At 49.8% G+C, this 70,121-nt stretch overlaps 2 protein-coding genes across 9 annotated transcripts; one reads left to right on the top strand and one right to left on the bottom strand.

The window, feature by feature from the left end:
- The first annotated feature begins 22,445 nt into the window (after positions 1–22,445).
- On the top strand, positions 22,446–48,195 carry CYS1 (cystin 1). 7 transcript variants are annotated; one of them, XR_009703826.1, is made up of 6 exons: positions 22,446–22,488; positions 22,669–23,536; positions 33,238–33,336; positions 40,931–41,127; positions 42,106–42,158; positions 46,736–46,762. XR_009703826.1 is itself a non-coding variant. In XM_061211271.1 (5 exons), exons 2-5 carry the CDS (start codon positions 23,198–23,200, stop codon positions 46,839–46,841), a joined length of 597 nt encoding a protein of 198 aa, XP_061067254.1. In that variant the 5' UTR covers positions 22,446–22,488; positions 22,669–23,197; the 3' UTR covers positions 46,842–48,195. The 7 variants fall into 7 exon arrangements, 4 of the variants coding, with proteins under 4 accessions (XP_061067254.1, XP_061067255.1, XP_061067256.1 ...); XR_009703827.1 differs by lacking the exon at positions 33,238–33,336; XR_009703825.1 differs by lacking the exons at positions 40,931–41,127; positions 42,106–42,158; positions 46,736–46,762 and adding exons at positions 35,663–36,026; positions 36,264–37,022.
- Positions 48,196–55,577: 7,382 nt separating this feature from the next.
- On the bottom strand, positions 55,578–63,778 carry KLF11 (KLF transcription factor 11). Of its 2 annotated transcripts, none has more exons than XM_061211118.1 (4): positions 63,584–63,778; positions 61,726–61,995; positions 59,479–60,442; positions 55,578–56,436 (listed from the first exon to the last, which is right to left on the bottom strand). In XM_061211118.1, exons 1-4 carry the CDS (start codon positions 63,623–63,625, stop codon positions 56,156–56,158), a joined length of 1,557 nt encoding a protein of 518 aa, XP_061067101.1. In that variant the 5' UTR covers positions 63,626–63,778; the 3' UTR covers positions 55,578–56,155. The 2 variants fall into 2 exon arrangements, with proteins under 2 accessions (XP_061067101.1, XP_061067102.1); XM_061211119.1 differs by lacking the exon at positions 63,584–63,778 and adding an exon at positions 61,055–61,238 and having other exon boundaries at positions 61,726–61,808.
- Positions 63,779–70,121: the final 6,343 nt, after the last annotated feature.

Here is a 70,121-nt window from a genome sequence, read left to right as displayed (position 1 = left end):
GAAAGTTCCTGGAACATCGAAAGCAACAGGTAAATATTAGTTGCCATTATCATAATTTGTCTAACCAGCCCTCTGTAACACGTATGCAGGCCATCTCCAGTTTTTCACTATTATAAACAATGCTGCGGGAATTCCCTGGCGGTCCAGTGGTTAGGACTCCATGCTCTTACTGCCAATGGCTGGGGTTCAATCCCCAGTCGGGGAACTAAGATCCCACAAGCCGCGCGGTGCAGCCAAACAGACAAACCAAAAACAGTGCTGCAATGTACATCTTTGTGTTTCCTAGAAGTAGAATTACTCGGTCCAATGGTGTAAACATTTAAAATTTGGATAGGTGCCATCAAGTTGCGTGTTAGAATGCTGGCCAATCTCCACTCTCACTGGCATTGTCTAGGAGTGGTCCTTTCTCTGTATCCTGGCCGTTAATCTTTATGGATGGAAACTCACATTTCCTTGCCTTAATCTGAATGTATTTGATTATTAGTGAGATTGAATATGGACATATGGACATTTATATTTCTTCTCTGAATTTCAGGATATTTATCTACTTATTGATTGAGCTATTTATTTTCATAGTCATTCATAAGAGCTCTATACGTTTTGGATGGTACCTCTTTTTCTATTATATATGTTGCAGTTATGTTTCCTGGTTTTTCATTTGTGTCTTTTTTCTCTCTTTTTTTTTTAGATTATAACTTTTTATTTTGAAAGAGTTTAAGACACACAAGAAGTTGCAAAATTAGTACAGAGGGTTCCCGTGTACCTTTCACCCAGGTTCCCTTCGTAACTTACACAACCGTGTGCATTGTTTAAATCAGGAAGCTGACATTCATGCAATCCTATTAAGTTAATTATCAACCTTATTTGGATTTCACCAGTTCCTACACGCACTCGTGCGTGCGTGCGTGCGTGTGTGTGTGTATACACATGGTTCTTGGAAATATTATCACATATGTAGATTTGAGTTCATCACCAGAAGGAAACTCCCTGTGCTAGTCCTTAATAGTTATACCCTCCCACGACCCTGACTCCTGGGAACCACCCGCCTGGTCTCCATTCCCACAATTTTGTCATTTAGAGAATATCATATAAATGGAATCCTGGTGTGTACCCTTTGAGATTGGCTTTTTTCACTCAACATAGTTCCCTTAAGATGACCCAGGTTGCTGAGTGGATCAGTAGTTTGTTCCTTTTCATTGCCGAGTGGTGTCCATGGTATGGATGTGCCACCTGGTGCAGGACATCTGGGTCTTCTCCAGGTTTGGACTAGGACAGATCAAGCTGTTAGGAATGTTTGCATACAGGTTTTGGTGTGAACATTCGTTTTTATTTCTCTAGGATAAATACGCCGGGGTGTCATTGCTGCATCATGTGGCGAGGGGATATTTAACTTTACAAGAAACTGAAACTGTCTGGCAGAGTGGTTGTACCATTTGCATCCTCACCAGCAATGAACGAGAGCGCCAATCGCTCCCCTTCCTCGCGAACACCTGGTGTTATCAGTGTTTTATTATTTTAGCCGTTCTAATAGGCGTGTAGCATTATCTTATCAGAGCTTTTTTTTTTTTTTCCTTATGGCTAATGATATTGAACATCTTTTCATGTGCATTTATTTTCAATCCTTGTCTCCTTCTCATGGTTTTGTCTGTTCCAGTCTTTTGCTGATTTCTAATTCAGTGGTTCTCGTCTAGGGGTGATTTGAACCCGCAGGGGACATCAGCAATGTCTGGAGACATTTTTGGTTCTTTTCTTCCTGTTGAGTTTAGAGGGGTTTTTTTTTTTTTTTTCTATGCATGTCCTTTGTTGGATATATGGTTTGCAAATATTTTCTCCCAGTCTGTGGCTTGTTCATGTATCGTTTAATATCATTTATGGTGTCTATTACCATTCAGAAATTTACAATTTTTTCTGTGGTAGAACTGTTAAAGTTTTCCTTTTCTAAAGGTTTCTGGTTTTGCTGTCCTGCTCAAACACCATACAAAGATACATTTTCTCATATAACATTGATAGCTTATTTTTTATACTTGAATCTCTGATCTGCTGAATAAGGTTGAGACCAAGCTCTACTTTTTTTCTTTAATTGATAGCTAATTGTTCCAGTATCCTTATCGAATAATCCATTTATCCTTTCTATTCTAATTTTAAATGTATCTTTATCCTTTAGAGTACAATACTAAATTTCCATATGTACGTGGTCTATTTCTGGATTCTCAATTATGTTTCACTGATCTATCACAGAGCTGCTCCATATTCTTCTTTTTTTTTTTTGAATTTATTTATTTAATTTATTATTTTTGGCTGCATTGGGTCTTCGTTGCTGCGCGCGGGCTTTCTCTAGTTGCGGGAGGCGGGGGCTACTCTTCATTGTGGTGCGCAGGCTTCTCATTGCGGTGGCTTCTCTTGTTGCAGAGCACGGGCTCTAGGCGTGTGGGCTTCAGTAGTTGTGGCATGCGGGCTCAGTAGTTGTGGCTCGTGGGCTCTAGAGCACAGGCTCAGTAGTTGTGGCACACGGGCTTTGTTGCTCCACAGCATGTGGGATCTTCCCGGACCAGGGCTCGAACCCGTGTCCCCTGCATTGGCAGGCAGATTCTAAACCACTGCGCCAACCAGGGAAGACCCTGTCTAGGTGAATCTTACAATTTATCTGTCAAGTTCCAAATTAAAACCACTAATGGAATTTAAAAATTGTAATTGCATTGATTTTATAGATTATTTGGGGGAAGATAATATCTTAGTGCATCTTCCTGTTCATAAACATAGTATACTCCTTCATTAAGATTTTGTTCAATGACCACCAGTAGAGTTTTGTAACGTTCTTCTTGTAGGTTTTGCATATTTCTTGTAGGGTTTAATTCTCTGTATCTTTATAGCTTAGTTCATGGTCCTTCTTTCTGTCCCAAGGCCATTACAACCTGACTCCCACTTAGAGCTGTTGCAATAGCTGGTCTCAGGGCCTGAGATGCCCTTTCTCCCAGCCTTTTTCATGGCTGACTCACTCTTCTCATTCAGATATCAGCCTCCTGTCACCTGCTCGGTCACGCTGTAACACACCACCCTATTTCAATGTTTTACACAGTACTTGTCAGTCTCTGAATTTTTTCCTTTTAGAGTGTAAGCTCACGAGAGCTAGGAACCAGCGAGCTGTGTTTACTGCTGCATCCCCAACGCGGGATCCCAGTATGTTCTTGATGAATATTCATTGAATGAATGACAGGAGAGTGAATCAAGTGAGTCTATGATCTGGGCTGCACTTCATTCTCTTTACCCAGCAGTATCTGTTGATGTTTGACACACATTTTTACAATAAATTTTAATATTTTCCTAGATCACAGAGAGTTTTTATAAGTTGAATTTAATCAAAAACTCTTTTGACATCTGCCAATAAAATGGTATGACTTTTCTCCTTAAATTTATTGATGCAATGGCTTCATTGCATCCTGGAATGATATTAATGATAATAGCCAACTCATACACAGCATTTACTATACACCAGGACTGTCCTAAGCACTTTAAAATATATATATATTTATTTATTTATTTATTTTGGCTGCACCTGTTCTTAGTTGTGGCATGCGGACTCCTTAGTTGCAGCATGTGGACTCAGTTGTGGCATGTGAGATCTAGTTCCCCGACCAGGGATCGAACCTGGGCTCCCTGCATTGGGAGCTCGGATTCTTGCCCACTGGACCACTAGGGAAGCCACCTAAGCACTTTTTGCATTTACTTATTTTAACTCATAACAACCCCATGAAGTAGGTACATCATCATCCCCCTTTTACATATGAAGAAAGTGAAACAGAGGGGTTAAGTAACTGACCCAAAATCAAACTGGTGAAGCCAGGTTTGAACCTCCATGTCTTATTCCTGAATCTGTGCTTTTAACTACAAAGTTAGTCTGTATCTGTCATGGTCTTTTATTCTTTTATTCCTCTACTAGAACGAGTAGGATTATTTAGATTATTGCATCATTCATAAATAAAACTGTTAGTTTTTTATTATGTTCTCTATTCTCACATAGTCTGGAATCCAAGTAGTTTCATTAGAATAAAATAAGAATTTTAACATATTTTCTTTGCTCTGATATAGTTTAAATGATCTGTCTTTTGTAAGTTTGATAGAATTTGCCTGTAAAAACTATCAAGGATTATCACCTTTTTTTGGGCAGAGGGAGCTAAATATTTGACAACTTTTTCACATCCTTCTATGGGGTGAATAGATTTATTGTTTCTATCTGCACCTCAGTTAGGAGTCAGTTGAGAATAACAGAAACTACTATAGCCAATTTAAGCAGAAAAGGATTTACTAGGGGGAATTAGTGCTTATAAAATTATTGGAAGGGCTAGAGGGGTGGGCGCCAGGGGCCAGTCCCAGAACACTGTAGAACTCCCCACGGGAGCTTCCACCAGTGCCTTGATCAGCAGACTGGTATCAGGAAGCCAGTGCCCAACTGCAGGGTTCCGGTCCGCACTGCTTGCCGCCAGCTGGATGCTCTATGCCCTTCCTCTTGACACCCATGTAGCTATAAACTGCTATCTTTTACTTTGAACTTTGTATTTGGGAATAATTTTAGATTTACGGAAAAATTGCAAAGATGTTACAGAAAGTTCCCGTATTGACTTCTATTTAGCTTCCGCTAATATTAACATCTTACATTTATTAAAACTTAAAAATTAATGTTGGCACCAAACTATTAACTACAGACTTTATTCAGATTCCATTAGATTTCTCACTAATGTCGTTTCTCTGTTCCAGGATCCAATCCAGGATCCCCCATTGCATTTAGCAATTTTTAAAAATGAAATCATCAACGCCCTTGTGCATTCTTTTGAGTATGCTTTGGGCAAATCCCACAGGTTTTAATAGGTAGTGATCTCATTTTTGCACTTTTCTAAATAGTCTGAATTTTTGGTTTTGATTTCCACCTTGATTGGAGTTACATAGAAGGTCAAAAATGTTAATAATCCATGTTGGTTTGATTTCAGTTTGGGATATCTTTTGATTTCCACTCTCTGTTTTTATTGCATTGTGATCAGAAAATGTGGCATGTTTTTCTCTCTCATTAAAAAAATGTTGTGAAGTATGGAGAATAATCTAATTTTTAATTTTTTGAGCAATTGCCATATTGTTTTCCACATTGGCTGCATCATTTTACATTCCCACCAAGAGTGCACAAGGGTTCCAATTTCTCTACCTCCTCACCAACATTTGTTATTCTATGTTTTTTAGAAAATAATAACCGTTGTGGCTTTGATGTACATTTCCATCATTAACTTTTATAGGAGTATTTTAATAGGTGGACAATGTAGAGTTTGGAATAAAACTGATACTATTATCTGCTGCATATCACATAACCCTACTTAGTGAAAAAGGTTGAAAAAGTTCAACAAGAGACCAGATTCATCTGAGGTAGGACATTGAAACGGAGCTGCCGTGACTTTAGTGCATGGCCTTTGGAGCCAGACACACCAAGGTGGATCCTCCCTGCCACATCCTAGCCGTGTAACTGAGCAAGTTGCTTTTTCATCAAGCTTTACCTCCCTCATCTGTAAAATGGGGGTTCATGCTGTGGTAGGATGTTGTGAGGCTTAAATGAGAATTCATGGCAGATCTAGCACAGTGCTTGGCATGTCGTGATCCTCAATAAATGGTAGCTGTTATGATGATTGTGAGCTTTGCTCCAGGGGTTTCCAAGACCCCACCCCATACCCCCCATCCAAAAGCTCCACCACTGCGTTGCTTCCGGAGACCCAGCAGAGGTCTCGCTGTTCTCTCTCTGCCTGTGCCTGATGGGAAGCTTATCTTGGCTCAGCCCCGTGCGGTGCAGGGAGATTAGACAGGTTGGTGGCTGGGCCTGGCAGATGCACATTTTAAAAAACCTGCAGAATCACATTTAGGGTGGGTTGACACAACCCAAAGTGGTAAGAAAATGTTCCAGGAAGTAGAGGGACAGGATGAGGTCATGGAGAGAGTGTGGACAGGGGGCCAAGATGCCTGGGTTCCACACTCAGCGCTGGTCCTGAGGCACTTTGCCTTCATCTGTCTCGTCCCACACAAAGCAGAAGTGCAAGTCCTTACAAGGCCCACAAGGCTCATGAGGTTTAAGCGGGTCAGCTCCCCACCTGTCCTCCTTGCCCTTGAAGATGTGGGAGAGGGACATGACCTTGGTAATTTCTAGCCTCTTGACCCATTCAGGAATGGCAACCAACTCAAACCTTCCTAAGGAAGCCCGATTTCAGGCTGATCGTGGGGGACAGGGGGAGGGCGAAGAGAAGCTCTGACTTTTGCTGCATTTGGAGCTTGGAGAATTAAGCCTGAGGCTCTTGGGAGCACAGAGTGGGAAGTGGAATCAACGTAGAGGAAAGCAGAACAGAGATGGAGAGGGAGACAGTTAGGACTCTTTTGGCTGCAAGTGATGGACACTTAAGCATAAAGGGTGTTAGTGGTTTATGTGCCTGAACAGTCCGAAGTAGACGTCCCCCCATGTCTGCCCCCAGCACCTGTGGCGCCATCAGTTTGGCCCCTGCCTTTGTCCTCCACCCTGTCTCTGGGGCGGTCATTTGGCTGTGCTCCTGCCCACCCCCATGTCGGCTTAATTCCTGAGCATCTTCCTATGGGTGGCAGCCCCACCTTTCTCTCCCCCCTGCCCCTCCTAAGACAAGGATGTGTGGGTGAGACCCTCCAGCTCTGCTTTGACACAGGAAACTATTCAAGGAGAGCTCAAAACAGTGCAGGAAAGGTCTAAACACCACTTAACGTTAGCTTGAATAGAAAAAAAATTCAACTGATATTTAGTTCTTTAAAATCTGAACTTTTTCAGGAATTCCCTGGCTTTCCAGTGGTTAAGACTCCGTGCTTTCACTACCAAGGGCTCGGGTTCGATCCCTGATTGGGGAACTAAGATCCCGCAAGCCGTGTGGCATGGCCAAAAAAATAAATTTAAAAAATCTGAACTTTTTACTTACTCCCTTATAAAAAGAGCCTAGTGATTAAAATAGGGCTCGACAACAAAAGACATCTCTTTGGTATTTAGACAATATTCCCTTAAAAAAAGGTATATACACACATACGTAAAATCATACATACATAGGGTACATAAAAAACAAAACCTTAAAAACCATGTGTTCTTAAGTATTTAAGACATTTTATTGCACATGTATTTAAATTCCTATAAGGGGTTTAAGCCATATTTACAGACATATCATAACTGACTCATGCAGGTCCTGCAGTTCACCACCCTTCCCCCACCCTGCCCTGTTCCCTGAGTGGGTGGCATCTGAGAGCTTCCCTGGGCCTGGCTTTCAGGGGTTTGGCCGATGGGAGCATCATGGGACACTGGAAGAAGGGAGGAGACGGGTGGGGTAGTTATCCCCCTGGCTCTCTCCCTCAGGGGTCACCACAGGCTGTTGACCTCGACCGAGGTCCCAGCTCCTGTTGGGCAGCCTTCCCTGCAGGCCCAAACCTGGGTCTGGTAACTGCGCTCTCTCCCTCCCCTGCAGAGGTCGGGGTGGAACGGCACCTGCTGTTCCCAGCCCTGGGCTCCCGCTCTGGCGTCACCTCCAGCTGCAAAGGATTCCCTTATTCAACTCTTCTCAGATGAACCCACTGGAGCGTGCCAGCTGTTTCCCGCCCGGGCACTGGCTGATAGCCCCAGGGTTTCAACTCACTTCTTCACTAACTTCTCTACCTGTTTAGACGCCTTCCCAGAGTTACAATAATCTTACAAGACCAAAATTAGAAGAAGTGTTTCCTCACACGAGCAGGTCCAGATTGTGAGTTGACATCGGTGGAGCCACGACCGGGGATGGGAAGTGGTCTCTGCTTGCGGTGATCCAGACCCTGCTGAGCCTTGGGGATTGTTTTATGGGGTCAGCACGATGTATATTCCCTTTGGGATTGTAACATCCCGAGCTGACCACTCTCCCCAGTTTGCTGGGCCCTACACACTGGGCTTTTCATCCCTCCTTAAAGGATCACCCAGAGGTCACCCTCCAATCACTCACACGTCCCGCTATCCTCCCTCCTTCCATATTCAAACCTCCTCCTGCCTTTCCATTGCCGATGCCACATCCTGCTCAGACTCTGGGCTGTGGCAGTAGCTTCCCAAGGCTCCCCACTCTGGGCCCTCCACTCCATGTGCCTCGCAGGACCAGAGTGATCCAGCTCATTGAAGCACCAGCCCTCTCCTCAAACCCACCCGCCCCAGCTCCAGGTGCAGCCCCGCAGTTTACCTTGGCCCTGAGCCCCTTGCAGCCGCCTGAGGCCGCAGCCCCCGGCTCCGCCCTCTGCTCCAGCACCGTGGACCCGCTTGTCCCCGTGCTCACCACCCAGCTCTGCCTGGACGCCCTCGCACACGCCTCCCCACTTCCTCCTCGAGTTTCCCACCCGTTTTCAAGCACGCAGCTCAGGCACCATTTCTAGGCAGCCGCCCCTGGTCCTCCTCTTACCCTGTGGAGGGCTCTTGTCCTGCCCACCTCAGTTCCTGCTGTGCTGGGAGCCAGGCTCTCCAATTTTCCTATCAGTTCCAGTCTCCATCTCATGAATTATTTTTCTGCTTACGGGTTGTAGTTGCTGGCAACCCACAGCCCTGACGCACACTCACTGGAGCAAGCCACCCCTTCTCCACAATGTTCCCAGGAGACCCCATTGGTGGCATCTCAACTCTCTTCTTAAGGGTCTGTCCCCCACTCTAGACCATGAGAGCCTTAGATCTTGGGTCTGCATCCTCAGGGGCCAGCCAGATACTCAGTGTTTGGAGAATGAATTCATTCTGTAGCCTTGGCCATCAACAATCCCGAGCTAGAGCCCTATCTGCTGCGGCCTTTCTCTGACTGGGTTTCACTAACGCCGGGGGCTCGGCAAGGGTGTTAGAGCAGCCCATCCATTAGAGCAGCTCTCTTTCTTCCTTCAGACTTTGGTTCAAGGAATTCCAGATACAGTGTCATTGTCTGGATGCCACAGGCAGGAATAATGGCTTTGACTTCAGTCCCTGGGCTACTCCTCATACCTGAGGAAGCAAAACCACTTAAGAACCCAATGTTATTTGCTTGCCTTTGGGTCCCTTGTATGGGTTGCTTCAACTGCATCTATTTCCAGTGGCTTGTTTTGAGCTTTCTATCAAAGGAAGAAACAGATCCATCTATCGGCCCCTGGTTACATCGCTGCTGTGTTTAATGACCCAGCGCCCTGAGATTTCAGCTGACTGTCAGAGCTGCCTGGCAAAGGAAGAAGAGGCCCCACTGACAGTGAACCTGGACAGTCCATCCTGCTTTCAGGGTGACCCCTTGATCACCTTTGTCTGAGACGCTGCTCCTGAGCCTTGGGAGAATGGCTCTTTGGGGCGGCTTGCACGGGGCCAGGGCTGAATTTCAGAAGCACCGAGGACAACTTCCAACCTGGTTGGCCTTACAGGGTCCCCACAAGGCCACGGGGACTCTATTTCCCCCTCTGAACACTCGTCCCTGAGAGATGCTCCTTGACAAAGGATGCTGGGAAATGTTACCTCCTCATCTCCCTCCTGGAGGTCACGTTCGCAGATTAAAGGCCTGAGAATCCTGCAGGAGAGAACTCCATTAACCTCAGTGGCCGAGACTAAAATTGGTGGCCTCTACCCTGGGCTCCTGGACCACCACCTGGCCTTCATCCTCTGGATCTTCCTCAGCTGTAGGAGGGGGTGTGGGGAAGAAGACCCCACTCCACTCCCCCTGGCCTTTCCAGGAAGACGGAGAAACCATTCAAGCTCAACTTCTTTTTTCCAGCACCATGGATGCATTAAGAGAGAAAAAGCATTTGAACCAAAAGAGTTATAAACATACACATATATGTGTGTGCATGTGTGTATATTAGTATGTATATGTGTATATGTATATATGTGTATGTATATGTGTGTGTGTATATATGTATGTGTATATATGTATATATATGCACCCTTCACTCCACTGAAAGCCCCATCTCCCACTCTGGGACCTCCAACGTGTCCACTCATCCTTGAGCAGTGGTAGAGCTGATGACCACTCACGCTGACTGCGCACAGGCTGTGAGGTGTGTGTGCCCCATCTCTTGGCTCAGGCCCCAACCTTACTGCCTTTAAACAATTGCAGAGCCCACTCCTCAGCCCATAGCAGTGCTCCCGAGGCCGAATGGAACACTGTGTTGTGTTTTCATCTTTGGGAATATACGTCTTATGAATCTTTGTATTTCCTACTGCCCTGAGCACAGTGCCTTGCCCCTGGTAGCACCTGATGAATACTAATTTAGTTAAGTGACGCTGAAGGAACAAGCCAGCGGTGGTGTGAATTTGGAGGATGGGGCATGTCTCCTAAGCCCTCCTCAAATAAACATACAACTCAAATCAAACAGTGCATTTTCCAAAGGGCATCGGTCAAGGCCCGTAGCCACTCCAAGTTCCTCCACGTAAGGGCAGGTGGGTGCCCCTCAGCCCCTCCCATATAGAGGTTCTGGGAGCCCATACTCTGCCGGAACTGGGATTATTGTCCTGGAAAACGTTTACCACTAGTGGTCAGCAGGGGGTGTGCTTAGCCTTTGTGACACAAATGAGTTCTTTCCCTCAAGGCTGGGAGCCAAACAGAAGGCAGCCTCACTGCTCTCCAGCAGCCCTGAGAGCGACTGTGTTATGAAATATGACAGAAAGAAAGCGACGCTGGAGAAGGGAGCTCGGGCCACACAGGCCGAGGCCGAGAGCAGTGGCACCGTTGTTCATTACAGAGAAGACACCAGGCTGCGTGTTTACTACAAAGGAGACATTTTAATCCATAAACTAGTTATTGATACAGTCATGATAAGCATCAAAGAGGGCATGATTTTGGAAGCAGGCAGACCTGTGTTGAATTCCTCTTCTCCATCGGCTGGTGCGACCCTGGGGAGGTGTGTACTCAGTGTAACAGCCACCTGGCTAAGGTGCTTCGTCCACGCGCGTTGTTCAGTCCTTAGGGCAGGACTTGGAGGAGGGCCATGGTGTGAGGCACACGCCAGCTGTGTGACCCTGGGCAAGGTATTTACACCCTCTCCAGGCCTCAGCTTGCTCATCCTGAAGGATGGCATTTAGACTGTGTCATCGCTAAGGGTCCTTTGAGCTCTGTCCCACTCTGCTTTCTAATCCTATTGATGAGTCCAGAGCCAGCAGGTAAAACCAGGTTGTGCAGTGCGTAAGAAATAAGTCCTACCTGTCACCACTGCACTGGACAGTGGGTCCCCAGTAAATGTTCACCGAACTGATATCAGCCTCTAGTTGATTATACACCCTCGGTTCAATTACCAAACTTTCCTCACGAGCTCTAGGGAATAATTATCTTTTCCCATTCCTTCTCTGGAAAAATGTATTTTGGATTTTAAACAGTTGCCTTTTACAAATGCATTATGAGCTCACATTCTTTGAGTGCTTGTTATGGGCTAGACGCTGTTCTGTGCTGATGGCTTGACAGGCATTACCACATTTTATTTTATTTTTATAAATTTATTTATTTTTTATTTTATTTTATTTATTTTTGGCTGCGTTGGGTCTTCGTTGCTGCGCGCGGGCTTTCTCTAGTTGCGGCGAGCGGGGGCTGCTCTTCGTTGTGGTGCGCAGGCTTCTCATTGCAGTGGCTTCTCTTGTTGCAGAACGCGGGCTCTAGGCATGCGGGCTTCAGTAGTTGTGGCACGCAGGCTCAGTAGTTGTGGCTCGCGGGCTCTGGAGCACAGGCTCAGTAGTTGTGGTGCACAGGGTTAGTTGCTCCGCGGCATGTGGGATCTTCCCGGACCAGGGCTTGAACCCGTGTCCCCTGCATTGGCAGGTGGATTCTTAACCACTGCGCCACCAAGGAAGCCCACCGCATTTAATTTTATTCACTTCTCACAACAGCACGATGAGGCAGGTGTTATTAATCCCCATTTGACAGATGAGGAAACTGAGGCACGGTGAGATTAAGCTACACGGATGGTGCAGACAAGATTCACACCTGAGTGTCTCCATTTCCAAGGTGCCACTGCTCCATAAAGCTAACACTTGAGAACAGACCCCATTTCTGTGTTGGCCTTGGCTGGACGGTGTGCATGTGACATTTTTCTGCTCTGGAAAAACAAACACAACAGAACAGTTCTGTGGACAGTTTGCCCATGCTTGTCCCTGGAGAGAAAAAGTGGCTGTCACATACCCCTTCTCTCACACTAATCACTGACTCAACAAATAGTTACCAAGGGCCAAGTACTAGTCTAGATGCTGGGGTCATCACCGGGAGCAACACAGAAAAAATCCCGCCCCTGGGAGCTGTATTCTAGCAGGAGGAAAACTGAAGCAAATTATCAACATGATTAATAAGTATATCAAATTTATGTTAGAAGGAGAACAGGCTATGGAAAGAAAATATAGCAAAATAAAGAGGAGCTGAAGTGTAAGAGGGGAGATTTAATTTAAAATAAGCCTCCCTGCAATGATGGGGAGACTGGGGGCAGATGTGAGCCGTGCAGCTTTCTGGAAGAATGACGCAGACACAGTCAGTGGAGAGGCCCTGAGGTGCGTGTGTGTCTTGTCGAGGCTGAGCAAGGACTCCAGCGAGTCTGGAGAGAGATAAGAAAGGGCAATGGAGACAGTCAAAGTGGCCAGATTCTAGATATGTAGTTGGAAGGCAGAACTGAGGGAATCTCTGGTGGTTTGAAGGTGGGATGTGAGAGAAGGAGTCAAGGAGGACCCCAAGTAACTGAGTGACTGGAATAATAAAGAATTTAGAATGATGCTGTAGCATCAAGAAGAGGCCAGCTGTTCTCTTCTCTGTAGCCCATGGCCTCTGTGGACCTTTGCCCAGTGGTCTGGGTGGCATGCCTGTGCCAGAGTTATAGGGGTAAAGACAGAAGGCAGTATGACAGAACTATTTTACAGTGTACCAAGATATGGAAGCCAGCACCTCCTTTTATTTCCATGAAGGAAAATACACGATGTTTTAAACTTTTTATTTTGAAATACTTTTAGGCTTATAGAAGATAGTACAGTTTCCATACTGCACACAGCTCCCCCTACTGTTAACATATGGCATAACCACAGTACAGCTACAAAAATAAGACATTAACTTTGGCGCAATACTACTAAAAACTGCAGACTTTACTCACATTTCCCGAGTTTTTCCCCCTACTGTTGTTTTTGTGATACAGGATCCCTCCCTGTGTTCTGTTGTCATGTCTCCTTACTCTCCTCCAATCTGAGACAGTTTCTCGGTCTCCTTGGCAATTGCCAGGCATCTTTCTCCTTTCTCCTTGGGCCCCAGGTCTGGGCAGGAGTCTGGGGCCGGGGTAAAGCTCTGGCTGCCCACCCAGGGAGCCTGCCCAAGAGAGAAGCAGCCCAAGCTGGGTCTCTCCCTGGCCTGGGCCACTGCATTGGTCCACAGCTCACTGGAGTTCCTAGCCCAGGGACCACCAATCCCTGGTCACCACGGCCACTTCTGATCAACAGAGCTGGGCCTGGGAGGCAGCAAAACATCCCCCTTGTGTTGCCTGTTTCCCCAACAGAGCACAGATGGTTAAGGAAAGGGTGGGCCCTCCTGAATTCTGTCAGGATCAAAACACTGACTCTGAAATTTGCCCTGAAGCTGAAGAACACTGCAGCCAGTAAGGAGAAGCCCGTCTGCCCCGCCTCATCCCTCCCACCCTTCTCACCCCCTCGCCCCCTTTCGCCCGACCAGGGACCCAGAGTTCCGCAGTGTGCAGCCAGAGAGTGAGCCGCTGGAGGCACAGTTTGGAGTGAAGACCACAGTGATGCTGCTGGCACTGTTCAAGTCAGGAAGAGGCTGATGGCCCAGTTACCATGGCAACCAAAGTTTGCTTTCAGGGCAGCTGGTGTTCAGCACTCATTTGTTGTTTTTTTTTTGTGTGTGTGTGTGTGTGTGTGTGTGTGTGTGTGTTTAATTTATTTATTTTTGGCTGTGTTGGGTCTTCAATGCTGAGCGCAGGCTTTCTCTAGTTGCGTCCAGAGGGGGCTACTCTTCATTGAGGTGAGCAGGCTTCTCAGTGTGGTGGCTTCTCTTGTTGCGGAGCACAGGCTCTAGGCGCATGGGCTTCAGTAGTCGTGGCTCACGGGCTCAGTAGTTGTGGCTCGCGGGCCCTAGAGCGCAGGCTCAGTAGTTGTGGCGCACGGGCATAGTTGCTCCGTGGCCTGTGGGATCTTCCCGGACCAGGGATCGAACCCGTGTCCCCTGCATTGGCAGGCGGATTCTTAACCACTGTGCCACCAGGGAAGCCCCTCAGCTCTTATTTGGACTTAGAGATGCATGACGTCACGATGGTGGCAGCTCCAGGCACATTCAAATGAAGCTCTACTGCGGTGGCCACTGGGTGGGTGCCAGGTCACACAACCTGAAAGATGAACTGGGATCTCCTTAGGCATGAAGATGCTGACACAGCCCTGGTCTAGGAAAGAGGCTCCTCAGAGGACAGGAGCACATGCTTTAACAGGGTCACCAAAGCCGTCTGTGTCACTGTCTGCTGCTCTGCTAGTTAGGGTGGCTCGTTGGGTGAAGGAGGGATGGCCAGGGCCCAGGATACCTGGACTCACCATTAGGACAGGTGTTGGCGGGTGTGAGCTTTGCAGCGAGACCACCGGAGGCTCCAGCACTGATTAGCTATGTGACTGTGGGCAAGTGTCTTGGGCTCTCTGAGCCTCAGTGCCCTGCCCATCAAATGGGGGACCACAGAATATACTCCATGATGCTGCCGAGGGTTAAACCATCAGAACCTCACAGAGTGCCCAGGAGATCGTAGCTCTCAATAAATGATAGCTCTGAAATCCTTGCCAAGGGACCCTGGACGAGCCACTTTTCCTTCTTCAGGACTCTGTTCTGAGCATGCGCTACCCAGGGCTCCCTCCACTGCTGGCTCCACACCCCTGTGTTCGCTGTGTGCGCCTCCTCACTGCGGCTGTCACACACGGAGGACCACGCGGGCTATGCTCCGAGTGGCAGAATGATGTCGGCGCCGGGAGGGGAGATGGGCTGGGGCTGGAGAAGTCATCGTTTAATTTAGGGTTTCATTTCGTACCAAATGCAGGATTCTTTTTAAAAATCAGGTGGCTGTTTTCCCCACTATAGCAGTAAGCTAAGTACCTGGGAGGGGGTTTGGAAGAGGGCACGAGCTCTCATTTCCCTGCCTCACCCCCGAGCCCACATGTCCTGTGCCTTTCGCAGCTCGGTGCCTTCGCCTCTGCTTTTGGAGACTCTCCTTCTGCTCCTCTTTTATTTTATTTATTTATTTTTTTAAATAAATTTATTTATTTTAGGCTGCGTTGGGTCTTCGTTGCGGTGCGCGGGCTTCTCATTGCGGTGGCTTCTCCGGTTGCAGAGCACGGGCTCTAGGCGCGCGGGCTTCAGTAGTTGTGGTGCGTGGGCTTAGTAGTTGTGGCTTACGGGCTCTAGAGTGCAGGCTCAGTTGCTCCGCGGCATGTGGGATCTTGATCTTCCTGGACCAGGGCTTGAGCCCGTGTCCCCTGCATTGGCAGGCAGATTCTTAACCACTGCGCCACCAGGGAAGCCCTGTTCCTCTTTTAAAACCCAGCTCTGGTGTTTTCTCCATGATGCTTTCTTGACCTCTCCTAGACTTCTTAACTCACGTAAATTGTCTTTCCTCTGATTTTGTACCTATTTCACATTTCTCTCTTTATTTTAATTGTTCAACACAGCTGTCTCTCTCGCTGGTCCCTGAGCTCCTGGAAGGCAGGGATTATGGATCATTTATTTGTATATTCCCCAAATTTACCATATGGTAAGTGCTTTGCAAATGTTTGTAGAGTTGAATTAAATTGCATCTACATACAAGGGGTGTATCCTTGTTCAAACAGATTTTCTTTTCTGATGATTTCATTTTGGTGTAAGTTTGCTTTCAGTTTAAATAATCAAAACATATTTGGATAAGTATTCTTGAGTGGATCAAAAATAACTTTTAATATATTCCTAGTGTTGATACTTGCAAAAAATCGAAAAGATTTTTATTTGTATAAAAAAGATTTTTATTTGTATCCAAATAAGAGAGCGAACAAGGAAGGGAAATGCTCTTAATATTTTATCTGTAAGGAAAAAATACAATCTAGAAGTAGAAAAGTAAAGGTGACTTTCAGATCTAGTTTCTGGTTCATACACAAGAAGGAATTTAAACATTGGGAAGGCTGATTCGTCTAGAAGACCCTTTTTACTTTGGGTTTTGTAACTCAGCAATCTCACCTGGGGGCCCAGGTGAGCATACTGAGTTATGTATGAAGGCAGAAATAAGTTACTAAAAATTGTAGGTGGTTAATATTAACTTCCTTTTCTTTCATGAATAAACCCTATCATCCAGGACTAATGGGTGAAACTCAGAGCGCTTTCAACTAAACCAGGGCTCCACACACTTTCTGTAAAGGGCCAGATGGTACATGTTTTAGGCTTCATAGGACAAATGGTCTCCAGGGATTGAACCCTCACCCTTGGCAGTGAAAGTGCACAGTCCTAACCACTGGACCTCCAGGGAATTCCCTTTTTTTTTTTTTTTTTTTGACAAATGGTCTCTGAAGCAACTACTCAAACCATACACTAGAAGTGTTAACTTTCTTAGAAATGTAGGAAAGTAAATTTGCTTCTTTTATTACTCAGAGATTTTATGTGGCTTATTGTATTAGTAAGGATTCTCAGAGAAACAGAACCAATAGGATACATATAGAGATGTATATAAGAGGAGACTTATTCCAGGAATTGGCTTACAGGGTTAGAGAGGCTGAGAAGTCCCACAATCTGCCGTCTGCAGGCTGGAGACCCAGGAAAGCAGGTGATGTAATCCAGTCTGAGTATAAGGCCTGAGAATGAGGATGGCTGACGTCCAAGGGCAGGAGAAGACTATGCTACAGCTCAAGCAGAGAGCGAGAATTCTCCCTTCCCCACCTTTTTGTTCTCTTCAGGCCCTCAGCCGCGTTGGTGAGGGCCTCTGCTTTACTGAGTCCAGAATCAAATGCTAATCTCTTCTGGAAACACGCTCCCAGACACACCCAGAAATAATGTTGTGCCAGCAATCTGGGCATCCCTTAGCTCTGTCAAGTTGACACACAAAATTAACCACACATCTACCATTAAAGTAAATTTTACTAAAAAAAAAAAACGAATATATTTAAGACTAACCTTATTATTAAACTTATTCATGTTTAAAATCCCCAGTGAGATAGAGTAGGGTGGTCTTTGAAAACTGCAAACCTGACTCTCTTACTCTCCAGGGCCCCGCATGGTTCACAGAATCGAGTGTCACTGTCTTTACCGTGGAGTATCAGCGAGGGTAGACTGCATTATGCCACAGTAGGAAACACACCCAGTAGAACTCGCTTGGGACAGCCAAGATTTAGTTCTTACCCAGGCTCCACGTCCATTATGAGTTGGCCCCTCCAGGACCCTGGCTGACAGAGCTGCCACCATCTTTAACACAGCCAGTCACTGAGGGACTCTTCCAGCAAGATTGATTGCTCTAGTTCAGAAGAGACACACTCACTTTTGCTCATGAGTTATTGGCCAGAGATTGGCTCCAGGACCACCCAATCCCCAGGGGGGAAGTACATCCCTCCCACACATCCAGGAAGAAATGTTCACAAAGCAGCACTCACGACCATCAGACGCGGTGTTCTAGATCTGTCATGGTATTTCTCCAGCTTCGTTTCCCATCTGTGACAGGACTAGTTTGTAAGAACATGATTAGGACTTTGTGTTTTGATCTTCTGAGTGTGTGTGTGTGTGTGTGTGTGTGTGTACAGGGATTGGGAGAAATTCTCTGGCAAGAGAGTGTAAAAAGTTTAGTTTAAAATGAAGCCGTTACCTTAATCACTGAATTACTTAAAGTTCTGGGTCAATAGTGTCAGAGGAACCAGCGGGGCCTTGGTGAGCCCATGCTGCCCTTCGTCTAGGGGGATACAGCTCTGCTCTACAGGGGCAGCTTGGTGAATGGAGCGTGGGTGGACTGCAGCCTCGACTTGCTGTTTGGTCAGATACTTTTGTGCAGTGAGCAACCCGTACAACCCTACATGTAGGGCGACCTACTCATCCAGTTGAAAGTCCCATGACCTGGGAATACCCCCAGACCCAGGCAAGCAGGAATGGTTGGTCACCCTACCTGCATGGTCGCCCTGGGTACCAGGGTGGTAGTTCCTTATACTCAGAGGTCAGCTTGTCTATTCTACTAGGTTTCTCATCTATCTGGGCATAGCTAGCATAACGAAAAGGCCCTGGGTTTGAGTCCCAGCTCTGTTACTTACTAGCTTTGAGACCTTAGGTAGGTCCCCCGCTCTCCTGAGCCTCAGCTTTGCATCCGTAAAATGGAGGAAGTTGATATCCACATCAGAAGGATGTGTTGAGCGGCTCCTTCAATGAGTTACAGCCTGTAAGGGAACCAGGGCAGCCTCTCAGGAAACGGTTAGTTGATGGCACAGAGGAAGAAGCTACATTCCAGAGGACAAGAGATCCTTCCCAGCAGGAGGACTTGTGCAAACAGCTCACAGGCGTTCATCAGGAACAGTTGTGAGCAGGCTGGGACTTTAACTCCACTTTACAAGTTAAAGAGCTGCGAACAAGAGTCAAGAGACTTAACGTTTAACCTGAGCTTTAAGCGGAGACCTCTGTGCCTTCAGCTGATTATCTCACTAGTTAGTTCTTAGGTCTCCAGCAAGAAGTGGGACTGTAAGCATCTTCCCAGCTCTCTGGAACCATAGGCTGTTTCTGTGCAGAACTGACCATCCAAACAGGGCAGTTTCCACATTGCAGAGTTGCCACTCATGGTGAGGACGTTTGAGCTTAAAGTTCAACATTTCATGTATGTTACACACTCTTTTTTAGCCAGTGGTATTGCAAAGGTTAACTTCTGTGATAAACAGAGCATGTTAATGGCCACATGTGCACAGGCTTCATTGCCCCCTCCTCACCATTGCCCTCTCCCCTCTCCCCTCCTGCTACACAATTTCCTCGGCGTGATAAATAACCCTAACAAAGCCTGGAATCTGAGTATGCTTTGAGTAGCCTCCAAATCTCCAACTCAAAACTGTGGGTTCGTGGAAAGAACACTCAGCCTATGGCTTCTGTGCAGCGCCTCTGCAAGGAGAAGAGAACGGGTTCATCAAGGCCAGCAGCCATGGATACTGTACTGCACAGTCACGATGCCTGCCCTGTCCACAGCCCCTGGGAAGGACAGTCTTTCCACACAAGCCATCACCACAGCTCAGTGGGCAGGTGTGAGCACCTGAACCTGGAGGAACGCAACTCCAGAGCGGCCAGCAAACACCCCGTCCACACACAGCTCCCCACTCCAAGTAAAAACTCAGCAGGAAAAGTCTTATTCACAGAGTAGCAGAGTAAGCCACACCAGCGACCTGGTCCTTTCTCCTTACAAGTGAACGGGGTGGGGGATGACGCACTGTCCGTAGGAAGGGTCCCAGAGCCTCATCTGTCAGAAGGCTGACTCCCGTTTCCTCTCCAGCCCCTGACATCATAGCTTAGGTTGTAATTTCTCTTCCTGTTCCATCTGGCAGCTCTCTACTGTCAGCTTTCCATCTTCCAGAAGTGTGTTGAAATCTCTCATTTGTGATTTTCTCTCCCCTTTACAGCTCCTTCCCCGTCCCTTTTTTCTTTTCTGAACTTCCTTTTTTAAACTTCAATATCTTAATTTTAGGGGGGTCTCAAGTAACAAGAGAAGCAAACTCTGCCTGATCTGTCATTTTGAACCAGAAGCCCGTAGATGTTTCTCTAAGCAGTGAGAACTGGTCAACTAATGGAAAGTCTGCATCACAAATCCCACTTTCCATCTTTTGTTCAAACGGGGTATAAGTCATCCATGTTTTACCGCATAGGGTCAGAATTTTTACAATGTTATAGAATGGGGCAAATCAATCACCATGTAAACATGCCAACTCTGAGAACTTAAGATACGTTATTTCTTTTCTTTTTTTTAATTTTTTTTATTTTTGGCTGCATTGGGTCTTTGTTGCTGCGTGCGGGCTTTCTCTAGTAGTGGCGAGCGGGGGGCATCTCATTGCAGTGGCTTCTCTTGTTGCGGAGCATGGGCTCTAGGCTCAGTAGTTGCGGCACGCAGGGCCTAGAGCGCAAGTTCAGTAATTGTGGTGCACGGGCTTAGTTGCTCCGCAGCATGTGGGATCTTCCCGGACCAGGGATCGAACCCATGTCCCCTGCATTGGCAGGCGGATTCTTAACCACTGCGCCACCAGGGAAGTCCAAGATACGTTATTTCTGAATAAATCTTGCAAAGGAATTCTGTAACTCATTAATAGCCCTTAATGAATGGTGTTGACTCTCCTTTACAACTTCTCCCACCCCTCTCAGTGGTGAAGCCATGAAACCAAATGCAAAAGCTTGGAACTTTGCAAGAAGACAATAGCAATTATATGAGATACTGCTCTCAAAAGGTATGAAGGTATCAGCAATAATTGATAGCACTGTGGCTCTCTCAAGTTACTGATTAAACATTAAAAATAGAAACATGGCTTGCCTACATTTCAAATGCTACCTCATTTCTCATCTGAATACAAACACTATCCTTCTGCATATTCATAATGACCTGCACCTATACAATATCTCTCTCCTATGTAATAGCTAGTGATGGGTCAGGGATGGTGGGAATAGAGGTTCTGAGCAGAGAGATCTAGAGGGTTCCTGAAGAAGGGCACTTGAGTGGGGCTTTGCAAGGGGGGCAGGGGTTGCCCGCCCACTGCAATGAGGGTGGTCCTCAGGCTGCGGTAAGGCAAGGACCTGCTTCATCTCCAGATGCCAGGCTAGTCCTGTTGCCAAGGGAAACATCACTCAGGACACATCTCCTGCCGAAAATATCAACAACTGTAGTTCTCTCGCAAAGTTTAATTTATTCATTGCAGGATGTTCTTATTTTCCAGGAGTTTAAGCAGACAGCTCCCACCCTGGGCCTCATCTTCCACCGCCCTCACCAGCCACCACCCCAGTCACTGCATAAAGAAGTCCTTTAGCTGGAGAAGTGTGGCTGCCAGTATGGCTGCTTCCTTAAGAGAGATCAGACCCCATTTTCAAGGTCCCAATATTCCTGGGACTTTGCCAACCCTTTGGGACAAAGAGATTCTTGTTTATTTCTAGAGATGATCTTAGGTGGCATTGGTCATGTGGGAAAACTCAGGTTGTTTGCTTGTCATGGGAAGCTTCTAATAAAAGCAATCTGGGTTTTCAGCACAAGTAGATGGAAGCCAGGTCCCCAAATGTAGCTGATTTTAAATGCACTCTCAGAGTGGAAAGAACAGAGGCTTTGGCAGTTACGCTCACTGAAGCTGAGTGAGTCAGACAAGTCTGGGGAAACAGGGTTGGAATCAAGAGCGGTCAGAAAAATCAGTTGCCCTGGGAGGTGAACACAGGGAGCTCTGGATATATTTAAACTATGAGTCACATGACTAGACTCTACTTAGGCAGTAGTAAAACATGTTTTCCTTTAAATGATTAAACTTAGTTGAACTTAGTACAAGAAAGATTTCTTTTCCCTGTGAATGTTTTTCTACCAGGTTTAAAGAGTTTCAAGATGAGATTTGTTTTCTTAAAAAGAAAACTTATATCAATAGCTTCCAAACTAGACACATCTGTGGAATCAGAACACCCAAATGACACCAAATAATGTATTTGGCCCATCTCCTGCATCTGGATGGTTAAGACAGCACATCAAAAAACTGTAAATAAATAATAATAAAGAGTTACAAATACTTCCTTAGTCTCTTGATAATAAAACAAATGGATATAGACTTGAATCCCATGTTTATTCCATTGTCTTGGGCATAAAGCTTTCAATGCCTACTCCTGAAGTGATAAAATAGTAAAATTTCAAGTCTATGGTAGGGAAAGTTTAGCCAAAATTTCATTTTAACAATTATTCTGCAATCCCATCTGGATTCAGGTTAATGTCAAGATGTGAGTTAAACCCAGGATGTTTGAGTTGTCTTGCTTTGGAAAGGTTAGATTTTTTTAAGTAAGCGAGGAAGGGAGAGAAATAAGTCGAGTTTTAAAATGCAAGCACAACCAACATTAACACCACCGGGTTTGAATTAGACAGCTTCGGCCTTTTTCTTTTTCTTATTTGGGGGTTGGTTCACTTAAAAATAATAAACGTTTTTCTTCCTTTCTTTTTTACTATCCAATGACAAAAAGCTAGAATTAATTATGATCAGTACCTACTGGCTTTTTCCTTGGGGAGAGAATGCTTTCTCTGTCTCCTTTCAAATTTTTTCTTTCCCCAAAGTAGTTACTTTTTTAATGAGGCTCGGCATTCAAGCACCAGATCTCCTTTGGCGCAGGAGGAGAGGGACGGGAAACCCAGGGCCCACCACTGCCTGCTGTCGGCTCCCTTGCGGAAAGGCTGCAGCGGGGAGTCCGGTCCGGGAGAATCGCCCCCTTCCCTCCTTCTGTCCTGTCTTAGGTCGCGCGACGGAGCAGGGCAGAAATTGAAGGGTGGGAGGCCCGGCACCTTCATCATCTTACTCCATCCTCAGAGGTATTTTTACCGTCCGGCCCCTTCCCCCGACTTAACATGTGAGGAATAGGAGGCTGGGAGAGGTGAAGTCCCCATCGCGCTCTAAGCTCGGGAGGGGCCCGGCTGTAGAGTCACCTCCGCACTCATCACCACCCCACGCAGACCGGTCTGGGCGTGTTGCAGGAGCCCCAGTGCTTTCAGTTCTTCCAGGCGGCGGGGACCCGGAGGGTCGGGGAGCCAGAGCCTGGAGGGCTGACCCCGCGAGGAGAGGCGGGGCCCGAGGAGGGCCGGAGGGAGGAGGAAGGAGTCGGAGGAGGAGGGGACGCCGCGCCCCAGTGCCCTCGCCATCCAGTGCCCGGATACCCGGCCCTCGCTCCCCGCCCCCGGCCGACGGCTCCCCGAGAGCCCTCACCCGCGGCTCTCGGCCCCCACCTTCAGGCCGGGCTCAGCACCCCGGCCCCGGTCGCGCCCCCTCCCACGTTCCCCTGTCGCGGGATCTAGTTCCCCCACCGCGACACCACGCCCCACGTTCCGCACACCGGTGGCTTCGCCCCTCCCCCAGGCCCGGCTCGCGTCCCCGCCCCCGATCGCGTCCCAGACCCGGGATCTCCCCCTCCCCCCGCTCACGCCCGGCCCGGGTCCGCACCCCCGGCCCGGCCGCGCCCCCTCCCGCGTCCCCGCCCCCGGGCCGCGTTCCGGCGGCGCCACAGGCCTGCTTGGCTGGCGCGCCATGGGCAGCGGCAGCAGCCGGAGCGGCCGCGCCCTGAGGCGGCTGCGCAGCCCCGACAGCCGGCCGGCGGGGCCCGACGGGGCAGCCCCGGAGGGCGGGACGGGGCTGCCAGTCTCGGCGACGGCGGCGGCGGCCCGGGAGGAGGCCCGGGAGGCGGCGGCGGAGGCGGCGGAGGGGGCGGCCGGCCCCGGACCCGGACCCGCGGTGCCCCCCGACGGCGGGGACGAGACGCTGCGCCTGCTGGACCAGCTGCTGGCCGAGTCGGCGGCCTGGGGCCCCGGCGAGCTGGCCCCGCGGGGCCCGGCGCGGCCCCGACCCGCAGCCGGCGCCGGGAGCCCGGTGAGTGTCGGAGCCCGCGGAGCCGGTGGGGCAGCTGCGCCGGTTCCTGCCCCGGAGCCCCCTCCCCGCCGGCCCGCACCCCGCGCCCTGTCCCTCCGGGGCCGCCGCCCTGTTGCCCTGTCCCCCAGCCCCCGCGGCCGTCCCGCCGCGCTCTCCCTGCTCGCCCCCTTCCCCTCTCTGCCTCCTCTGGGTGCTGGTCTCACTGCCTCCAATTTGGGGGGTGACAGTGCTGGCAGCAGCCTTAAAAGGCAGGGAGACAGACATCCCTTAGCAGAAATGCATCTCCCAGGCTTGCTTCTGGCCAGAGCTTGCCTTTTTTTCCTTTTGGAACTGTGGCTCCTTCCAGCCTAGGTAGGGGCTGGCCAGCGGGGCTGCTTTCTTCTCAGGTACCTCCCCCTTCGCCATTCCCCGGGCACTGTCGTAGGAGGATGCTAAGAGGTGGGACCAGTAGCCAAACAGTGTTTATTTACAAAGGCCCTTCGCGTCAGACACAACAGGATCTTTGCCTTGTGGTCAAGCAATTTGCATACTACTGGCTATTTTTAAGATGCTGTGCAATTTCTTTTTGGCTTCCCTCTTCTCTCTTCCAGAACACTTGTAATAACATCCCCGCTGTTCTAGAAAAACAATAAAAGTGAGCACTCTCGAATGGCAACAGCCTTCACTCCAGCAGAGCTGAATGAACAAGATCTGTGATATCAGCTCCTGGGCTTGAGGAGGATGTCCAAGGCAGTTCCCCCCTTCCCCAGAGTCCTGCAGGCTTTGCTTAACAACTGCTGGGACCAGAGGGAGGTGTCTTCCGGGGCAGCCACCAAGCAGTGGAATCCTGGAAGCTCCTCAGTGAGGTGGGGAGGGGTGGGTGGAAAGGACTGGGCCAGCCCGGACACTGCAGGGTCTTGCTCCCCTGTCCTCCTGCCCATCCCCTGCCACCCTCCCAAAGTGAGCTGCAGCAAGTGAGACCCAATTATATAACAAGATTCCTTTAAGATTACATCAGAGTTCCATTATATAACCCTCAAAATGGATAAACAGTTGAGAAATTTGGGGGGAAATTCTGAGACGGCATGGAAGCAATCTTTCAGGGATCAGTTGTCAAGTGCTTTGGAAACTTCAGAAGCGAAGATGAAAAGAAAACAGAAAGAATGGATTTCCCTCCCCCGTCCCCACCCCCATTCGCTGAGTATCACAGCAACTCCTAGGGTGCATGGGCTGCCTTACTCATTCTTTCAGTCATTTCTCAGGTATTGCTTGAGCACCTACTGTGTGCCGGGCATCACTCTGGGTGCTAGAGATGAACACTGCTGGCACGCAGTCCTTGCCCTCAAGAAGTTGACAGTGTAATGGGGGAGAGAGATCGGCAAACAAAAAGTAGAATACCTGTGGGCAGTCTGTAGAGAGAGTCCACAGGAGGAGCGACTGGTCCTCCGGAGAAGTCAGGTCGGCATCCCAGCAGGACAGCACTTGAGCTGGATCTGGAAGGGTCTATGGCACTAGCCAGGCAAACAAGCAGCGAAGAGCATTTGGGCAGAGAGAAGACTGAATACAAAGGCAGTGGCGGCCGGGGCATATGGTACCCAGGGTGTGGGTGGGAGCACTGGAGTTGAAGAGGTTGGGAAGGGTGAATGCCAGGCTACGGACATGTCACGCTAGGAGTATTCCCTGCTGAGGAGTTTGGACTTTACCATAAAAGCCGTGGGTATCTTTGAAGGACTAAGGGGAGTGACATTTTGTGTCTTAGGAAGGTTGGACCAACAGCCATGGGGAGGATGAACTGGGCAGAGTAAGGACTAGGAGCGAGATGTCCAACTGGGGCTGCTTCAGTGGTCCAGACGCGCAGGTCCTGAGGGAAGCAGGGCAGCGAGAGGGCTGAAGCGGAGATGGAGTCGAGAGAGGTTAGGAGGTAAAGTCAGCCAGCTGTGGTTGCTCTTTTGGATGTGGATTGTATGTATCTTCTGTACCACAGATGTTTCTTGAATGAATCCTAGAATCCTAGACTATTAGAGCTGCAAGGAGGCTCCTGAGTCCAGTTCATTCTTTTCAGCTCTGCGGAGATGAAGTAAAAAGGTTGAAGCCTCTTAATTTCCTGGCTCTAGAGGTCACAGGTAGAAGGCTAACTGCCTGTATGGCCAAGTGTGGAGTCTATGCCTTTTTGCTTTACAGTTTACACCCTTCAACTGAGTCTCTGGCAGCTGTACATTTTACAAGACCCTGCGTTAACAAGACACCATTGGCCTAGGAAAAAAATGGAGATTTTGATGAGTCGGTATTGAAACCTATATGTAGAAGTTGGCCCTTCTTCAAAATGTTAGAAATGATGTTCCCATGGACAGAGAAAAAGCCTGATTGAGCATGTAAATAAACACTATTTTAAATTTCTTTGGAAGGAAGGAAGAAAAGCCTTCTTAGGTTCATAACTATCTAGCATTTTGGAGGAGAGAGGTATTCTTCATAAGAGAATGTCAAACTCAAGTGAAATTATCCCTTTAAGCACCCACATTTAAAATTTTGACCACTGTTGATTAGAATTTCTTAGAGACGAATTATGTATATCTCTGAACCCTCATTCTGAATCTTATGTATTATTCCTGTCTATGTCCAAGAATAATTGTAGCTAATATTTCAGTGAGCACTTGGGTCTCAGACATGTATTAACTCATTTCATTTTTACCGTTATTATTATCGTCCATTTTTACAGATGGGCAAGAGGAAACAGGCACAGATGAAAGTTAAGTGACTAAAGCCACATGGTTATGGCAGAGCAGAGATCAGACACCCCCGACCTTGACAGTCAGACTCCTGCACCCTTCGTACCAAAATGGCCCTGGCAGCTGTGAGACTTGCTTGTTACTGCCTTTCTGTCCTTGGTCCAGCCTCAGTCTTACAAGTGTCACTGTTTACCATTGTCAGTCTGTATGCAACCAGCCAAACTTCTCTGTATCCCTCACCCAAATAGACACCTCTCTGAGCTGCCCCGGGTGGTAGAATCACGGAAGCATGCTTGCTGGCACGGAGCTTAAAGGAGGAGCAGAACCCCCCAAGGTCAGGCCTGGGAGAGGTTTCCTCCCCGGCCTGAGGGGCCATCTGTTCAGTGAATGAGCTTTGTGGCAATAATTTTAGTTGATCAAGTGCTCTTTTTTTGTTTTATTTCTTAATTCTTGGTTGTTTTCCTGATACAGTTTAGGTTGCTGGATAAGAATAAGGTATTGCTATATTCCATCTAAAACTTGAATTTTTAAAATTAATTTTAAAGAAGTATTTCAATCACCTATTTAAAAAAAGACTCTCTAACCATGGAGTTTTTCAGCTCTTATTGTGTATATGTTCCGAATCAAGGTAAATTTTTCCCTTCCATTTTGGTAGAAGCAACTTTCAGTTAAATATTTTTTTTTTTGTCTGTGAACCGTAATACTTTGTAATGAAACACTAGGTAAGAAGATTTTCACTCTGGATTGTAAATTTAGGAAAAATTATGGGCAAATTTGAGGTAAGACACAAATGTGAAGGATACAGTAGTCTCTCTGCACTGGGGCTGTGTTACAAATCCCCATGTCCAAGAAACAGGATCTCAGGGAGAAAATGGGATGAATGAGGCCAAGGCCACTGGGGAACCCGTGACAGTCTGTGTGTGTCTGTGTGTGGATTTACATTCACTGAAATATAACTACGGAGACACTTCCCCAAATAAAGAGCATTTCCATGACATTCCTAGTTTCCAGTCCAGTTCCATAAACTCTTGGTACCAATACAGGTCAGCTAGAAAGAAGTCGTTCCCTTCATGCAGTTTTAAGTTTGGGTGCGTGTTCACTGCAGAGATGCGCGTGAGAGTGAGATGTTCGGTTTCCCGTCAGATGACGTGCGCAGTAAAGGAGGGGAGGGAGGATTACGTCCGTTGGGCACCTGTTCTGTGTTGAGGACTGAATTAGGTACTTCCTGGTCATTACCCCACGTTCCCCTCTTCAAACAGCCTTTTAGGTAAATAGTGCTTTCTATTTTACAAACAAGGCCATCTCAGTCCCAGGAGATTGATAGCATACCCAAAGCCACACAGCCAGTAAGTGGGGGGAGCAGAGTTTGTAGCAGGCCTGCCGGGCTCCAGCCCCTCCGTAGATAACCTGGAATGTTCCATGCCTTTTCCATTTTCCAGTTGTCCAAGTCACAAGGCAGATCCAGCACTTCCAGTGCTCTGCTCACAGTGGCACTAATGCCTGGCCCGTTTTTCTTTACTGTACGATTTTTTTTTTAACGTTCAGTAATCCCTAGCGTTCCCCAAGCAAACTCATCAAGAACCTGTATTTTGTCTGATAAAAGTACCACCCGTCTTGCCCTCATAATACCCCCTGAATGTTATTTTCGGCAGCCTCCTTATTCATTCAGATGTTTATGTGCTTAGGGGTCATACAGTTTTTACTAAAAGTTGTGAGACTCCCAATTATTCACTTAGTACATCTGTCACCAGCATCCTTTTATCGAGCATTTTCACGAGCCCCTGCGTATCAGCACGTTGCTGGTTGCACGGGGGCAGAAGCAGAAGAACAAAGGGGCAAAAGACGCAGAAAGAGTCCTTTCCCCGTCCTGTATCAGTTTTGATTCCTGTGAAACAGAGGGCTTTGCAGTTCGCTTACAATCACTCGGAAATTGTTCAGAGGTTGTAATACAGCCGCTATTTATTCAGGCTATTCTAACAGCCGGCTCCTTACATCCACTGTTTTACTTAATCCTCATCAGAATAGGTACCTGCCAAATTGGTGTCGCCTCCCCCCAACTTCATGTCAGAGGGGAGGGTACAAGGCCCAGAGAGGTAGTTAACTTGGCCAGTATCGTGCAGTTTGAAAGAGCCAGTGGGAGTCTCTCTGACTATACCTCTGTAGAGCACTGTGGATACTAGAACTTTAACTGAGTGAATTTGCCATCAGGAGGGATTCTCACTTGTTCCCTGATTCCTCTGGTGCTCAGTTTTTCTCTGAGATAGGTCTCCATACCCCGGCTTCCGTGATTGTGTACAAGATGTGTTCCAGTCTCTAAAGATGTGTTCAGCCCAGAAAAGGTTATGCTTACTTTTAAGTGTTTGTTTTTGAAGTTAGAATAGGTAATATACATGCACATGAGAAAAAAATTGTTCTTGGTCATTCTCTGCAATAAAAAACTTAAAATGATCTTACTCATGAGAGATGTGGGTTTTTTTTTTTAATATTTTATTCATTTATTTATTTAGGCTGCACCAGGTCTTAGTTGTGGCATGCGGGCTCATAGTTGTGGCACACGGGCTTCTTAGTTGCGGCATGTATGCAGGATCTAGTTCCCTGACCAGGGATCGAACCCAGGCCCCCTGCATTGGGAGCACAGAGTCTTACTTACTGGACCACCAGGGAAGTCCCACATGAGAGGTTTTAAATAAAAAGATAAGCCCTATATTAGCTTCACTCTACAATTGTAAAGGAATATATGCTCATTGCAGAAAAATTGGAAAACAGAAAAAATATATATTTAAAAAATATATAGAAAAGGAAATAAAGATTGCTCATAGGGCTTCCCTGGTGGTGCAGTGGTTAAGAATCCACCTGCCAACGCAGAGGACACGGGTTTGATCCCTGGTCCGGGAAGATCCCACATGCCGTGGAGCAACTAAGCCCGTGCGCCACAACTACTGAGCCTGCTCTCTAGAGCCCACGAGCCACAACTACTGAGCCCGCGTGCCTAGAGCCCGTGCTCCGCAACAAGGGAAGCCACCGCAATGAGAAGCCCGTGCACCACAACGAAGAGTAGCCCCTGCTTGCTGCAACTAGAGAAAGCCCACACGCAGCAACGAAGACCCAATGCAGCCAAAAATAAATTTAAAAAAATAATAAAGTTCCCTTAAAAAAAAAAAGCGTAGTGTAGATATACAATTTATAGCATCCTTTTATTTAGCATTATAGTATAAGCATTTCTCCCATCATAGTGTTTTCATAATTTGCCCACCATCCAGAGGTAGTGTTATTTAATTAATCTCTTATTGTGAGGTATTCAGGCTGTTTCCAGATAGGTTTTTTTGTTTGTTTATTTTTTGCCAATATTGAGAATCTTTTTTTTTTTTGGCCATGCCGCATCGTGGCTTGCGTGATCTTAGTTCCCCGATCAGGGATTGAACCGTGCCCCCTGCAATGGGAGCGTGGAGTCCTAACCGCTGGACCACCAGAGAATTCCCATAATGTTGAGAATCTTAAGAAAATTGTATAGGCAAAGACCATATTGCATCATTAACAATTTCAAATGTTTCCCAATATACTCTTTTTTTTTTTTAATAAATTTATTTATTTTATTTGTTTATTTTTGGCTGTGTTGGGTCTTCGTTGCTGAACGCGGGCTTTCTCTAGTTGAGGTGAGCGGGGGCTACTCTTCGTTGCGGTGCGTGGGCTTCTCATTGTAGGGCTTCTCTTGTTGCGGAGCATGGGCTCTAGGCACGCGGGCTTCAGTAGTTGTGGCACGTGGGTTCAGTAGTTGTGGCTCGTGGGCTCTAGAGCGCAGGCTCAGTAGTTGTGGCGCACGGGCTTAGTTGCTCCGCGGCATGCGGGATCTTCCCGGACCAGGGCTCGAACCCGTGTCCCCTGCATTGGCAGGCGGATTCTTAACCACTGTGCCACCAGGGAAGCCCCCCAATATACTCTTTAACTGATCAGCTGTCACCTGTTTTCATTTCTTTTGTTCTTTTAAAGATATATATCATTGAATTATAACAGTCTTAAAATTTTTTTACATAAGTTATCTCATAAGTGGCTTTTCATGCTGTTGCATAATATTCTTCATTATTATTTTAATGAATGCAAAATATTTCATCAAGTTCACGTACTTTAATTCACTAAAGCATCTATTACTGTTCTAGACTAATTTTCAACTTGTTCCTGGGCAGTCTTAGGTGCCCAAGGCAGAATTCCTTTCCCAAAGTCAGAAGAACTTTAAAATCAACAGTATTTTAGTGAGATATTGAAACTGAAAACTATTTAGGGTGGGAGAATTATGTCTGAAAATCTAAGGGTTTGGATTTGTCTTGTATTAAGTTATTTAATCAAATTGTGATTTTTTAAAAAAAATGCAGCAGTATCTCTCTCAATCAGTGGTCTATTAATTAGAAAAATGTACCATCTAATATTGGTCTATCCATTCAACATTTATTTTTTGAACACCTACGTGTGCTAGGTACTGTTCTAGGTGCTGGTTATACATAAGTGAACTAAACAGACAAAACCTTTACTAACCTTCGGTCATGGAAGTCCAGCAGTGAACAAAATAAAGTATAAAGGACAAAAAAGCAGTAGGGGCTGGGGAGAGCAGCAGTGGGCCTGCTCTCAGCAGGTCAGAGCTGGGGGAGACAGGGTGGTGGCCTGGTGCCCGGGCAGAGAACGGTGAGCCTTGTGGCCACCGGAAGGCCTTGGCTTTTTTGGGCGGGTAGGGGGTGGGATCATACCGGTGCCCCCTGCATTGGGAGCGCAGAATCTTAACCACTGGACCACCAGGGAAGTCCAAGGCCTTGGCTTTTACTTTGAATGAGGTAGAGAAGGCGGGAGGAATTCTGAACAGCGGATGACACGATCTGGTTTGTTTTAAGGCTCACCCTGGCTGCCCTGTGGGATGGGATGGGATGGAGGGGCCAAAGCTGGGAGCAGAGCTGGGAAGCTTTTGCAGGAATCCAAGTGAGAAGAGGGTTGGTTTGGACCAGAGTGCTAGTGAGCGAGCTGGGGAGGACTGGTTGGCACATGGACCTAGATTAGAAATAGCGACCGCCAGTTTCCTAATGGATTGGCTGTGGGTTGTGTGAGAAAGGAGTCAGAGAACCCCAAAGTTTTTGGCTTGAGCAGCTAGAAGGACGTAGTTGCCATGAACTGACATGGGAAATGTGGAAGGGGCAGGGTTTGAATGTTGTGAATCAGGAAGTTGTTTTAGAATATGTTAAGTTTGAGATGCGTGCTGGACATCTACATAGAGATATCAGTTGAAGAGATCTTTGTAAGAGTTTGGCATTCAGGGGAGAGGCTGGGTTTGGACTTATAAATTTGGCAGCCATTAAAACATAGAAGGGTTGAGATTAGATCAGACCACCGGTAATACTGAGGTCAGCTAACACCTGAGTGTGTGCCAGGCACTGCTCTGGGTGTTTATGTGTGTGACCTCTGTTCAGAGGTAGAGAAGATGAGCGGACATCCTAAAGGGAAGAAAACTAAGAGGATGCAGGTCTGGAAGCCAAGGGAGGAAAGTATGTCAAGGAGGAGGAAGTGACCAGCTCTTGTAAATGCTGCTCGATGGGACAAGTGAGATGAAGTCTGAGAGCTGACCATTGACTCTGGCAGCTTGGAGGTCCGTGGTGCCCTTAGCCAGCGCCGTTTCAGTGGAGCGGTGAGGGAAGCCCGATGGGCTGGACTTCATGGAGAATGGGAGGCAAGGAACTGGAGAGTAGCCAAGGCTTTCAGGAAGGTTCTTTTTACAGTGCAGTGCTGGTGGGTAGCCAGAAAGATGGCTCCATTAGGACACTGAATTAACCATAAAATCTCAGTCCCAGAATGGGCTAGATAAAAGAAGTTTGGGGGATTAAATGTGCTAGTGAAATTCAAGGGCACCCTTAAAGAGGATATTCTGATTCAGTCTAATAGATATAAATTCAGTGTTTTTACTACCAGGTGATAATTCATACTCGCGCCCCCCCCCCCCCCCCCGCCTAATAAATCTTAGTCACTCAAGATCTAGGGAAGATCATTATCTGTCTTCTAGGCTGAATGAATCCACTGTCCACCATTTTTGCAAAGGTTCCATTGTGCTCTAGCAAGGGAGGACCAGGGTGACTCTTTCTTGTCTTTTACCGTCAGCCAGGGCTTCACAGTAATCCTGGCTCACAGCTACTGTGGGATGTGAAGGTGAAAACAGGCATCAAAATGATTACGTGGCCGGAAAGCAGATCCACCAGAGGGAATTGAAAGTGATGGATACTATAATGGACTTCTGGCAAAAAGCCACTATTTTGAAGACAGTTACCATCTGTCTGCTTTCAGATCTCTGGCAAAGAACACAAATTTAAGTGGTAGTAAGTGGTATTTGATCAACCTAGGAGTCATAGAAGAGTAAAGCATAGTGCTGACCCCCAAGGCTCATACTGTGTTGGGGGAGGGTTGTGAAGTGAGCATTCATCATGGAAGCCCTGGAGTGGAGGTAAGTAGGAATTATTACATACAAGGAGTTGAATAATCCCATCCAAGGCAGAAGTCTTCCCATCCAAGAAGACCTGACATCTGAGTTGGTTGTGAAGGATCGGTGGAGTTTTCCAGCAGTCAGTAAAGGAGGGGGCATTCCCTAAAGAGCGAGCAGCATGTAGAAAAACCCAGAGGGACCAAGTGCTTTAGGAGAACAGCATGTTGTCCATAATGGCTGGGCAGCAAGGTGATGATGGCCGGACGGAGCGCAAAAGACAACGAGATCGGTTTGGGTCATGATTTCACAACCTTCGAGGCTAAAGGGTTGAACTTTATCCTGTAGGCAACAGGGAGCTAGCGGAAAGTTTGTGTTCTTTATTTTTAAATGATTATTTAAAAAATCAGAATAGGTAATATACATGCACGTGAGAGAAAATGTAACAGGTACACTGAAAGGAAAGTTTCCCCTCCTCCCTGTCCCCCACTTTCTCCAGTTCCCTTCTCCAGAGACGCCCACCTTATGGAGTCCTTGTGTCTCCTCCACAGCCTGTGTTTAGAAAGACAAGGGGTGGCAGGAGGGCGGAGGAGGAGAGGAGACGGCGCGGGAAGCAGGGTGCCCAGGTGGGAGATTCTGCAGAAATCCAGGTAAGAGGCGATGCGAGAAAGCGAGGTGCACACTGGGTGTGAGAGCAAGGGAAGGCGGGCTGCCGCAAAGGCACCCGGGTTTCCTGCTGGTGTCGTAGAGTCGACAGTGACACTCAAGTGTTGTGCAAGTTGGCTTTGGGATGTGAGGCAGACAAGTTCGTGGGCCGTCAGAAGCTCAGGTCCACTGTGCAAGGTGGTTGGAGCTGGCGTGTAACTCTGTGAACCTCAGCATCGAGATGGGGCGACGAGGGAGAGCATGTGGGTGGGAGGAGAAGAGTCCTGAGCTGGAGCCCTGGAGAACTCCAGGAACCGGAGGAAGACGCTTCCTCTCAGGAGATGTACGAAAACAGCCAGATTTAAAAGTGTTTAGAAGCACTTGCCTGGAGATGGGGTCAGAGGTGTGACCCCAGAGGGCTCCCTCCCTCCGTGGTTCCGGGGTGTGGGCTTTGTCCATGGTCGGAAGCCTGACCGTAGTGAAGGTTGGAAGCAGGGTCTCCCAGCGCCGTGCCTGAGGCCAGGCCCCAGCGACTGTTGCGAGTGTAGTGCGGGGAGGTGTGGGAGTGAAGTGGATGGGGCGTCACTGCAGCGTCTCAGGGAGATGCTGAGGAAGCCTTCCTTGCACAGGAGCTTCGGGCTCCCCCAGCACCTGGGACGAGCCCCAGCTGGACCCTGGTGAGGAGGGTCAGCAGTGGTTTGTGCACACGGAGATTCTTAGCACCCGAGTGCCGGAAGCTGTCACCAGCACAGAAGGCAGCCTCCAGCCCAAGGCTACCCATTCAGATTCCCAGCAGACTCGGCCGCTTTGGTGTCTTCACAGTTGAGAATCACAGATTGCTGGAGCTGAAGGGACCTTAGAGACCACCCAGGCTACCTTCTCATTTACATCCCAGGCCTTTGGGTCCCAGCAGGGTGATTGCCCAAATCCCCAGCAGGACCAGGAGCCATGCCAGGTCATCTGCCTCCGGGGGTGAGGATCTGGCTGCCCGTGTGAAAATGCGTTTGCAGGTGCTTCATAAGGTGTTATGACACTGTAGATGTGTAATTTATTGTTATTTTCCTTCAGTCCCACCCTTCACCTTCTCCAGGTCTCCCTGGCCTTCTGTCTCTGGAAACACTTTCCTGAAGCAAGGCCTGGTGAGGGCAGGTGGGCGCCCTAGGAATGGTGGCTTCAGAGTCAGAGCCTCCTTTTGCAAAAGTCCTTTGTCACTTTAGGAACGCAAAGCAGCCCTCACAACAGCGTCCACTGGGCCTGCAGCGTGTGCTGCCTGGGAAGCCATGAAGTGGAGCCGTGTGGGGACAGTAGCGCCCCCGGTGGTGAGAGGACTGAACCCGACTGGCAGAGTGCTGAAACCTGCCGAGGCCGGGAGATTCGGTACCGGTACCCGGAGACCGAGTTCACTCTTCTCTCCACTGCATGTGTTAACATTTCCATAATGAAACATAAGCAAACCTGGGCTTCGAAGAAGGACAATTCTTAGAGAGGAAGGGGGAAGTGTACTGATAAAACACAGCAGGGTGGATGGATCTCAGGCTCGTCGTGCGGCGTGAAAGAAGCCAGGCAAAAAAGGGTGCATGCTGTCTGATCCCACATCTTTAGGCTTCTAGAGAGGGCACACGGGTGTGCGGTGACAGGGGCCGACTAGTGGCCACCTGGAGATGGGAAGGTGGAGGAGGGGAGGAGGGAGCATCACCCGGGGGTGACGGATGTGGTTTAACAGTGGATGCACATGTCAAAACCTGTCAAATCGCATTCTTCAGACATCTGCAGCTTGTTCCATGTCAATTATAGATATTATTGATACGGGTACATATATACATATAAAGCTGTTAACATTTAAGAGTTAAGGGGAGAACTCTTTAAGCAGAAGAAGCAGGATATACATATTGTTAAATAAAATATTCAGTGGGTTTTCTAAAGATTAACCACTGATACTTCACTTTTTTTCAAAAAACCCTAGTTGTAAGAGTCAGAGGAGACTTTTTTTTTTTTAATTAATTAATTAATTTTTGTCTGCATTGGTCCTCATTGCTGCACGCAGGCTTTCTCTAGTTGCGATGTGCGGGCTTTGTTGCGGAGCACGGGCTCTAGGTGCGCAGGCTTCAGTAGTTGTGGCTCGCGGGCTCTAGAGCGCAGGCTCAGTAGTTGTGGCACGTGGGCTTAGTTGCTCAGTGGCGTGTGGGATCCTCCTGGACCAGGGCTCGAACCTGTGTCCCCTGCATTGGCAGGGAGATTCTTAACCACTGTGCCACCAGGGAAGTCCCAGAGAAGACCTTAAGAAATCGTCTTATTCAGTTCTTCCTCAGATGTTTTCTGCTTCTTGTTCAGCTGTGGTTTGGGCTTTTCAAAGCCTCCCTACGATCTCCAGTGATGACACATCACACGCTCATCCTGAGTTCAGCCGGGTTCCCACGGCCCCAGCCCAGGCGCCACGGCCTCCCCGGGGTCCAGATGTGTCCTACCTACCGGGAGTGGCAGGCCTCCTGCTGGCTGGGAGCTTGTGTCTGCACTAGGCCTGGAGCAGCCACCAGGGGCTGCTGTGTCTTTGCTTTTCACAAGCTCCTGAGCTGCTTCAGCAAGCTGGATCTTCTGGGAGGCCTGTCTAACACATTTTGCATCTGAGAAAGTCAAGTTAAAGACTTAAATTGACGAGAGGAAGAACCACACATTCAAACCACAGAAAGAAACACAGGTAAAGAAATGAAAGATACAACAAAGCTGAGCTGTCAGGGAAATTATAAAACAAAGAGCATGGCCTTCTGTGTGAGTGCAGCTTCGGGGCGTCCAGTGCACACACTTGATGGACCACATCATCGCTGCCCTACAGCTGGCAGTGTGTGCCCGTTAGTAGTGAGTAGAGCAGCGCGGAGAAGTGGAAACCGGCTGACTATGCAAATGTTTGATTCCGATTTCTTGCTCTTTCACTCAGTTGCCCTCCTGATGGGAGAAACCATATCTGTAACAACTCTTACCAAACCTGGTGATGAGAGGAAAAGCCCCAGCAGGTGATGGCAAAAGCTGGTTCCAGCAGAAATGGACAAGAGGGAACTAGGGTCCCTGTTGGATGACTTCATAAAAAATAGCTGAAGGGTAGTTGAGTAAAAGTATTACTTTACTTCTCTGTTGTCCCTGAGAAAATAACCAGCCTCAGTGACTGAAAACTGCAGGGAGGAAGATTGGTGTCAATATTATACGAGAGAACTTTCTCATATGCCCAAGAGAATTGAAAGGAGGGTCTCAAAGAAATATCTGTGCACCTGTGTTCATAAGAGCATTGTTCACAATAGCCAAAAAGTGGAAGCCACCCAAGTGTCCCTTGATGGATGAATGGATAAACACAACGTGGTATACACGTACAGTGGAATATTATTCAGCCTTAAAAAGGAATGAAGTTCTGGCACATGCTACAACATGGATGAACCTCGAGGAGATTATGCTGAGTGAAATAAGCCAGGCACAAGAGGGCAAATACTGTATGATTCCACTCAGGTGAGGTGCTAAAGGACTCAGATCTATCGGACAAAGTACAATGGTGGTTGCTGGGGTTCGGGGGATGAGAGTTGTTTAATGGGGACAGGGGTTCAGTTCTGCAAGATGAAGTTTGTGAGACTGGTTAATGTACTTCACTCTACTGAACTGTACGCTTAAAAATGGTTAAGATGGTAAATTTTAGGTTAAGATGGTTTAAGATGTGTGTATTTTACCACAATTAATTTTTTTTTGAATAAAAAACAATTAAAAAGAATTTTCAGCTAGTCTGAGCTGCCTGAGCAGGAATGGGCTGCTTCAGGAGGTGGTGGAGGTGAGCGCGTGTGTGTACATGTGCGTGCACACATGTGTGCGTGCCCGTCTGACTTCCCCTCCTCTCTCTCACCTTCATCGCCCCTCCCCACCCTCTGTCCCTCTTCCCACTGTGAATTCCATGCTGACTTGGGAGTCATCTCCTCTTCATCTTTACACTCCCCAAAGGCACGAATATTCAAAGGAATATGCAGGGAATACTGAATCCCCGCGGCAAGATCACCAGCCACTAGCAGACACTAGCCGGCCCCTCAGGTACCCCTGGAAGGAAGTTGTACACCTTTGCTGTGCAGCCCACCTCCACGTGGAGAGAGCGCCAGGCGGGCAGGACAGGCTCTTCTGGCCAATGCATGGCAGTGCCTGTAGTGTCAGGCGGCTGCCACGGCCCATGCCACAGGGCCTGTGTGGCAGGACACACCCAGGGTCAGCTTGCTTCTGTTTACCACCACTAACTAACATTTGCCAAGAAACACATCAGAACTAGTTTCTCAGGGAAGCATGTGCTGTCCTGGAACCTCTCAGGCCTTGAACACCAAGATCTTCCCTGTGCTCTCCTCCTCCTCACGCCTTCAGGTTCTCTTCTAGCAGGGCTGTGTCAGAGGCTACTCTGGGCTGGACGTTGGGTCAGATGTTCGTAATGGTGTTTACTGGTCACTTACAGGATAGGCATTATGCTAAGGATGAGACAGAAGAGAGAGAGAGAGATAGTCTTTCATAGATAGTCTGCAGCCCCGAAGGCTAAGTACCTATTACACACATGAGTAAACTGAAGGTTAAACCGACTGCACAGAGGTTTATAGCCCCCAGTCTGTGCTCTTGTCATTTTGCTCATTGTTAACGTGTCTAAGACTCACTTGTCTGGTGACATTGCACCTCAGAAGTATAGGGTGTGGGTCTCCACAGCAGCTGACAAAGCACGGGGCACACTGGGGTACTGATGATTGATTAATACCTGGTGATTGATGAATCCCTGGGATTAAGCCTCAGAATAGGAGGATGGAGGGGGACTTTAAAAAAGAATTTGGAGAGAATGTAAGCAGCTTCCTGTGGGGGCAAAAGCCCAGTTCTGCCTATTGGCGGTGTAGGATTATGTGCACAGGGAGCACAGTGGAAAGCTCATCCTGCTCTACTATTAAAAGGAAAAAACAAAACCTTTAAAACTCCCCAGTGTCTGCAGAATACGTCAGAATAAGACTATTGATTAATAATTTATTTAGGATTAGTGTCTCTCTCCCATTTGTTTGTCTTTTTGTGTTGCTTCCAGAGAGAATCTCTCAGTTTGATCTTCCAGGTAATTGATTTTCTCTTCAGCTGTGTCTAATTTACTCTTCAGACCACCTACGGAGGTTTTACTTTCTTCCATCATAGATGGCATTTCCAAAATCTCTAGCTGGTTATCTTGCACAACAGCTTATTCTTGTTTGGCCGAGACTGTGAATCATTCTCCTTTTAAAGTCACTTTCAGTCTGCTCTAATAACTCTTTTCTCAGGTTTAATTCTTTGAACTGATGAGTTTGGTTCCTGCCTCCACGTGTCACAGAGGAGGGTCAGGATGTGCTCCTGGTGAGTGTGGCCATTGTTCGTGGTCTGGGAACAGTTTCCCGTGCTTCCTGGTGTCAGCGGCTGCCCATGCTACCCCCCCTCTCCTGCCCCAGCCTAGGGGATGCACCTCTGTGCCTTGTCGTTTGCACAAGCAGGTCCCTCCTCTCTGACCCTTGCCCCAAGGCCCTCTCCTGCTCTGGTGTCTGTCACCTCTGAACTTGGAGCCCCCAAAGCTGCTGCTTTGTCCAGCAGTCCCCTCCTGTGTGTGCTGGGGGCTGTGGTTTCCTCCATCGACCTAACCCAGTCTGTCTTCCAACAACCCCTACTACCGGGCTTCCCTGGTGGCACAGTGGTTAAGAATCTGCCTGCCAATGCAGGGGACACGGGTTCGAGCCCTGGTCCGGGAAGATCCCACATGCCACAGAGCAACTAAGCCTGCGAGCCACAACTACCGAGCCCGCTTGCTTAGAGCCCATGCTCTGCAACAAGAGAAGCCACTGCAATGAGAAGCTCGTGCACCACAATGAAGAGCAGCCCCCGCTCGCCGCAACTGGAGAAAGCCCGCGTGCAGCAACAAAGACCCAACACAGCCAAAAATAAATAAAAATAAAAATAAAAAACTTTATTAAAAAAAAAAACCCTACTACTTTCTAGTCTTGCAGTACTGTTAGAGATTTGTGAGTTGTTTTGTTTGTTTTGTTTTTGTTTTTTGCTTATGGCCTCTTCTGTCATTTCTAAGGATTTGGGATGGAAGCGGGAAGCAGGCCTGCATGTTTGGTTTACCATTGTAATCACGACTTCTGATGACCTGTGCACTTGTAGTCCACGCCTCGGGGTCTGGCATTGGATTTTTCTCTAGTTGTGTCATCACGCTAGTTTTTTTCTGCCCAGCTGTGAGCTGCTCTGGGCAGGGACCGTATCCTGTATGGGTAATAGAACATGGCGCACCACAGGGCACATGGACTTGATGAATGCTTATTCATGACCTCTGACGACTCCGTGTATTTGCATATGCTGTTCCTTATCTGAAGTGCCCGTCCCCTCTTTTCCACCTGGTAAACCCCTACTCTTTCAAAACTCCAGCTAAAATGTCACTCTTGCCACTCTTCTTGGAAACCTCCCATGGTGTTTTTCCCATTCAGAGTTGGTTTCCCCTCCTCTCCCAGCCCTTTATAACTCGGCTACAGAATTGATCACATAGCATCGCATTGCATTTTTATGAGACTCTCCCCATGAACTGTGAGCTCCTTGAAGACTGGGTTCTTGACAGTCGTGGCCTGTCCTGGAGGGCACTGCTTGTGCCAATGGATCTTGTGCACAAAGCAGGCTGACATCTGGCTGGGCCATGGCCTTGCTCAGCTTCATGGATCAAAGGCTGGTGTCCACAGTGCCCTCAAGTGCCTTATGCTGGGAACACAGTGTGGAAGGTTATTCAGACAGACCCCTCTGCTGCTGCAAACAACTTAATATACTGGATATAATTAATGTAGTAAGAGTGTCATTGAAGCATTAAGTGGCTGGTGAGATAGGAATTACCAGCTCAGATCCAAGAAAGGCAGAATCAGAGATGCAAATAAGACATTGGGCTGCATTTGCCTCAGGTGAACTTGAGCTTTGGGTCTGATGGTGTCCAGCAGTAAAGGGAACAGAATTTAGGACCCAATGAAAGTAATAGTAGATCCTTCCCTCATAAATCCAGGACCTTCGGGGAACTGCAAGGAAAAGTGTCACAGCACAGAACAGTGCAGGAGGGTAGAAAAGCCACAGTTTAGCTGCCTCTTAAGGTTTGCAGCCCCAGTTCCCATCACCTAGGTGGTCCAAAATACCTGAATGCATGGATTTAATTTCAAGTGGCCCCAGACCAGGAGTGCCCCCTGGTGCCTGGACAGAGCAAGCTCATGTCCCCTCTGGAGGAAGGCATGTTCCTCTCAGGACAGAGACCACCCACAAAGTGTTTTCAAGGATAATGAGCATCAAACAAGAAAAAATAATCAATCAGCCAGAGAACCAAGTGAACACTAGAAGAAATAAAGACAACAAAAATAGACCAATGAAGACTTCAGTTATTTATTTGGATTACCAGACACAGATTATAATCAACTATGTTTATTTTATCTATTTAAGGGAAATACCTGTGAAGGACCAGGACCTCTAGAAAGTGACCTAGCATATTTAAAAAAGAACCAGATAGAACTTGAAGAAATGAAAAATACAATAAACAAAATTAAAGATTCTGATGGTTTGGGTTAACAGGAAATTAGAGATGAAGAGAAGATCAGTGCCCTGGAAGACAGAGCTGAAGAAATGACCTACACAGAGAGACCAGGATCTGATAAAGGACAACTTGAGAAAAAAGCCACAGCAAACCTAATATTACATTTGAAATAATGAAAACTTTCCCTTTCAATAAAGGAACAAGACAGAGATGCCTGTTATCATTTCTTTTCAAGGTAATACTGGAGGTCCTAGCCAGTGCAGAAGGGCTAGGTGAAAAGTGTGTAGGGACCAGAGGGAAAAAATCAAATGGCCATTTTTCTCAGATAATGTGAACGGGAAGAAAGAAAGTCCAAAGGAATCTACAAATAAGTTATTAGGACTAATAAGAGAGTTTAGTAAGACTGGTGAACATAAAATGTATATATTTCAATCATATATCTGCAGAAACAAACAGGAAGAAAAAATTTTATTTAAAAAAGGATAATATCAAGTATCTAGAAATTGGTCTAAAAAGAGATATCTATGACCTCTACAGGGAAAATGATAAGACTTCTTAAAAGACATTAAAGAAATCCTAAATGAATGGAGAGATGTTCCCTGTTTATAAACTGGAAGACTTGTTATTATAGATATCAAGTCTGCCTAAAATGATCTGTATATTAATTCAACCCCAACAAAATCCCCAAGGGGGACAAACTGACTGCAGTACACATATAAGGAGGTGCAAAGAACCGGGAAGAGTCCAGGCTTATTCTAAAGCTGTGGTAACTGAGACGGGGTGGTGCTGGCACAGGATAGGCATGGACCATTGGAAGAGTTTGCAGACAGACACGTGCGACATCTGTGCACCCTTGACTTAGAACAGAGAAGGCACAGCAGAGCAGCAGGGCAGGCTGCCAGGCAGTGCTTAGATGGAGGTCAGGACTTTGACTCCTGGAGTGAGAGATGGGGACATGCTGGCCGTTAGCTGCCGGGGAGGCGGGGAGTCTCTCGGTGTGAGCTGTGTAGGTCACTCCCCTCTCCCAGCCTCAGCTTCCCACATGCAGAATAGGCGGATGGAACTAGACGGCAGGGGAGCCTTTCCACTTTCCAGCTCTGGTTTATTCAGCCCTGGGTTGAATGTGGTGGCCGTCTGTCAGCACAAAGCCAGGGCAAAGGCAGGCTGCACCACTGACAACCTTCTGATGCCTCTTCCTTTTGTCCTTCTCAAGGTGTCCCCAAAACGGAGCACTGAAGACCACCCAGAGAGCAGCAGTGTCTCTGAGTAAGTATGGGGCGGGGGGGAAGCACATCTCTACCAGAGTCACAGCCACCCTACCCCCCGCCCTCCCCACGCCTCCGCATCCCCCTTCTGGATGCTCCCCATCGCCGGCCCTGCCCCGACTCATTCACTCAGAAACTATTTGCAGTGGCTCATCTGTGAATGAGGCACAGTCCTTGGCCTTCAGGAGTTTGCAGCCTAGAAGGATGGCAGGTGGGTCCCCCGTAATCCCATTACAGTGTTAGCAGGAAAACACATTTAAAACCCCTGGAAAGTGTCAGCTGAGGACCCCAGGCCCAGAGACCAGGCCTTCTCTGTCTGCATGGCCCTGGGCTGTGTGAGGATTCCAGGGCCCCAGGAGCAGCCAGCACCAGGAAGCTGCGCTGGGATGACCTTGGGCCTCTGGCTCATCCTGCCCTTGGCTTCCTCATCTCTAATTGGGTCACAGTGATCGGCCCTGGGTCACTGGGAGGTAGGTGATTGTCGTGCTCAAGACCAGAGATGCGAAAATTCTGGCTCAACAGCTATTTCTATTACCAATTCCAAACAGCTTCAAGGCCAGAACTTTGCTGGTTTCCCTTATTTAACAAACATTTGAGGAGACCTTTTCCTGAAGATTGGGGTCTCTTCACATGGGCTCAAGGGAGGTCTGAAAGGGGACAGAACTGCCGAGGGCTCGTGGAGGAGCTGACATTTAAATGGCTTGCAGGACACGTATTCTCACCAAGGAGAGGGGAGGGCAGGTGCGTTCCAGGTGGTGGGATCCACAAGCAAGACACAGAGGTCTGAACAGGACACCACGCACAGGCTGGCGACATTTAGCACAGGGTCTGGGGGGAGAAGGAGGGCCTTGAAGGCCAAGCTGAAAGCGTGGGCCACTGCCGTCCAGTCAGAGGACGCTGGGGTCAGCTCTGGGCGCTGGGACTCCACCGTGGCCGCGGAGGTGAAGCGGCGAGCACATGTACGCGGGCTCCACCCCTTGCCAAGGCCAGAGCCTCACTCAGCAGAGAGCAGTGTCCCTCCGGGTCCTCCCTCACAGCCCCTGCTCTTCACTTGTTTTGCAAACCATCACAGGCTCCGCTTAGCATGGTTGCCTCTGGGTGGGCTCAGCGCCCCCAGGCACTCCCGTGCTGGACCGGGCGCTGTGTCTCGCTGCAGTGACCGGGCGCCAGGGCCGGCTCTGCTCCGCTGACCTGGACGCCCGAGCACGTGGCGCGGCTGAGGACCTGGGCCCGGCGCGGTGCCAGCGGAGCTCAGTCCCGCCTGCATATTTCTACCGATTGTAAAGATAACTGGCAGTGACTTTCTTAAGTTTTCATCACCCCAGGGACTTTAGGAGGATTACATTCTGCCTCGAACAAATTAGCTGTTTCTTCTTATTTTTAAATGAATAGGTCCCTTCACCTCACATGCAAACTCCAGGACATCCCTCACCAGGAGTACTTCATTCATTCATTCATTCATTCACTCCCTCAACATACTTCAGTGGGAGCGTCCTGAGCACCACGCTGGGCCCTGGACTCCGGGCTGGGTGGGTCCCAGGCTGGTCCTGGCTCAGTGGCTGCAAAGGGGAGAGAGTCACGAAGGTGAGATCAGGGCTGTGCCTCCCGGGAGCAGGCTCTGAAGCCATACTGGCCTCCCCCAGGGTCTGGGCTGGCAGCAGCCGCCCTCCTCTGTTCCCCAAACTTGGGCTCCCCTGCCTGTAGGGGAACCTCTTTGAGGAGGCAGCGGCGGGTGTCCTGCCGCCACGTCCACTGTGGCTTCTCACTGCCAGCGGCCAGCCCTGGGCTCCTCCACACGCCCAGCGTGCGCCTCCATCCCCACCCCCCAGACTGAGTGCACACAGAGCGCAGCCCCCAGCACCCTCCCCTTCTGGTTCCTGCAGCGCCCACCCGTCCTTCCTGCCCCAGACAAGCCTACCGTCCCCTTCTCTGCCGCCAGAACCCCTCAAAGCAGCGCTTCAGGGAGAAGTGTCCTAATGCGTGCAGTTTACTTTGAAATGCATCCAGAAATCAGATAAAGTAATAGACATGTGACAAAGTAAACCCAGCAAAATGTAGCAGAAAAATATTTACTTAATTGTTGAATCCACGATTTCAACTTTTCGGTATGCTTGAAAGTGTTCGTAATAAAATGTTGAAGAGGAAAATCCTCCCAAACTCAGTTCAAATCTCTCCTCCTCAGAGACTCTCACCCTCCCCTCCCTCCCTGTCGACCTGGTGAGTCTCCCTCCTTCAGCAGTGCCGGCTCCAGTTTACACCACACCTGTACCTGTAACGCAGCGGGTACCTGTGACAGCCTGTCTTACCTCTTCTTCTCACTCTCAGCCACATCTCTGGGCCCTCACAGCACCAGGCACAGAGCAGGTGCTTCATAGATGCAGCTGAAGTGAACGTTCGGTGTGAACCTGGGCCTGTGGGCCTTGACCCCCGAGTCCTGACCATCCTCGATGTTGGCCACGCCCTTCCCCCCCACCCCCCACCCCGGGTTGGGATGTGGAAGCAACAGAGCTGAGCCAGCCAGGCTGGCTTTGAGGACAGGGCTGGGCTGGCCTGACCTGGCCTGACCCGAAGTCTGTGAGGATTGGGTAACAGAAGCCTAGGGCCTGTGGAGGGGAAGCAGGGCTTCAGGAGCCTTCTGTCTGCAGCTGCTGCTGAAATTTGCTCATTATTTGTTCTGTAAATGCTTGTGGGATACCTACTATAAGCCAGGCCCTAGGCCAGGCACCCCATTTTCCTAATGAGTAAACAGATACAAGGTATGATTTGCCCATGGTCAAAGGGCCAGTAAATTCTAGACCCAACAGATAGTACAAATGACTCAGGCCTCATTTCGCATGTGACTCCATAGCCCAATTATAATTGATTTGCTCTCTCTGGGGAAGAGTAATGGGTTTTTGTTTTGCATGACTTTAGGAATCTCTGAGGTAGTGAATTATAATTTAAACAAACATTCAATTCTTGACTCCTCAGAACCTCTAGAAACCATCTCTCCCTTTTAATGTCGTGCTCCCCTCCCCCAAGTAGGGGGAGACCCCATCTCAGTCTTCAGGCTCCCGGGCCGGCAGCCCCACGGCCGCTGGTGGACAGTGTTGCCCGTCAGACAGGCAAGGGTGGCGTGAGGCCGAGTGGAGCCCCAGCTGCTGGGGCTGCAACACCTCCTGTCAGCCTCCCCTGCCGGCCTCCCCTGCCAGCCTCCCCTGCCGGCCCTGCCTCCTCGCCCCCTTTCTCCCCCATGTCCCAACTGCAGGGAGCGTCGGTTGCCTAGAGAGAAAGGCCTTGCTGAGCTGTGGGACCAGGTGAGGACGGTCTGTAGCCAGGTCACCATGGGACCGTGGGCAAGGCATTTCTCCCCCATCCACAGAGAAAGGGCTGGCCTGGGTGACCCCAGAGGGCTATGCGGGAGGCACGTGTCATCTCTGGGCTTGGGGAGGTGGAGTCCCGCCGTTAGACCCTCATCCTTGCTGTTCAGCGCTGGGGGGCCTGTTAGGCTGCACACATCCTGAGGTGACAGTCAAGTGGCCCAGAGCCCAGCTCCTGCCCTGCATTCCAGGGCAGCAGACAGGGCCCTGGAGGCTGCTGTGAACATCAGTCAGGAGTGCGACGGCAGTGATCAGGTGGGCCTTAGAGATCATCCAGCCCAGCCCCCCAGCTCACATGGCAGCACGTCTCCGGCTGGCAGGTGGGAGCTCACGGTCCCGTACCTGGCAGTGGGCAGCTCTGGCCTAACTCCTCCTTCAGAGGCAGCCCCTCAGGCTGGCAAGCACCCAGTTCGGCCCAGGTTTCACACCCTCCCACCTGTCAAAGGTGCTGAAGGGGGCAAGGCCATGGCCAGGCACAGGTGGACACCGCCGTGGGACAGCCTGCAGGACAGGGAAGTCGGGGGCACAACAGAGTCCAGAAAGCCGGAGAGAGGGTGGGCAGCCGGGTCCAGGCTGGTGGGAACCACTTCCAGGAGCCCAGGCGGCAGGATGAGGAGCCGGGATTTGGTCACTTGACACACTGCCCAGCAGGTTGGGGGAATGGCCAGGATCCTGACTGGATCCTGATGCCCAATCCTGTCCCAGCGCGGCAGCTCCTTGAGACACCCCCGCCCACCCAAGGGGCAGGCACAGGGAGAGAGTCAGGCCGATGGATAGTCGAGACAGAGCTCACCTTTGCTGAGGGCTGTGCAGGGTGCAAAATTCGGTGTCACACGCTGTCCACGCATTATCTCAGTTATGCCTCAGAATGAATTTAGGAATACAGCTCCATTTTAGAGAAAATTATCACTGAGCTAGTAAGTGGCAGAGCTAGGATTCAAGCTGGGTCTTTCCACCCCCGGGCCCTCAGCCTTAAGCATCACAGGCACTGGCTTCCTCACAGCGTAAGGTCTTGGGTAACGTCGGGGAGATGAAACCAGAGAATCAGGCAGGGGCCTGCTCATGGAAGAGGTTGAGGAGGTGTTCCCAGGGCAGAGGTTTTCAGTTTTGGTTTTAGGATGGATCAGAATTCCATACAGGGGCCACCGTGGTTGTCCAGTAGAGATGTGGAGTTTGAAGGTAACATCTTGTTTCCCATGTCCATGTTTCTCACCCACAGAGCCCCAGGCAGCTGCCACAAGAGGCCTGAGAGGCAGTCAGCCATCACGTACGACTACTCCGAGGAGGAGCTGATGGCCAGCATCGAGCAGGAATACTGCTGCTAAGGCTGGTGCTGCAGCAGCCCCGTGGTCACCCAGCGGTCAATGCACCGTTCCTCCCAGCCCCAGCCCCAGCTGACTGGGTCTCTTAGGAACCTAAGGTGGGCGCACACATCCCCCTGCCCCGCCCAGGGCTCTAGCTGGAGCTTAGCCACCTCCAACATGCAGTTACTCCCAGATCTTTCACAACTGCCCTCTTCAAATCCATATTCACACAGTCCTGAACGTGGCCGGCTGCTGGCCATCATGCTTGCTGGCAAGAGGTGATCAGCTGTGCAGATCCAGGCCAGAAGGAAGGCACAGGTGCTGCCCCGCAGGTGCATGGGCAGGTGACCTGCCAGATACCTGCCCCTCCTCTCAGTCTCTGGGGAGATCCGTCTACAAGGTTCTCCTGGATCTTGAAATGCTTCCCCTTTCTGAAGGCCCACTTGCCACCTGCTCCGAAGAAGCCTCTTTAGCTGAGTGTGGCTCAGACTGGACACTTTGGGAACTCTAACACACGTCCCAGAGGGCCCCAAGGAGGTTCCGCTCTGGAGGGCACACCCAGGAGGTATGCCTTACCGAGCTGGAGGGAGTCACCCTCTGTTCTGCAAATGAGTCGCCTGGAGATGTTATTGAAATGCAGATTCTGATTCTGTGGGTCTCCAGCAGGGCCTGAGAGTCTGCGTTTCTAACCAGTTCCCAGGTGATACCCAGGCTGCTGGATCCCAGCCATGCCTGGAGTAGCAGGGACAAGGTGTCTGAGCTTTAGGCCTGGCTGACTCTTCCTTCCCCGGTGCTGGAGGCTGCCCAGAGCCACGACCCACCCGCCTCCCCAAAGAGAGGCCTGTGCCCCTGCAGTGGGTGTGGTGGGACACGAGCCAGAGACCCCAGTTCTGATCCTCGCTCTTGCACTAACTTGCAGTCACTTCCCCCCTCTGGTCCTCAGCGTCCCTCTCTAGAAAGTGAGTCCTGGAGGCGCGCCCCATCCCCCAGCTCTGACCATCAGGGATCGCACAATCCCAGGCTTCCTCCGTCTCTCGTCCCCTGGGGGCACGGGACTGCCTTCCCCGCTGCCGCTGCCGGTGAGCACTGGCCACACCTGGAAAGGGTCTTCAGGGCCGCCGGCTCTTCCCACCTGGTAGAAGGTAGAAAATCACAGCAGTGAGGCCAGGAGAGCCTTAGAACATTCCCAGCTGACTGATGAGAAAGCTGACACCCTGTGAATCAGGCAGGGCCTGGAGGCGAGTGCTGCTTGCACCAGACGTGCACAGAGGGCTTACTGGGTGCCGAGCGCGGCTCCAGGCCTCCTCCTGGTCGCTGGGTGTTGCTTCTGAGCCCCTGCCTTCCGCTCTGGAGCTGAGTGTGGAACCTGCTCATGGGGGGGGGGGGGGGAGGGCGGGGAATGTGGCCGAAACAGAGGCAGGAAGAAAAATGTCTCCATGTCAAAGGTGACAGTGACACATCGATGTCTGGAAAAGTCTCAGTGCCACACACGTGTCTCCTGGCTTGTGTGGTGGCGAGTTCCTCTGAGATGCTACAAAGCCCAGGAATTTAGAAAACACGCTCCATTGCCAGCTCTGAGAAATGTTGTGTCCTTCCTCCTGGGGAAGAAGCCAGGCCACAGCCCTCCTGCCCCTCGCACGAGTTCTCAAAGGGGTCCCGCCTGGCTCAGGCTCCCTCTCCTCACCTAAGGTGAGCTTTTCCAAGACACTCCCCTTTGATGTTCCAAAGTCGCAGAGCCACTTCTCACTGGGCTGCCATCCAGTGAGAGAGCACCACTGGGTGGATGCCCCTGGGGAATTTCTGTTCAACCCCCCCCCCCCACTCGTTCTCACCTTCTGAGCCCCTGCTGCTGTGAGCCCGGCCCTCTGCTGGATGCCAGGGTTCGTGTAGCGAGATCTGGTCTCCACTAGCGAGGACATGCTGTTTCTAGTGGCGCACCCATAAACATGGATTCACTCCAGAGAAGCTAAAGGCTGTCAAAGAACTGTAGCCAAAAGCCCTCTGAAGATCTAGCCTATGTGGAGTGGGGATGTGGTTCTTCTTCTGGGCTGGCGATAGGCAGGAGAAAAGCCTTCTTGGTTGCCTTTGAGAGGACAAATAACATTTGAGGCTCTGAAGTCCTGTGCTCTCCCTAGGAAGGAGACAATGTAAAACCAGACCTTTGGGGTGGTGACATCTGGACCCCCTGGGACCAAATCAGACCTTAACAGGTGGGCGGGGCTCAATTTTCTGGTGTGATGAAACCCCTCTGGAAACAAAAAGCTGCCTTTTCTGTGACGTGTGGACCCTGGGAAGGAGCGGTGACACATTTTAAGTCCTCAAGAGGTGGATGACATCCGATGGACACCCTGTGGAGCTGGTGCCCCGGGGTGTGCACACGAGACTGAAAAAGCGTGTGGTTTCGTGTGGCACTGAGGGCACCCGGCTGCGCTTTCAAGGTCCAAACCTCCACCAAAATCAGGGGCCTGTGGTCGGCTGTCAACAGTGGCACCACGTGGCAGCAAGGCGTCCACACAGCAGGGTGTCCGCTTGGACTGGGTGTCTCTGTCCCTGGAAAGTGGCGGATACAAAGACCCCAGCCTGGGATAATTAAGCCTGAGAGGTTTAGGACTATTTGCAGGGAAAGGGAGAAACTGTAGAGGGAGGGGCTGACTTTTCTACTAATCTGGTGAGGAGAGGATTTGAGTGAAAAATAAAAATAATATGACCTTAGTAGCACAGGTTACAGACACGTTACTTTTTTTTTTTTTTTTTAATTTAGCCAACATCTACTAGAAGAGGGCGGGCTCCAGGCCAGGCCCCGTGCCAGGTGGGCCCTGGGGGATAAAATAAAGATGTGATGCGAGTGATCAAAGTGAGGTGGGAAGAGCCGTCGCCGTCGGGGTTCCAGCATCCTCGCTGCTCCCCGTCCTTGGGCAGCTTGGGTGGCGGGGACCGGGCTGCGTGGGGAGGCCCTGCCGCTTCTCCCTGCCCAACGGCGCCTCTTCCTCTGCCCCGGTCGCTGGGAGCCTGAGGGACAAATGGCCGCCCGGCGCTGTGCCCCCGCAGAGCCACGTGGATGAGAGGTGGGCGGGTCGCGGGGGTGCGGAGCCCGCGGGGGTCGCGCGGAGGGAGCTGGGGGCGGGGGATGCTCCCACCCAGGTCTGCAGACACTCAAGGGGACCCTGGCTTCCAGCCCGGCCGCATGCCGGCAGGAATTTTCCCGGCAGCCCCGGCAGAAGCGCTTCTGAGGGTCCCCGGAGCGGTTTCTGCGGATTGGGTCCCCCGCGCGGGGAGCCGAGCTCGGCTGCGCCCCCTCGAGGCCGACCGTAGGCCCCCAGGCCCGGCGGGCGGGCCGCGCGGCTGCTGAAGCCCGGGTCCTTGGTTCTTCGGGGGCCCAGAAGTGCGTGTGCGGACTTGCTGCCCCGCTGTGGCCCTTTGGCAGGGGCGTCTCTCAGCAGAACCGCCTGGGCACCACCTGTCACAGCTCGTGTAATTCCCACACACAGAGCCATCTTCCTGGGTTCCAACATCCAGCCAGGTGGGCATGGGGTCGGGGACCGCGCACACTGAGCCCGAGGCCCCGCCAACGTCCTGGCCCACCGCGTGCGCCCTCTATGCTCTCTCCGAGCGCCTTATCCTCTAGAGCGGCCCTCTAACCACGTCGGGTGGCCCTTTGAGAAGTGATGCAAGAGACGGCTCCTCAACCCAGAGGTGGACACACGCCCCTGCGCACAGGACTTGCCTTCGGTTTCAGGGTGTTCCCCTCCCCCCAGGCACCCCCTCTGGAGATCTCCAGGGTTTTCTGGGCCGTCCTCTCTTTCTTGGCAGTCTGCCCCTCACCCCCAATAGCTTGGCGTCCCTGGACCCTCAGCTCCATCTCCTCAACTCGGGGACTCCTCTGGGTCCCTGCTGAGTTCTTGTCGCTGCACCACAATCTGGAAACTTCCTCAAGGCAGCAAATCTGGGCAGTCACAGGATTCACATATTTCCTATCTCTCAGGGTCACTGTCTTTCATGACCTAAGGTCCAACTCCTGGAAAACTCTCATTTGATACCTTTTGTCTGGTTATTTTGGGTGTGAGAGTATATTTGTTTCCTGTTACTTCATCATGGGCAGAAGTGGAATTCATACTACTATCACTTTAACGTTTAAACTGTCACAACTTGGCCAGTGGGAGCCCCTGTGCCGTTTAGCACAGCCCCTGACACTCTGGATGGCAGCCGGCAACACAAGAATAAATACTCTAAGCCCATTCTGTTATTTCTGTGCCCTAGCTCCCATTGGTAGAAAACAACTAAGGTTTTCTTCCACGTACAAAGTAAAAGTGCCAGACCCTGAGATAGGCACACTACCTGCTGTCTCTACCTAGTCTTCACTTTATAAATAAGGAGACTAAAGGTAGAGTACCTTTCTCAGCAACACATAGCTAGATGGAGTCAGACCTGCACCCAGGCCTGTCTCAGTCCAAATCAACACTACCTAACAAAGCAGCCTGGCAGGAGTCTTGTAGACCTTCCCAGGGCCCCTCTTCCCTGGAATCCTTCAAGACTAGAGGTTCTGACCACTCCAGTAGGAACTTGCCATATTTTACTGAACATTGCAAGTCTAATCTACCTGCTAAAATGTAAGCTGCCCCGTGATAGAAATCATATCACATCCATCCATCCATCCATCCATCTATACCCCTACCCACCCATCCACAAGTCTTGTGGGACCCACAAGACTTACAATCAAATTCAATAAAACTGGCAAGTTCTTCCTAGTGGGTAGAACCTCTAGTCTTAAAGGAGTCCACAGAAGGAGAGCCCTGGGAAGGCTCCCAGAGGCTATCACCAGAGCTGGGCGGTGAGAGCTTAGCTGCCACTGCCCCACCTTGTCATCATCTCTCTCTGCCTGTGCATCTCCTCCCCCAGCACCACTGGACTTGTAGCATCCTGTTTCTTTTTTTTAAACACAGTCTTCTTTTTTTTTAATTAAATTATAATTAGTCTACAATACTATATTAGTTTCAGGTGTACAACATAGTGATTTGATATTTTTCTACATTGCGAAATGATGACCCTGGTAAGTCTAGTTACCGTCTGTCACCATACAAAGTTATTACGGTATTATTGACTATATTCCTTATGCTGTACATTACATCCCTGTGACGTTTATTTTATAACTTGTTTCTTCTTTATCATCTTTGCTGTTGACCAGTTTGTCTGCTGAGCTGAGAACATGCTGGGGAGAGGAAACCTGTTTGCAGAGCCAGCTCTGGGCAATTCTGGGACAACTAGGCTTCCTAGAGAGTGGTGAGAGGCTTTTGAGAACGAGCCTCCCTAACTTAGCAGGGACTGAGTGTGTCTCACCCCCCTGGGGTGCGGTGTCCTTGGTGCCTGGACTTCCTCCCAGGATGGGGCCTGGGTGTTAGCAACATGTCTCAAGTCCTTAATTTAAAAAGTCCCTAAACAAAGAGGCAGGTTGAAAGCAAAGAACAGTGGATATTACAGCCAGAGAGTAAAATCTTGGTGACACAGAGGGAGGATAGCAGGTACAGAGTCACAAAGTTGAGGCTAACAGGCGTGTGGCCGGCACCTAGGCGCAAAGGGGCTTGGAGTTGGAGAGACTTTTCTAAGTGGATTGCTAAATGCAAAGCGCATTGTGATCCTTTACCGCCTCCCCACACACCTGCACACACACACACACACACATAACCGGGTCTAGCGTGGCTCATGGAATCACATTCCAGGATGGTTGGCTTGGGAAGGCAGTCAGTCAACAGGATTGTGACAGACTGGCTGTGGAGCAGGAAAGGAGCCCAGGGTGCCTCCAAGGTTTTGCACCTGAACAGCTAGAAGGATGGACTCCCTGTCCTTTTTAAAGGCAGCGGGGTCACTGTGAGAAAAGCAAGTGTGGAGGACATGAGGAGTTCACTCGTCTAAAGTTTGGGATGCTGCTTAGACAGGTGCCAAGCAGAGAGCTGGATACAGGGATTTGAAGCCAGGTGCGGAGTGTAAAGGAGAGACATACATGCGGGGGTCTTTATGGTACAGAAGTTATTTTTATCTAAGTCACAAGGCTGGAAAAGATCACCAAAGTTGTGAGGGGAATAGAAGAGGGGTCAGGGAGAGGAGGGGGACTGGCGAAGGAGCAGTGAGGTAAGAGGAAAGCAGCACGGTGTGGCCTGCAGGGGAACCCACCAACCCTGTCCGGTGCCGTTCACAGACAAGCACCACGGGGACCGGAGCTGAGCCCACGCAAGTGCCTGGCCACACCCACGGGGCCTCCCCTAGCGGGACGTGGATGCACAGCCCCAGCAGAGCGGGTTCCAGAGAGAACGTACTCCAGGAGCAGGAGCGAAGACTGTGGCTCCCTGGCGTACCTTTAAAGCCTGGGCTGGGGGTGGGGGAAGGGAGGGAAGAGGCTGCCTCCCATACTCCCCTCTTGACACACGGACGGCATGAGGATGAGGGTCATGGGTTACCCAGCAGCCACGGTCCTCTACTGCCAAGACCGGTCCTGACGTCAGATTGGCCAACACAGAAGCCGCTCCTTCACACGTTTCTTTCAGAAAGGACCCTCCAAAGAAGCCAAAGGGTGCCCTGAAAGCAGAAAAGAACCCCAGAAAACAAAGAGGAGGGTCAGACACTGGGTACACTGGAGTGCAGTTAAATGACACAGGACACAAGTCCAGTTTGCAAATCAAAAAAGTTTTATATGATCCAAAGAAAAAAGTTACATCACACATATTCATTTAAATAATAAGTCAAAGTCTGTTACATAAAACATAATTCTGAAACATTTAAACTTTTATTAACTACTTGAAAGGCTCAAAGTCAAAAAAGATCAAGCAAAATTGCTCAGGCAGTAAAGTGCACTGGGGGACGTGCCACCCACGCCCTCCTCCAATGCCCGGGCCGCAGCGGAGGGGCTCCACGCTGCACACGCACCGCGGGGTTCTGGTTCTCACGTTGCATTTTTCAGATGAAGCTGTTTCCCAATTTACAATCTTTCAATCAACAGAGGGCCAAAAGTGTTGTTTACAGAAGGTATTTCAAAGTCTAATCAGGAAATGGAAGTGTAAATCAAAACCTTTTTTTTTTTTTTTAACACATCTATCCTTTAGCAACAACACTGCTCAGAGAATGAAGTTCAAGGTGACAAGCAACCAAATACTCAAAGACGTTGTATTATCCACCAGAACATTAGTAGGACTAACATTACTTCGTATAATTAAGAAAAATATCCAAATTTAATGCCACTTACAGCATACATATAGAAATGTTTATGCTGATTTAAGATGTGAGTGCAAGAAAGAACTGGGTGGTGGGGAATCACAAGCTATAGACATTGAATTCTGGTTCTCTTCCAACTGTAGCACGTCTCATGACCAGTAGGAATACTCAACTACAGAAGTCTCCGAAGACATGGAAGCCTACTAAACACACAGCCGGCGCTTACAGACCTGTGTGTCAATTAGAGGTTGATACTTCATGGGTATCAAGTAACATACAATGAATGACCAGGCAAGGGTTATTAGACTAAAAAGACCTGAACACAAAACCTGACTATATTTATTCAATATTTCACCTTACTGTCATTTTAATAAAGGTAAATGCAAATAAATAAGAGGCAATGACAAAAATCTAAATACATACGGCACAATAAAAACCATTCCCAGGCTCGAAGGGCAGAGCAGTATCACCGTGTGCCTTACATGCACTCTCTTGCCTGGATTCCCAATGCTGCCCAACAAAAGCAGTCTCAGCAGCTTCCTGGACACCTGGACACTGGGGCGCAGTCTCTGTAATGCTAGGACCTGTGCTCACAGCTTCAAAGTGATGCCCATGGTCTATTTTCTAGGCAGATTGCAAAATACCCCATTCCAAGTAATTTTGTTTGATCAAAACAATTTCCTTCAAACAAAATGAATGAAAGGACAGCTTGGTAGTATTACTGCCGCTTAGTGTAACTTGCATTCCCCATCGTTCTTAATACTTAATAAATAAAGGAATCAGAACACTGGAGCTGGACTGTTTGCATGTCCGCTTTACCTCACATAAGCTTTACTTTGGTGGAAAGTTCCTCCAACTACTAAGGACATCTTTTTCTCTAAGAAGTTACTCTACCCACAAAACACTTGGATAAGGCCACAGCAAAAGAAGTCAAACTGACAAAGCAGCTGGGTTTGAGTGCTTATATTTTCTTTTTTGGGGGTTTGAGGTACAAACAGGAGACTCTGAATGGTCTGCTCTCAGCAGAGTACAGACACTCAGACCCTACAGCAGCTCTCTGCTCACCGGGTATCTACCGAGTATTTTAAGTTAATCTCTGGGGTACATTCTTCACAAGTCACACCATGGACACAGGTGACTAAGTTCTACTTAACTAAAATTTTAATTCCTTGGGCTACAGCCTTAAAGAAACGGTTGTCTGGAATTTCCCTTGAAAATGTTATGAAGAAGCTGACTGCAAAGTTTTTTCCCCCCATTTCTTTAAGAGGCCCCTATTCAACCAGTTCTGATTCTAAAAAATTCTTAGATCTAAAAGGCCTGATTACAAAGTTGTAAAGTTTTTTTGTCTGAATAACGTGCCAACTTTACTAAAAGTAGGGTTATTATAAAAATGTTGTTAAACATTGAAAAGAAGATTGTAAAATCATCTATATAGAAACTGGTGATTTGAGAACCAACAATATAAATTTTTTTTTATAAAAAACAGTATAAAAATTAGTAACCTGTCTCATTTCTACAAAACAGGAATAGGAAGGTTGTAAAAAAATCCAAAAAATCCAGATTTTGTAAAATTTATTGCCGAAATGTTTTTTTTTTTTAATTTATTTATTTATTATTTATTTTTGGCTGTGTTGGGTCTTCGTTTCTGTGCGAGGGCTTTCTCTAGTTGTGGCAAGCGGGGGCCACTCTTCATCGCGGTGCGCGGGCCTCTCACTGTCACGGCCTCTCTTCTTGCGGAGCACAGGCTCCAGACGCGCAGGCTCAGTAGTTGTGGCTCACGGGCTTAGTTGCTCCGCGGCATGTGGGATCCTCCCAGACCAGGGCTCGAACCCGTGTCCCCTGCATTGGCAGGCAGATTCTCAACCACTGCGCCACCAGGGAAGCCCCTGCCGAAATGTTTGTTTGAATGCTGGTGATTTAAATTATCAAATTTTCTTCCATTTTCCTTAAAAGAACTTCTGAAACTACAAAAGATATTGAACAGGGTTCCCCACCAAAAAAGACAAGTTAACATACTTTCATCAGAACCAGCTCCCCTAGCCCTCAAGACAATTTCTTTTGGAGAGAAAACCATCACTTCCATTCCTGAAAAAAGGCTTTGAAAAATTCCCATCCACAATTCCCTGGAGGACCTTTCATGCAGAGGCCGGCAGGCGCACCAGCGGGCTCCCAGGGTTCTCTGCTGAGGCAATTCTGTTCAGTTTGCCAACCTCCGCCTGCCAGCCAGGGACCTTCTTGGTGGTCATATGGCGCCGGGCATGTTTTGTCAAGTGGTCGCTGCGCATGAAACGCCGATCACACACTGGGCATACAAACTTCTTCTCCCCAGTGTGAGTTCTGCGGTGGCGAGAGAGTTCATCTGAACGAGCAAATTTTTTATCACAGCCGTCCCAGCTACAGGTGAAAGGCTTCTCTCCTGAGAGGTAAAAAAACACAAAGTAAAGAAAACATGAATGCTCAGCACCTTATTGGACAGGTTAATTCATGTCGTTTTAAAACTGTATTCATCAAAACCTAAGAAGCAAGTAATATCCTATTATTCTGGTATCAGGTTATTTGGAAGTCAAGAAATTGTCCAAGATGCATTTCTTCCTGCCACACCTAAGATGTAATATGTCAGGGCCCAAAGACGTCAAACTAATCTAATCCTTCTAAAGATATTTTTAAATAAAAATAAATCTTTGACTGTGGACTTGGGGTAGGAGGTAGATTCTTGAAAAGAATGACTCCTTCCCTCTCTGGAAGCTGCACATCTAAAAAAAATCCCTCCTAGGACCTGCAAGACTTCTCAGAATCATTAATTCCATCTTCCTATTTGTTATTACACTGACAAAGAGGTTAATTGCAAAACAGGTTAGAATTCTAACAGCTACCTTCTTGTTGTTACAAGCTTCAAGCATCTGTCATTTACTCAAAGTTTCAGAGCACCCGGCAGGTGTCCTGCCCATACTGTGTCTTCCTGGAAGTACAGGGGTGAGCGGGAAGCCCTTGTCCGCAGAGTCCTCCTGGGCCTTTCCAGCCAGCAGGAGTGCTCCCTCTCCTGCATCCTGAAGCCCTGATCTTGACCAGGTTGTGCCATAGACCGCTTGTGCAACCTTGTGAAGGGATTTGTTAAATGCTGTTGCGTGCTGTCACGTGACCTACCTTCCCGAAGGTTTACGACTTGTCTAGTTCATCCATCTACGTACAGTTTAACCCCCAGCACAGCACTTTGTATGACAGGTGGTGAATAAATGGTTTTGAATGAATGAGTGTTGGAGAGAGATCAACTAAATATCTGATGTTTTTCAAAGTTGATTTAAAAGGAAAATTCATTATCACAGTGATGCTGTGATGGATTTCAAAGACCCCATGTTGAAAGCATAAGGTTACCTGTTTCCAGAAACTACCACCAGTGCTGGCAGCATACCAGATGGCCAGATGTTGGACAGAGAACCACCACCCTTTGGCGTGGGATTTATAAAGTGCCCTATGTTTTCAGCATATCAAAAATGTAGCCTTTGCTCACTCGACCTTATCCTAATCAAACAAATTTTCATGTTGGTACAGTGAAAAACTATCTTATCTGAGGTAAACCTATCCAAGGTTTCTATTTTTTATGAAAACTCCAATTTAGTGTTTGCGAAATAACACAAGAATTTGATTCTTCAGAACCTTTATGGTTACTTAAATTTAAGTACTTTGGGAAACCTGAAAAGAGCTTGTATGATCACCTTATCTTTCTACCAAGGGAAGCTGACTGAATAAACAGTAAAACCTCATTCCACTGCTTCCCCACATGTGGAATCTCTGTTTGGATGTGATTTGAAGTTCACCTCAGCAGTCTCTCAGTGAAAAGCAGGGCTTGCCAAGTCAATGAGCCCCTTAGGGGTGCCCGTTCACACCGATACAGCCATGACAGCGACCCTGCAGCACCAATGACTAGCGTCAGGCTCTTGGGACAGACACCAAGAGTCTATATCCAGTGAGATCAGACACGTATGTAAGTAACTAAAAATACAAAGGGAGAATGTGGTGAAAAACACAACAAACCACTAGGGTCAAATAAAGGAGAGATCGGGAAAGAGTTCTAAGAACTAACTTTGGGACGGCCCTTAAAGGGCTTTCAGTAAGTAGAGACAGGCAGAGGGCAGAAGGTGAAGGGCAGAAATGTGGAACTGGAGAGAGATGGTAAAGGCAGAGAGGCAAGTTCTTCACAGGCCAGGTTTGGGGCCTTAGCCTGGAAGCACACAGCCCCTTCCGCAGTGTGGAGGACAGTAGGGCTCCTTCTGTAAGGCCCACCTTCCAGATGCGGCTTCATTCTGCAAGCGGGAGCTGCCACAATTGGAGTTCTAATGTGCTAATTAGAAACCACTACCGGGAAAGCATTTCAAAGTAAAGTACTATGACAACTCCCTCCAATTCAGCCTTTCCTAAACCGTATTTCACAATTCACTGCTGTCCCCCAGGCCACTAGCCGACATCTGGGGTTCCACGATCAAGACAGTTTACGAAGCACATCTTTACTGCAGAACCTGCGACCTGTTAACTGGGCTTATTATATGTACATGTGTGTGTGTGAACCTTCGAAAGGTGAGTTTAACAAGCAGACTATTTAACCACAGGACCCTTGAAAACAAAACAACTGACACTAACTCAAAGAACAAGAGTGTCACAGAACACCTGAGACATTCTGCCCTAATCAACTTCAGCAGAAGTTCTATCCACCAGGCAACCTCACACCTCCGCTAAACATGGTAGCCACCAGCCCCATGTAGCTACATAAATGCAACCTTAATGAAAACGTAAAATTCGGTTCCTCAGACACACTGTTCACGTTTCAAGTGCGTGTGGCTAGCGGCTACCCTCCTAATGGACAGAGAACATTTCCATCACTGCCGAAAATTCTACTGGATGGAGCTGATAGGACAATAAAGAGATCATTGAGTCATTATAGTTAGTTTCTTTTGTGACTCCTTCTGAATTACAACTACATATTTCCAAAAATAAAAAAACAATATTCCTTTAAAGTTCAAACATTCTAGAATTCAAACTTTTCATACTTTGGAGAGCTCTTTCCCCATAGTAAGCCTAAGTCACACTGATAAGATGTTTATTGAACGTGAATGGACACTTTCTAAAATGCAAAGAAAAGAATGTCTACTGCAATGTGAAGAGAAAGGGGGAATGTGAGCCTCACCCTAAAAGCCTCTCAATCACAGGTTCTCAATCACAGGTTCACAATCACAGAACTATATTACATTTTAGCTACTGGGGTGACCAGATACCATGTTCTAGGAAAACCACTGACAGCTGTACTAACGTTCACCCCAAGACTATGAAGGCTTTTCAGAACCAAAGAAAGATGGCCACCTTCTCCAGTGGTTCTCAGCTTCGCTCCCACTCAAAGGCGGCTGGACGTGTGTTTCCCAATCACGGGATCCGACATTCCCTATGCCCTACTTGCTTCAGTTCTCACCTGTGTGAGTGCGAAGATGAGCCTTGAGGTGGGAACTTTTGAAGTAGGTTTTCTGGCAGCCTGGGAAGTTGCAAACATAGTTCCTCCTTCGGGAAAAGTCTACCTGAGGGGCGCAGTTCTGATTGGATGCGATGAACACTGGAGCAGGGGCAAGGGGCAGTAACTTGGTATTCCCAACAGCCATTCCACTCGACGAACACGTGGCAGGCTGCGGGAGGGCCCCCTGGGGCAGAACCAACATCACAGTTCCCTGAGGCACAGACGGTCCCACAAACACAGGCTGGGGCACTGGAGCAGCATGGGGTAAGATGGGTTTGACAGTCCCTGCAGACACTTGGGGAGGTGGCTTCAAAAAAGCTGATAACATGCCACTTTGTCCAGTCACAGGGATCATTTGGCAAAGGACAGGGGGACTAGGAAAGGGGACAGAAATCAGAGGGGTGGCTTTCCTTGGCAAGTCATTTTCGTAATTCTTTGGTGAGCAGGTCTGAATTGCAACGGGCCACCCTGCCTGCTGGCCTTTGTCGGTGGGGCTCAGGCCACTGGACTTGTGCAAACAAGGCTGACAGGACGCTGAGTTAACGCTGAGCACACCGCGTGTGAGGTGTGCGTCCTGCACAGCTTCAACAGGCCCCAGAAACTGCGCTTCTCCTTCCGCGTTGGCTGAAAGTTGGTGTGCTTGAGTCTGGGTGGTAGGAACGTGGGCAGAAGCAGGACTCCCCCCAGTGTGGCAAATGACACTTGTCACCGTGGCCCTGCAGTGAGGGCTGACAGCTGGCTCCGGCAGCTCTGGCTTCAAACCAGGCAGGGCCCTCTCTGACCTCCTGCTCAGCACTCCGGCTGCCCCAGTAGAGGCTGGGGGGACAGCCACGACCATGGGTGCTTTGGAATCAGTTACTTGGGAAGGAACAACTGTCCCTGTTGATGGCTCCAGGAGGTCAGGGCTCTGAGGAGGAGTCATGCACTTTAAAAAAAAAAAAAGAAAAAAAGTACTGTGTGAAAAGGTTGTTTTGGTTAAATTTTAAGGAACTTACTTTGATCATGTTGTCCCCAAGGTCTTTACAAAGAAGTATCTAGAAAAGACTGGTCAAAGTCTGCTCACAATCGCACCCAGTGGATATAAAAGCTGCATGAGACACTTTACTTTCTAGCTTTCTCCCCTTTTCCCGACCTCTCTCAAACCCATCCATTTGCTCGGTTATAAGGACGCCAGTGCCATTCCTGGCCTCGCACAGCTACTGAAATGAACAATTTGCATATTAGGACTACAAATGAGAAATCAAACTTATATTCAAGATGAAAGCTTTACACGATAATTTTAGATTCTCAAAAATTCTTTAAAAATCTCCGTGGTAATCATTTAACACACACGTATCCAATCAATCACACACGTATCCTGTGCCTACTAGATGCGAGGTAAAACCTGTCAGAATGATCCCTAAAAGGCCCTGCTCTAACCAGGGGTTCTGCCTACAGCCAGCCTCTGTAACACCTCCCCCACCACTCCCACTTATCTTCAGCCTCTCAGTGGACGATCCCAAAGCTGAGACGTGCTCCGGGCAGCCAGGCCCACTACCTGTACAATCCTCTCCACTACCCACAAGTCCCTTCTCATGTCTCTCCAAGTCGGTTTTCCACACTCTCCTTCCAGGGCAGGCTTCCAGCTCAGGACAATTAGATTATAATTTTCAGTTTTGTTAGCAATTGACAGCTCTCGACTTCTCCAAGTTGAGAAGCAGTTTTTCCCAGTAACTTCATAGCTGTAACAAGTTAAGAAAACAAAAACCAAAACCAGTGCTTGACTGCACCCAACTCACCCAAGAAAGCTGGCTGCCACAGGGTGGCAGAGGCCAGGGTCTCAACCCAGCTAACAAAGGCTGTCTGGTGCCAAAGCACAGGCTTTCCCCAGCTGTGGCAGCTGATCCTGACCCTGGCCTGGGGTATCTGGGGGAACCTAAGCCTCCACCCTCAGTTCCCCAGGGAAATGAGTACATTTTGCTTTCTCCCATCAATCTGTACGTTTCAGCCTATGGGCATTTTCACCCCATTTTCATCATTGGCTGCAAGCTATGATCAATGGAAAGCATATTTTCAAGAGATAAAAGAAGTTTTCACCCTTAGGACCCATACAGGGGAGGGTATGAACTTGCTTGCCAGCATCGGGTGAATCTCCCCAGGAGCTCTTCAGCATGTTTACTGAAGGTACTCCAGCCACTGCACAAATCGCTCCTCTCACCCTCCTCTTACCAGAGTTGATAAAGAATGGAAGTCCTTTGGTAACTCGGGTGTGGCTGCGTCCACGTGCACAATGGTGGAAACATCCCCAGAGTCAGAGACAGGTGTGAGGGGTCTTATCTTTAACAAGTCCCCTTTCTGGGATCTCTGACCCCAGGAGCTCATGCAAACAAGAGCCTCGACAGCTTCCATGTCGTTCTGCTCCAAGATGCTGCACGTAGACCTCTCGCTGTCGTGCCGCTTCCTCTCCAGGATTGACTCGCATATGTCCATGATGTCAACCTAAAGTCGACACAACACGGCGGCTGAGTCCCTGGAAACACAGGGAGGGGCACCCGGACAGCACGGGGACGCGCACACCAGAAGCCCGCCCCGCCCCCGGCAGCACGCGCACGCGCTGTGGCTTCCAGGGAAGGATGCCAGCCGAGCGCCGAGGACCACTCGCTCCGAGACAGCGTTCTGCGGCGGGGCGGGGGGGAGGAGGAGCAATGGGCTCGGTCCGCCAGCGGCTTCCACGGAAAATCCTGACTCTTAACAAGGGTTATTAAGCTAGTGTTCTCCTTCGGAAAGTGATTAATAACACTTACTTCCAGAGGTGTGAGCTGCAGTGGCTAGTACCAAACTGTCCCCGGGGGAGGAGGAAAAGACACTGATGGCTGAGGTTGGGTGAGATGAGAGCGCAGCCCTTCTGAGTCGGCGAAGCCACCAGAGCGTCCCCACAGACGCATCTGCGACAACCCCGGAGGCTCCACACCAGTGAGGCCGTCACTCAGCAGAGCCCTGGGCGGGAGAGCCTGCGCTGGCTCAGCCCCGGTCCCCACACCCAGGAGCACCGATTCACGCCACAAGGCCAGCGCGGGGAGAGGAAGAAAGTGTAAGATGTGCCACAAGCCCGGGCCCCGAGGACTTTCCAGCGCAGCAGACCGCCTCTTGTCAAGCAAGAGCGGGGCGGGAAGCGACTGAAACTAACTGATCTCTTCGCAGAGAAATTTTACATCTACTTAGGTACACACTTCCACTCAGTTTGCCTAAACATCCAACCTGTCCTGCCCAGGTGCCCCCCAAAGCACACAGGCAACGCCGCCGCCTTTACAAACGCCGCTCTAGCCCCACTTCTGCCCGCAGCCCGGGCCTCGGAACTGTGAAGTCACAGACGTGCGGGCTGCCGCCTGCTTGGCCCACAGGCGGGCAGGGACAGAGCGGCGCGGGGCTCCCACCCCTCTCTCTCGGCCTCTCAGCGGTCCGCGCGGCTCGACTAGGTCCCAGGTCCAACCAGCGAACTCCTCGAGGCCCCCAGGCCCCGACTGGAGCCCGCCAGGGTTGAGGCGCCGGGCCCCGCCCCCGCCCCGTGCAGCCTTCCCGCCGGCCTTTGCCCCGCCCCTTGCCCCGCCCCCACCTTCCCACAGCCCTTGCCCCGCCCCCACCTTCCCGCCAGCTTTTGCCCCGCCCCCTCACCCTTTCCACCGCCCGTGCGCCGCGTTCCCACAGTCCTTGCCCCTCCGCCGGCGCCCCGCCCCCGCTGCCCGCGTGCCGCGTTCCCGCCAGCCGCGCCCCGCCCAACGGCCACCTCCTCACAGGGCCTGGTGACGTCATGGCTGGAAATAGCCCGCACCTGAAGCCGGCGGGGCGGGGCCGCTGCGGGAGCGGTAGACAAAGCTGCGCAAAGAGCAGCGCGAGGCACACGCCCACTTCCCGCCCCTCCCGGCGCGGCCTCGTGCGGCCACCGCCCCTCTCGGCTCCCGAAGCCGCCCGGGCTCCTAACGGTGCGCGCGCGGTGATGCCCCGCGCGCCCCTAGCCTCCTCCGCGCCCTGGGCCCGCACTGGCAGCGCGTCCCCGCCTCGCCCCTCGCTCCAATGGGCGGCCACTCACCGCGCGTGCGTCGCCCGAGCCCGCGGAGGCCGGCGTGTGCATGGTGCCGGCGGCCGGGAGGCAACAAAGCGGCCGCGCGGCGGGAGTTCGGTACACGGCAGCTGCCGCACGTGCACGGCGGGCGGCGGCGACCCGGATTTCCAGTGGCCAGCGTGCGCCTCCGCCCGCCCGCGCGGCTCTGCCCCGGCGCGGCCCTCGCGGTGCGGGAGGGGCGGGGCGGCCGGGGAGGGAGCGGCCGCAGGGGCGGAGCGCGGAGGCAAACCAAAATACACCGCGCCCCGACGGGGCGGGGCCTGGAGGGCGCAAGCCAATGCGCGCCTAGCCCGTGCGCCGCCGGCCAATGGGCGCCGCGGGGAGCCGCGTGATCAGAGCCTGGCAGCGGCGTGATCGGGCAGGGCGGGATGCGGCATGTATTTTGGTGGCGGCGAGGGGGCGGAGCCTGAGGACCTGGAAAGTAGGGGAAAGGTCCCGGCGGCGCGGGGGGCGGCGGCGGCGGCGGCGGCGGCGCGGGCGGCGCGGGCGGCGGGGACCGCGCAGCTGCGGCCGGGAAAGTCCCCGAGCGTGTTCGGATGGCTGGGAGGAGGATTACGCTTAAAGGGGCCACCGCCCGCAGCCTCCCGGAGCGCAGGTCCCCATGAAGTGAATCAGTCCAGCAGAGGCGGCTCACCTGGAGACCTCAACCCAGATTTTGCTTTCTTGTTTTTTAATTGGTATTAATCTACCGTCGCTCTTAGGAGTGCATCCCTGGCCTGGAAGAGTTTTGAAAGCTGGCTAGCCCCAGGTGACATCGCCTGCATCTGCTCCTTACCGCAGGCACCCAGAGCCCGAGCTTCTAGGCCTGTGTCTGCCGCTGACCCCGGTCCCCAGGCAGCTCTGGGCTGCAGTTTCCGCTTAGTTCAGTGGGGGTGGGGGGCAAGACGGGTGCCCACCCGAGAGGCACCTGGTGAAACCCATTCTTCCCAGACCAGGTGTAAGCGTTACCCCCTCTGGGAAGTCCTCAGGCCTGAATGAGAGAGATGCCTAGGACACCTTTTCTTCCCCCAGTACTTCGGTTGCCTGTTTCTCAGGGTGCGCTTTATCCAGTTCTGCAGCTCCGAGTTCCTGAAGTGCAGGCTGTTTTATGTGTACCCTCACAACCTGCAGCGAGGCATGAGACAGCCCTTCATCCATCCACGTGGCCCACATTTGCTGGGTTTGGATATGGGTTGGCACAGCGCACGGTGCAGAGGCTACAGTGAGGAAGCCTTGACCCTAAAAGCTAAGAGCAGGTGAAAGTAGAGGATCCCTGCCCTGTGGGGATTGGCTCTGAGCGAGAGAAGCCCTGGGCCCAAGGAACAGGCCGTCAGAGCACCAGGCCCGCCCCCTTAAACTGGTAAGGAAGCAGGCGGGACCCAGGGCTCTGGCCAACTTGTTCCTCAACAGGCCTGCTCTGTCGGGCAGAGGGAGCATAGGCTGACCTGCAGCGTCTCTCCATTTCATCTTGTTCAGATCCTTCGCAGTACCTTTCATGGCCTGTAACTTCTGTTTCTTTAGTTATTTGTTAATTGTCTCTCCACCAGAAGGAACCCTCCCAAAGTTAGGGACCTTGTCTAATTCACTGTGAACCCCCAGTGCCTGGCTCGCTGCAAGTACACAGTAACCACTGGTTGAATGAGTGAATGAAGGCCAACACCATCTGGCCTACCCACTTGGACATGCTGCAGACCCCTCTACTTCACTGTCCTTGAAACTGAACTTCCATTCTACCCCATTCTGGATTTCTCACCTCTGGAAGGGCACCACCAGATACCTCATTCCTTCACCCAGAAATCTGAGCGTCACCTTTGACGCTTCCTTTTCGTGCACTTGCTTCCTTCTGCCAATTACTGCGTGTTCTGCTTCTTCCTAAATCTCTCTCAAACTCTTAACTTCTCTCCATCACCTACTCCTGCTCTGGTCCAAGCCATCATCTTCTCTCACCTGCATTATTCCGCTGCTTCCCAACGGGTCTCCCTACCTCTAGCTTCATCACCTGTAATCTGTGCCTCATCTCACTGCCACAGTGATCTTCTAGAAGTAGAGATGGTACCAAACCCATAATCAAACCCTCAGTTTGGAATCCAAACAGCTATGGGACTGAAACTTACTCCTTAGGTGGGAATCCATGAGTCTGCGTAACCAGACCCCAACCAGTGCTTCCTGCATCATTCCGACCAGTTCCCCAAATCCCTTTCCCTCCTGCCCCCATTGCCTCTGTACGGAGCCCTGTGCCACCCACATCAGGTCAGATCACTGTCTTCTGCTTTGTACGTGGCGTTCCTTCTGTGTGGAACACCACAACCCTTCTCCGCTTTTACTCTGTAAGACTGCAGTGTGACTCCTCAGCGAAGCCCTTCCTGACCCCCGAACAGCAGGACGACTCAGCCAAGTGCTAAGTGCAGGGTTTTGGAGTCACACCCGGATGCAAATCCCAGCTCTGCCAATGTGGCCAGGCCATGTGGCCGGCTATGTCTCTGCAGAATAGGAGGTGGCATGGACTCTTCAGGAGCCTGGAGCACAAGCTTCTCTCACCTCCAGCTCAGTTTCTGCTCCCCGGACAGCAGGAATACCTGGAAACTTAGGCAGCAGGCTGGCTCGGGGCTCTTCAAGCATAAGGCCCTACCCTTCCTACATCTGTCCATGTGACAGAGAGACAGGTCTTCGCTTATGCTTGTCCCTCCTCCCTTCTTCCCCACCTCTACCCAGATACCGCTTCTCCATGAAGCCTTTCTTCCCCCACCCCACCCACCTCACACACACACACACCAGTCTGTGGTTGCTGGCAAACCCAGATGCTGGTCCTGCCTGTAGTCAGTGGATATTCACATGTTTATAAACTGAAGACAGTTACAAGTCATTCACGCAGAGCCATCACTGAGGCCCTCATTGGCACCAGACCCCACAGACCCTCAGGCAGAGCGCGGTCCAGCAGGCAGACTGGGCCTCGACACAGATAACTCCTGGATAAAGTAGAGCATGATGCCCCCAGCTAGACTGCCACCACTTTCTCATGGGTCCTCCCAGAGAGTCTGTGTATATGGAAAAAATACTTTTACACAGAAGGTAGTGTTCTGTGCACCTTCTACATCTTGCTTGCTGATTTCACAACATGTCTTGGAGCCTGTTGCAAATCAGTACAAAAAGGTCACCCTCGTGATATATCACGGTTAAATACTATTCTGTTATATGGACATGTTGTACTTTATTTAACCACTCCTGCTTAAATCACTGGGGTATTTAGGCTATTTCCAGTTTGCCAGGACATCATGTCCATTCATTGTTTGCCCACATGCAAAAATAACTACAAGATTACTTCCTAGAATTGGAATTGCTGGAAATGCTCTTGCATTTCTTTTCCTTTTCCCTTTTTTTCCCTTTGGATAAATTTTATCAAAGTATAGCATAGATACAGGGAAGTGCAAAAACTTAGGTGTACAACTCGGTGAATTTTCACAAGGCAAACACACTTGTGTCACCAGCATGGAGATGAAGAAACAGAGTATTAGCAGAATCCTAGAAGCCCCCTCCCTGACCCCATCCAGGATAATCCCTATCATGACTTCTAACACCATAGGATGTTTTTGCATGTATTGAAACTTGTACAAAGAGAATCATATGGTTTGTTCTCTGTTGGGTCTGGCATGGAGTTGCATGTAGTTCAAGATCATTTATTCTTGTTGATATAAAATACAGCACAGTGTATCCATCTATTCTCCTGTCGACGGACATCAGGACTTTCCAGTCTGGGGCTGTTATGAGTAAAGCTGCTATGAAAATTCTGATACGTGGGTATGTGCATCTTTAATTGAGGAAAATTGTCAAATTGCCCTCCAAACATGCTTTTGTGTCCATTTACCCCGTGAACAGTGAACTGCAAAGCCAGTCCCCTCTCCCTTCACTAATAGTGAACCATCTCGAATTTTTGACCTCTACCAAGCTCAGTGGAAAAAATGAGAACTCATAACAGTAGACTGCATTTCTTTGGTGGAGTTTCCTTGAGAGTTTTTCATGTATTTGAAAGCCATCGTGATTTCGGTTTCTGTGAACTTTGAAGGAATTTTAAATGACAGTACAGGAACTTGAGCATGTTTGTACGCTGAAGTGAAGGGCTCAGAGGAGGAAAACGAGTGACGCAAGAGGGAGAGGGAAGGGAAGGAGGTTGGGGAGTGGTGTCAGGGGAGGGCTGGCAGAGCACGTAACAGGGAGGCCGGCCCTGGGCAGGAGGAAGGACCTGCTTCATCAGAGAACAGGGGAAGGAAGAGAAGGTGGCTGGGGAGTCAGGAAGATTCTGGGATGCAGAGGAGAGACGGCCAGGGTGATGCCCTGTGATCTACCTTCTTGGTGACTTAGGAGCCATCCGCTGGGGAGGGGGCCCTGGTGAGATGAGAAAGGTTTGGAACAGACTCAGCGGGAAACGTGTTAAGGACTCGGCCAGGGAGAGCGACAGCAGTTGCCCACTGCACTGAGGACCCAGTTAGGATGCTGGAGTGACCCTGGACAGAGTATTGGGTTGGTGTCCGAGCTCCTGGTATTAAAGTGCTGGATCACCTGGGCAGGTCTCTTTGTCATCTTTGAGCCTGTTTTCTGACCTGCAAAATAATCAGTCGTGAATTGTGATCAAGGTTTTGTTATGAATGAGAAAAATAAGGGCAAAGAATACATTTCTTCCTATAGTTAAGCACAGTTTAAGGACTATCATTTACTCAGAGATTGTATCCTCCTAATTTTTTCTTGTTAGGAAGCGATGGTGATAGCAGATGGTACATCATACTCTAAATTGTGAAAACAAAACATTGGCAACCCTATGGCAGCCCCTCAAACTTGTCTTGAAATTTTATGGTCAGTGAAATGCCCAAATCTGGGAATCTCTGTACTAGATGTTTTTGGAGGTCCATTCTATCTTGGATAACCGTGGTTCTACAAGGGTGGTCCCCTTTCCATGTTGAACTTGGAGGAGCTGATTTCAAGGCCTAGTCAGAAACAGATGGTTGGCGTGACTCCACTTCACTCTGCCCTGGGCCTGGCAGCTGCCAAGAGGCAAGGATCCACAGAGGGCAGGCAGACTCTTTCTTTCTTCTGACCCTCAGCATCCCCTCTCCGGGTTGCACACTGGCCAGCCCGGACTTTGCCAGCTCTTGAGTATTTCAGCCTTTGGCCAGAGCCCAGCTGTGGAGCCAAGAGGAACAAAGCGAGTCTAGAGGCTGCCTTCCCTGCCCCGACTGCTGCCAGGGTGGGTGGGAGGGCCAGGGAGAGCTGACTTGGGAGGGGAGAGCTGGCTGCTGGCGAGGCCTGGGTCCGGCCCATCCTTCCTGCCTTTCTCTTTCGCTGGGCTGAGCTCACTGTCTGGAAGCCACACAAGGACCGGAACATGGTGTAAACTGACTAGCTGCTTGACCGGCAGGCTGGTTGACTAAACGACCTAATCAATGATTGATTAGTGGATGGATTAATGAATCACCGACCCACCAACACCCCTGTTGGATGATTGATCCACCAACCTGACAGCAGGCATCCGTCACTCCTAACACCCTCAGTTTCTTCATCTGTAAAATGGGGTAGTAACTGAGGACTAGAGAGGTGAAGCAGCCCTGGCTGGCACAGGAGGAGCCAGGCTTCATCTCTCAGACCCACGTCCAGTGCGTCTTTCTCCCAACCATCTCCTCCTGGAAAACAGGCACTAAGAGCACGTGTGAGTCCTGTGAGTGGACCCGGGTGGTGGCGGGGGCCTTGGCAGCTCCCACGAGACACAAAGGGGAAGGTCAGCTCCTCCCTCTACACACACACACACACACAGACACACACACAGAGACACACACACACACACAACTTCATGGTGGCTGCGGCTGCCTCGTGGCTGCTGTGCTCTGCCTTCTCTCTGTGTGTCCCCAGGCCAGGGCACGACCTCTCTGTGTATTGCATCTTCAGACCTTTCAAGAGGGAGAACCGGGCTGTGTGTATGTCAGGTCCCCAGGCCCCGGGTAGAGGGGCCTCCGACTTGCAACATTTGCCAAAGGAAAGCTCCGGGATGCGGCCGTGGGTGTAGTGGGCCCCTGGAGGCTTCTCGGAGGGATGGGTGCTCGGTGGGGCCTTGAGGGCCTGGGCAGGACAGCCTGTGGTGCTGTGGGGAAGGAGAGCCCTGCTATGTGCTCGGTGCTAGGGGACCACGGAGGGACCAGCCCAGCCCCTCCCCTTTGGTCCCACCATTCGGCAGGAGAGACTGACCTACAAACGAGGGAACGTACCGTCCACAGCGGCCACACTGGAGGCGCAGGTGTGGGGGGAGCGGAGGGGACCTGACTCCCTCTGCCTGCGGAGCTGGCGGGAGGGCCGTCTGGGACCATTTCTGCAGGAGATGTCATTGGAGCTGGTGTTAAGGGACAAGTGGGAGGTAGCCGTCCAGGGAGCGGAGGTGACGTTTCAGTGTTGACGACACACCTCATCCACCTGTGCCTAGGCAGCGGGTGCCCGATAGGTGGAAATAAGCCTGGGGAGAGACCTGGGATGAGAGCTGCCGGTCCAG

The sequence above is a fragment of the Eubalaena glacialis genome, chromosome 14 (genome assembly GCF_028564815.1).
Source record: "Eubalaena glacialis isolate mEubGla1 chromosome 14, mEubGla1.1.hap2.+ XY, whole genome shotgun sequence".
Classification (NCBI taxonomy): domain Eukaryota; kingdom Metazoa; phylum Chordata; class Mammalia; order Artiodactyla; family Balaenidae; genus Eubalaena; species Eubalaena glacialis.
This window is presented reverse-complemented; position numbering and strand designations above follow the sequence as displayed.

Coding starts and splice junctions, on each gene's coding strand:
- KLF11 (XM_061211118.1), bottom strand. CDS start 63,625: ATGCACACGCCGGCCTCCGCGGGCTCGGGCGACGCACGCGCG. Junction 61,996..63,583: donor GCTCGGGCGACGCACGCGCG/GTGAGTGGCCGC, acceptor TGTCGACTTTAG/GTTGACATCATGGACATATG. Junction 60,443..61,725: donor TCCATTCTTTATCAACTCTG/GTAAGAGGAGGG, acceptor TTTTTTTTAAAG/TGCATGACTCCTCCTCAGAG.
- CYS1 (XM_061211270.1), top strand. CDS start 23,198: ATGGGCAGCGGCAGCAGCCGGAGCGGCCGCGCCCTGAGGCGGCTGCGC. Junction 23,537..33,237: donor CAGCCGGCGCCGGGAGCCCG/GTGAGTGTCGGA, acceptor TCTCCTCCACAG/CCTGTGTTTAGAAAGACAAG. Junction 33,337..35,662: donor GAGATTCTGCAGAAATCCAG/GTAAGAGGCGAT, acceptor CTTCTTGTTCAG/CTGTGGTTTGGGCTTTTCAA.